Raw genomic sequence first — 72,089 nt, forward strand, 5'->3', positions numbered from 1 at the left:
CACACCGCCAAAGAGGATTACATCGGATAGATCTCCATGAGGATCATGGAGAACTTTGTATTGAAGATCCAAGAGAGAGAAGAAGCCATCTAGCTACTAACTACAGACCCGTAGGTCTGAAGTGAACTACTCACGAGTCATTGGAGGGGCGATGATGTTGATGAAGAAGCCCTCCAACTCCAAAGTCCCCTCCGGCAGGGCACCGGGAAGGGTCTCCAGATGAGATCTCACGGAAACGGAAGCTTGCGGCGGCGGAAAAGTGTTTTCGTGGATGCCCTTATTTTTTCTGGATTTTTAGGGAATTTATAGGCAAATACCTAGGGCAAGGGAGCGCCAGGGGGGCACAAGCTTGGTTGTCGCGGCCTCCCCCCTGGCCGCGGCAACAGGGCTTGTGGGACCCCTATGGGCCCACTTCCTTGGCCCTCAAGCCTCCCGATCTTCTTCCGTTCTGGAAAAATTTATTTCGGGGATTTTATTCCGTTTGGACTCCGTTCCAAAATCAGATCTGAAAAGAGTCAAAAACACAGAAAAACAGGAACTGGCGCTTGGCACTGTGTTAATAAGTTAGTCCCAAAAAAGATATAAAAGGTAAACAAAACATCCAAAGTTGACAAGATAACAACGTGAAACCATCAAAAATTATAGATACGTTTGAGACGTATCAAGCATCCCCAAGCTTAACTCCTCCTCGTCCTCGAGTAGGGAAGTGATAAAGAATGAATTTTTGATGCTTTCATGCTACCTAGCATAGATGTCCTTTGTAACTCCCCTTATGTGACGTGAGTGTTCAGATCCATTAGATTCAAGACAATAGTTTTCTATTGACGTGGAAACAATAATACTTCAAGCAAACTAGCAAGGTAATCATGAACTTTCAAAATAACAAGGCCAAAAGAAAGTTATCCCTACAAAATCATATAGTCTGGCTATGCTCTATCATCATTGCACAACGAATTTAAATCATGCACAACCCCGGTATTGGCCAAGTAATTGTTTTCACACCTTTACTTTCTCAAACATTTTCAACTCTCACTCAATACATGGGCGTGAGCCATGGTTTTAGCACTATAAGTGGTGTGGAGTGTGGTGGAGGTTGCAAGACAAACAAGGAGAAGATGGTCACATTGACTAGGCATATCAATGAGCTATGGAGATGCTCATCAATAGATATCAACGTGAATGAGTAGGATTGCCATACAAATGATGCACTAGAGCTAAGAGTATGTGAAAGCTCTTAAAGAAAACTAGTGGGTGTGCATCCAACTTGCTTGCTCACGAAGACCTAAGGCAAATTTGAGGAAGCCTATCATTGGAATATACAAGCCAAGTTACATAATGAAAACTTCCCACTAGCTATATGGTGGTGAAAAAACGAGAGACTCTCAATCATGAAGATCATGAAGATCATGGTGCTTAATAAGCACAAGTGTGGAAAGGTGGTAGCATTGTCCCTTCTCTCTTTTTCTCTCATTTTTTTTGAATGTGATCTTTGGCCTTTTTTTATTTTTTTATTTTGGTGGGCATCTTTGGCCTCTTTTATTTCCTCACATGGGACAATGCTCCATCAATGATGATCATCACACTTACAACTCAAACCTTAGAGCAATGATGACTCTATATGGAATGCCTTCGGTAGTGTACCGTGACAATGATCTAGCATGGCATAGACATTAATGGAAACATCATGCTAGCTATCTTACGATCATGCAATGGCAATGTAGATGTGGTGGCACATGTCATGGTGGTAGTTGCATGGCAATATATCTCGGAATGACTTTCAAAAAAGCCATAGTAGGTAGGTATGGTGGCTGTTTCGAGGGAGGCTAATGGTGGGTTTTGTGCACCGGCGAAAGTTGCACGGCACTAAAGAAGATGGTGATGGTGGAAGGTGAAAGTGCATCTAAACCATGGACTCAACATTAGTCATGAAGAACTCATATACTTGTTGCAAAAGTTTTATTAGTAATCGAAACAAAGCATTCAACGCATACTCCTAGGGGAAGGGTTGGTAGGTATAAACCATCGCGCGATCCCGACCGCCACACAAAGGATGACAATCAATAGACTAATCATGCTCAGACTTCATCACATAGCGGTTCACCATACGTGCATGCTACGGGAATCACTAACTTCAACACAAGTATTTCTAGATCCACAACACCTTACTAATATAACTTCAATAATACCATAACCACAACTCAAAACTAGTTGAGATGAATCGAAATTCTCTAACTATTCAATGCACATGAAGCTGGAAGTTTTTGTATCCCTTTGGATAACTACCCCTTTTGAGACTACTTTCATAGCATAGATCAACTACCAAGCCACGCATCGCCGTGCTCTAATAGATATAAGTGAAGCACATAGAGCAAAATCAACTAGCTCAAAAGATATAAGTGAAGCACATGTGAGCTGAATTGTCTAACCAAAGGATATATGTGAAGCTCGACGAAATCACGGTGCGTGCATGTCTCTCTCTCTAGGTGTGCAGCAAGGATGATTGTGGAACAACAAAAATAAAAGACTCCTACGATACAAGACGCTCCAAGCAGAACACATAACATGTGGTGAATAAAAATATAGCCCCAAGTAACGTTACCGATGGATTGAAGACGAAAGAGGGAATGCCTTCCCGGGGCATCCCCAAGCTTAGGCTTTTACGGCATCCTAGAATCATCTTGGGGTGCCTTGGGCATCCCCAAGCTTGAGCTCTTGCCACTCTTTATCTTTTTGTCCATAAGAACTTCACCCAAAACTTGAAAACTTCACAACACAAAACTTAAACAAAAACTCGTGATAACATTAGTATAAGAAAGCAAACCACCACTTCCCTAGGTACTGTAGCAAACTTAAATTCTACTTATGTTGATGTTGGGTTACTGTATTTTCAATCTTCCATGGCTAATACCCCCCGATACTATCCATAGTTTCATCAAAATAAGCAACCAACACAACAAAAACAGAATATGTTAACAGCAGACCGGTCTGTAGCAATCTGTATACTTCGTCTACTTCTGATACTTCAAAAATTCTGAAAAATTACGAGAGTCTCAAGAATTTGCGTAGCAATCAACAGCAAAAATAATCAACCCAAAAGCTCTTACATAAAAAAATGAAAATTATTTTCATGAGCAGAAAGTTTATGTCTTTTCCAGCATGACCAAACGATCATCCCCAAGACTAATCATAACGATTTTGCTTGGCACAAACGCAAAAAGAAACACAAAAAAACACGATCATACCAGAATTATGAAAGTGTGGAAAACACAAAACAGAAAGAAAAAGGATAGATTCGTTGGGTTGCCTCCCAACAAGCGCTATTGTTTAACGCCCTTAGCTAGGCAAAAGGTGATGAAATCACGTATAGTCATCTTTGGTGCTCAAACCATAAGTATTGTGATCATTTATCATCTTAAGATCTTCATGTTTACTGGATGACTCACCACTAGCTTTAGGAACAAAAACAGACTTGACGGTCTTTTTGAGAGTGAGATTTGGAGTATTTTGCACAGCGGGAAAAGCGGAACCCAAGTTGGTTATGACATCCTCTAGTTTGCCAATTCTAGAGGAATCATTAACTATAGGTTCCTTCTCCCTTAAATTTTTCAAAACATTTCCCACTTTGGATCCGTACTGAGTAATTTGATTGTGGATCTTTCTATCCAAACCCTCAATAAGTTCAACTGTGGCAATTTGTTTTCAATAACGTCAAGCCTTTGCATCACGTGTTCCTAGGTTAAGGTAGTTCCATTAACCATGAGCGGGGGTGAGCCTACCAAATTCATGATAGCTTCATAGGAGTCAACAGTATGGCTCCCCAAAAAATTCCCGCCTATGATGGTATCAAGAATATACCTATTCCAAGGAGAGATTCCAACATAAAAACTGCGAAGAAGGACGGTAGTGGATTGCTTACGAGTGGATCTACTTTGAGCATTGCAAATCCTGTACCAAGCGTCCTTTAAATTTTCTTCCTCATTCTGCGTGAAATTGAGAACTTCGTTCTTAGGGGTATCGTTTGGAGTATCCATTGATGGACTATCCCACACAAGAACGAGTAGGAAGAAGGCGAGTGAAGCGGGCAAAAGAGAACGGCAAAGGAAGACAACAAAAAGGCAAAAGGAAACGGCAAAGGACAAAGGCAAATGAAAACGGCAAATGTGAAGTGGGGGAGAGGAAAACGAGAGGCAACTGGCAAAAAAGTAAATGCAAGAGATGAGTTTGTGAGACCTACTTGGATAGATCTCTCCTTCCCCGGCAACTGCGCCAGAAATACTTATGCTACTCCAACAAAAGACCTTCCAACGGCGCCAGAAACAAGCGTGCTGACGGGAGACTATTCTTGTCTTGATACTCCTCAGCAACGGCACCAAGAATCCTTCTGCTACAGCTACGCCTTTAGGGACTTCCTTGGCAAATATGCAAAGGATTCCCGCGTGGCCTTGGAGCCTTGCGTTGGTGTTCCCTCGAAGCGGAAAGGGTGATGTAGCACAGCAGCGGTAAGTATTTCCCTCAGTTTTGAGAACCAAGGTATCGATCCAGTGAACGATTATCACAAGTACCTGCACAAACACAAAGAGCATGCACCCAACGCTATGAAGGGGTTGTCAATCCCTTATAGATTGTTTGCCAAGTGAGCACTGAAAGCAAAAAAGAAACAAAGCAAAGTAAAAGCGAAAGTGGAAACGATGGGTGTGAATAGACCCGGGGGCCGTAGTGTTCACTAGTGGCTTCTCTCATGAAAGCAAGTAGACGGTGGGTGAACGAATTACTGTCGAGCAATTGATAGAACCGCGCAAAGTCGTGACGTTATCTATGGCAATGATTATACCTATAGGCATCACGTCCAAAACAAGTAGACCGATACTTTCTGCATCTACTACTATTACTCCACACGTCGACCACTATCCAGCATGCATCTAGTGTATTAAGTCCAAAACAACATAGTAACGCCTTAAGCAAGATGACATGACGTAGATGGACAATCTCATATCTACGATAAAACCCCATCTTGTTACCCTTGATGGCAACAACACGATGCGTGCCTTGCTGCCCTTTCTGTCACTGGGAAAAGTCACCACACGGTATGAACCCAAAACCAAGCACTTCTCCCATTGCAAGAATCATAGATCTAGTTGGCCAAACAAAACCGAAGACTCGAAGAGTCTTACAAGGATACCAAATCTTGCATATAAGAAATCAGCAAAGACTCAAATATATATCATAGATAATCTGATCACAAATCCACAATTCATCGGATCTCGACAAACACACCGTCAAAGAGGATTACATCCGATAGATCTCCATGAGGATCATGGAGAACTTTGTATTGAAGATCCAAGAGAGAGAAGAAGCCATCTAGCCACTAACTACGGACCCGTAGGTCTGAAGTGAACTACTCACGAGTCATTGGAGGGGCGATGATTTTGATGAAGAAGCCCTCCAACTCCAAAGTCCCCTCCGGCAGGGCACCGGGAAGGGTCTCCAGACGAGATCTCGCGGAAATGGAAGCTTGCGGCGGCGGAAAAGTGTTTTCGTGGATGCCCTTATTTTTTCTGTATTTTTAGGGAATTTATAGGCCAAAGACCTAGGGCAGGGGAGCGCCAGGGGGGCCACAAGCTTGGTTTCCGTGGCCTCCCCCTGGCCGCGGCAACATGGCTTGTGGGCCCCCTATGGGCCCACTTGCTTGGCCCTCAAGCCTCCCGATCTTCTTCCGTTCTGGAAAAAATTATTTCGGGGATTTTATTCCGTTTGGACTCCGTTCCAAAATCAGATCTGAAAAGAGTCAAAAACACAAACAATACAGGAACTGGCGCTTGGCACTGAATTAATAAGTTAGTCCAAAAAAGATATAAAAGGTAAACAAAACATCCAAAGTTGACAAGATAACAGCGTGAAACCATCAAAAATTATAGATACGTTTGAGACGTATCAATCCTCACCACCACCGGAACGCCATCACGCTGCCATAGAACTCATCTACTTCTCCGTCTTGCTTGCTGGATCAAGAAGGCCGAGATCATCGTCGAGTTGTACGTGTGCTGAACGCGGAGGTGTTATCCGTTCGGCACTAGATCGGAATGGATCGTGAGACGGATCGCAAGACGGTTCGTGCAACGGATCGTGAGACCGTTCGTGGGACGGATCGCGGGACGGTTCGTGGGACGGATCGCGTGACGGTTCGCGGGGCGGATCGAGGGACGTGAAGATGTTCCACTACATCAACCGCGTTTCTTAACGCTTCCCGCTGTGCGATCTACAAGGGTACGTAGATCCAAATCTCCTCCCGTAGATGGACATCACCATGATAGGTCTTCGTGTGCGTAGGAATTTTTTTGTTTCCCATGCAACGTTCCCCAACAGTGGCGTCATGAGCTAGGTTCATGCATAGATGTTATCTCGAGTAGAACACAAAGGGTTTTGTGGACGGTGATGTTCGATTTGCTGCCCTCCTTAGCCTTTTCTCGATTCAGCGATATAGTTGGATTGAAGCGGCTTGGACCGACATTATTCATACGCTTACGAAAGAGTGGTTTCATCGATTGACATGCAACCTCGTTGCATAAAGATGACTGGCGGGTGTCGGTTTCTTCAACTTTAGTTGAACTGGTTTTGACCGAGACGGTCCTTGGAGAGGTTAAATAGCAATTTGCACATCTTCGTTGTGGTTTTTGCGTAAGTAAGATGCGATCTACTAGATACCCATAGCAGCCACGTAAAACATGCAACAACAAATTAGAGGACGTCTAACTTGTTTTTGCAGGATATGCTTGTGATATGATATGGCCAATGACGTGATGTGATATATTGGATGTATGAGATGATCATGTTGTAATAGTTAATATCGACTTGCACGTCGATGGTACGGCAACCGGCAGGAGCCATAGGGTTGTCTTTAAACTAATGTTTGTGTTTCCAGATGCGTTTACTATATTTCTAGGACGTAGCTTTAGTAGTAATAGCATAAGTAGCACGACAACCTCAATAGCGACACGTTGATGGAGATCATGGTGTGGCGCCGGTGACAAGAAGATCATGTCGGTGCTTTGGTGATGGAGATCAAGAAGCACAAGATGATGGACATATCATGTCACTTATGAATTGTATGTGATGTTAATCCTTTTATGCACCATATTTTGCTTAGAATGGCGGTAGCATTATGAGGTGATCTCTCACTAAAATTTCAAGACAAAATTGTGTTCTCCCCGACTGTGCACCGTTGCTACAGTTCGCCGTTTCGAGACACCACGTGATGATCAGGTGTGATAGACTCAACGTTCACATACAACGGGTGCAAAACAGTTGCACACGCGGAACACTCAGGTTAAACTTGACGAGCCTAGCATGTGCAGACATGGCCTCGGAACACATGAGACCGAAAGGTCGAGCATGAATCGTATAGTTGATATGCTAAGCATAGAGATACTTACCACTGAAACTATTCTCAACTCACGTGATGATCGGACTTGAGATACTGGATTTGGATCATGTACCACTCAAATGACTAGAGAGATGTACTTTTTGAGTGGGAGTTCTTAAGTAATATGATTAATTGAACTAATTATCATGAACATAGTCTAATGATATTTGCGAATTATGATGTAGCTTGCGCTATAGCTCTACTGTTTTTATATGTTCCTAGAGAAAAGGTAGTTGAAAGTTGATAGTAGCAACTTTGCGGACCGAGTCCGTAAAACTGAGGATTGTCCTCATTGTTGCACAGAAGGCTTATGTCCTTAATGCACTACTCGGTGTGTTGCACCTCGAGCGTCGTCTGTGGATGTTGTGCACATCTGACATACACGTTTTTGATGACTACGTGATAGTTTAGTGCATAATACTTAATAGCTAAGAAGCAAGGCACCGAAGATGTTTTGAAACGTCGCGGAACATATGATATTTTCTAAGAAATGAAATTGGGATTTCATGCCCATGCCCTTGTTGAGAGGTATGAGACCTCCGACCAGATTCTTTGTCTACAAAGTAAAGGAGAAAAGCTCAAATCGTTGAGCATGTTCTGAGATTGTCTGAGTACAACAATCTCTTGAATCAAGTGGGAGTTAATCTTCCAGATGAGATAGTGATGGTTCTCCAAAGTCACTGCCACTAAAGCTGCTAGAGCTTCGTGATGAACTATAACATATCAAGGATAGATATGATGATCCTTGAGCGGTTCGCAATGTTTGACACTACGAAAGTAGAAATCAAGAAGGAGCATCAATTGTTGATGGTTAGTAAAACTACTAGTTTCAAGTAGGGCAAGGGCTAGAAAGGATACTTCATGAAACGACAAATCAGTTGCTGCTCTAATGAAGAAACCTAAGATTGAACCCAAACCCGAGACTAAGTGCTTCTGTTATGAGGGGAACGGTCACTGAGGCGGAGCTACCCTAGATACTTGGTAGATAAGAAGGCTGGCAAAGTCGACAGATGTATATTTGATATACATGATATTGATGTGTACTTTACTAGTACTCCTAGTAGCACGAGGGTATTAGATACCTGTTCGATTGCTAAGTGATTAGTAACTCGAAATGAAGGCTACGGTATAAACGGAGACTAGCTAAAGGTGAGGTGATGATACGTGTTGGAAATGTTTCCAAGGTTGATGTGATCAAAACATCGCACGCTCCCTCTATCATCGGGATTGGTGGTAAAACCTAAATAATTGTTATTTAGTGTTTGCTTTGAGCATGAACATGATTGGATCGTGTTCATTGCAATACGATTATTCATTCAAAGAGAATAATGGTTATTCTATTTGCTTGAATAATTACCTTCAATGGTTTATTGAATCTCGATCGTAGTGTTACACATGTTCATAATATTGGTGCCAAAAGATACAAAGTAATAATGATAGTACCACTTAGTTGTGGCACTGCCACTTGAGTCATGTTGGTATAAAATGCATGAAGAAGCTCCATGCTGATGGATCTTCGTACTCACTCATTTTTGAAACGTTTGAGACATGCAAACCATACCTGTTGGTATAAGTGTATGAAGAAGCTCCATAGAGATGGATCGTTTGGACTCACTTGATTTTGAATCACTTGAGATGTGAAAATCATGCCACGTGAAACAAGAGAGTAACTTGTTGGGAGTAATACGTTTCTGATGTGTGCAGTCCAATAAGTGTTGAGGCACGCAGTGGATATCGTTATGTTCTTACTTCACTGATGATTTGAGTAGATACCAGAGTATTTACTTGATGAATCACAAGTACGGAATATTGAAAAAGTTCAAAGCTATTTCAGAGTGAAGATTGTCGTGACAAGAGGATAAACAGTCTATGATATGATCGTAGAGATGAATATCTGAGTTACGAATTTTTGGTACGCAGTTAAGACAATGTGGAAATTGTTTCACAGTTCATGCCACCTGGAACACCATAGTGTGATGGTGTGTCTGAACGTCATAGCTACGCCCTATTTGATATGGTGCATACTATGATGTCTCTTATCGAATCGCCACTATCGTTTATGGGTTATGCATTAGAGACAACCGCATTCACTTTAAATAGGGCACCGTGTATTTCCGTTGAGATGACACAATATAGACTATGGTTAGGAGAAACCTAAGCTGTCATTTCTTGAAACTTTGGGGTTGCGACGCTTATGTGAAAAAGTCTCAGTCTGATAAGCTCGAACCCAAAACGGATAAATGCATCTTCATAGGATATCCAAAATAGTTGGATACATCTCCTGTCTCAGATCCGGAAGCAAAGTGTTTGTTTCTAGAAACGGGTCCTTTCTCGAGGAAAGGTTTCTCTCGAAAGAATTGAGTGGGAGGGTGGTGCAACTTGATGAGGTTAGTGAACCGTCACTTCAACCAGTGTGTAGCAGGACGCAGGTAGATGTTCCTGTGGTGCCTACACTAATTGAAGTGGAAGTTGATGATGATGATCATTAGGGCTTCAGATCAAGTTGCTACAAACCTCGTAGGTCGACAAGATCGCGTACTACTACAGAATGGTACGGTAACCCTGTCTTGGAGGTCACGTTATTGAACAACAATGAACCTACGAGCTATGGAAAAGCGATGGTGGGCCCGGATTCCGACAAATGGCTAGAGGCCCTGAAATTCGAGAGAGGATCCATGTATGAAAACAAAGTGTAGACTTTGGGAGAACTGCTTGATGGTCGTAAGACTATTAAGTAAAGGTGGATCTTTAAAAGGAAGACATACGATGATGGTGACTATTCACCATTAAGAAAAGCTTGACTTATCGCAAAGATGTTTCCGACAAGTTCAAAGAGTTGACTATGATGAGACTTTCTCACTCGTAGTGATGCTAAAAGTCTATTGGAATTATGTTAGTACTTGCTGAATTATTTATAAAAAATTGCACATAGGATGTCAAAACATTGTTTCCTCGACGGTTTTCTTGAGGAAAGGTTGTATGTGATACAACCAGAAAGTTTTGTCGATCCTAAGGATACTAACAAGTATGCAAGCTCCAGCGATCCTTTTATGGACTGGTGCAAGCATCTCAGAGTTGGAATATACGCTTTGATGTGATGATCAAAGCTTTTGGGTTTGTAGAAGGTTTATGAGAAACTTGTATTTCCAAAGAAGTGAGTGGGAGCACTATAGTATTTCTAATAAAGTATATGTGGTTGACATATTGTTGATCAGAAGTAATGTAGAATTTCTGTAAACCATAAAGGTTGTTTGAAAGGGGTTTTTCAAAGGAAGACCTGGATAGAGCTACTTGAACATTGAGCATCAAGATCTATGGAGATAGATCAAAATGCTAAACAAAGCTTTCAAATGAAATGCATGCCTTGACAAGTTTTTGAAGGAGTTCAAAATAGATCAGCAAAGAAAGAGTTCTTGGTTGTGTTGTAAGGTGTGAATTTGAGTAAGACTCAAAAGCCCGACCACGGCAGAAGAAAGAGAAAGGACAAAGGTCGTCCCCTATGCCTTAGCCGTAGACTCTACAGTATGCCATGCTGTGTACCGCACCTGATGTGTGCCTTGCTACAAGTCTGTTAAGATGTACAGAGAGTGATCCAAGATTGAATCACTGAACAGCAGTCAAAGTTATCCTTAGTAACTAATGGACTAAGGAATTTTTCCAGATTATGGAGGTGGTTAAAGAGTTCGTCGTAAAGGGTTACGTTGATGCAAGTTTTGACACTAATCCGAATAACTATGAGTAGTGAAACGGATTCGTATAGTAGAGTAGATATTTGGAGTATTTCCGAATAGCACGTAGTAGCAGCATCTATAAGATGACATAAAGATTTGTAAAGCACGCACGGATCTCAAGGATTCAGAACCATTGACTAAAACCTCTCTCCCGAGCAAGACGTGATCAGACCCCATAACTATATGGGTGTTGGATTCGTTAAAATCACATGGTGATGTGAACTAGATTATTGACTCTAGTGCAAGTGGGAGACTGTTGGAAATTTGCCCTAGAGACAATAATAAATTAGTTATTATTATATTTCCTTGTTCATCAAAATCATTTATTATCCATGCTAGAATTGTATTGATTAGAAACTCAAATACATGTGTGGATACATAGACAACACACTGTCCCTAGTGAGCCTCTAGTTGACTAGTTCGTTGATCAAAGATGGTCAAGGTTTCCTGGCCATAGGCAAGTGTTGTCACTTGATAACGGGATCACATCATTAGGAGAATCATGTGATGGACAAGACCCAAACTATGAACGTAGCATATTGATCGTGTCGTTTTATTGCTATTGTTTTCTGCGTGTCAAGTATTTGTTCCTATGACCATGAGATCATATAACTCATTGGCACCGGAGGAATACCTTGTGTGCATCAAACGTCGCAACGTAACTGGGTGACTATAAAGGTTCTCTACAGGTATCTCTGAAGGTGTCCTTTGAGTTAGTATGGATCAAGACTGGGATTTGTCACTCCGTGTGACGGAGAGGTATCTCAGGGCCCACTCGATAATACAACATCACACACAAGCCTTGAAAGCAATGTGACTTAGTGTAAGTCACGGGATCTTGTATTACAGAACGACTAAAGAGACTTACCGGTAACGAGATTGAAATAGGTATGCGGATACCGACGATCAAATCTCGGTCAAGTAACATACCGAAGGACAAAGGGAATGACATGCGAGATTATATGAATCCTTGACACTAAGGTTCAACCGATAAGATCTTCAGAGAATATGTAGGATCCAATATGGGCATCCAGGTCCCGCTATTGGATATTGACCGAGGAGTACCTCGGGGCATGTCTACATAGTTCTCGAACCCGCGGGGTTTGCACACTTAAGGTTCGGCGATGTTTTAGTATAGTTGGGTTATATATGTGTGGTTACCGAATTGAAAGGATCGATATGGTTGACTAGAGGGGGGTGAATAGGCAACGACCACTTTTTAATTTATCTTAGCAAGTTAGGGTTAGCAACATAAAGGTTCTCTAAAATGACAACAAGGAGGTGAACCTATATGATGCTACCAACTATAAGCACTAAGGCAAGTAAGAGATAGTCAACAACAAAAGCATACACAATGTAAAGGTTAGAGATAACCGCAAGTGGAACCAATTAAGATGAGGATGTATTATCGAAGTTCCTTCCGTTTGACAGGAAGTACGTCTCCGTTGGAGCGGTGTGGAGGCACAATGCTCCCCAATAAACCACTAGGGCCACCGTATTCTCCTCACGCCCTCACACAATGCAAGGTACCGTGATTCCACTATAGGTGCCCTTGAAGGCGGCGACCGAACCTTTACAAACAAGGTTGGGGCAAACTTCACACAAAGCTTGGAGGGTCCCAACAAGACCACAGAGCTTCAACACAATGGAATGTGGCTCCGAGGTGACCTCAACCGTCTAGGGTGCTCAAACACCCAAGAGTAACAAGATCCGCAATGGATTAGTGGGGGAATCAATTTTCTCTTGGTGGAAGTGTAAATCTAGGCCTTCTCAACCAATCCCTAGGAAAACAAGAAGTTTGATTGGCTAGGGAGAGAGATCGGACACTTTTGAGCTTAGGGAGCAACAATGGAGCTTGGGAGAGTCAAAGGTAGGGTTCTTGAGCAAGGCGAACCCTTTATATAGTGGGGGGGAATCCAACCGTTTTGCCACTCACAGCTCGAACCCAGCGGTACTACCGCTAGCACTCCAGCGGTAGTACCGCTGGCTGCAACGGTACTACCGCTAAGCCCGTGGTAGTGCAAAGATACTACCAAGCCAACCACCGCCAAGAAAGTCTTCGTAAAAAGTCCGACGAAGCACAACCGCAAGGAAGGCGGTACTAAAGTCCTGGAGCGGTACTACCGCTGACCAGGGGCGGTAATACCGCCAGCTCTAGCGGTACTACCGCTAGCCCTAGCGGTACTACCGCTGACCAGGGGCGGTACTACCGCTAGCCCAGCGGTACTACCGCCAGCCCTAGCGGTACTACCGCCAGCCCTAGCGGTACTGCCGCTAGGGACAACGATACTGTTGGGGAACGTCGCATGGGAAACAAAAATTTTCCTACGCGCACGAAGTCCTATCATGGTGATGTCCATCTACGAGAGGGGATTTCCGATCTACGTACCCTTGTAGATCGCACAGCAGAAGTGGTAAGAAACGCGGTTGATGTAGTGGAACGCCCTCACGTCCCTCGATCTGACTCGCGAACCGTCCCGCGATCCGTCTCACGATCCGCTTCGATCTAGTGCCGAACGGACGGCACCTCCGCGTTCAGCACACGTACAGCTCGACGATAATCTCGGCCTTCTTGATCCAGCAAGAGAGACGGAGAGGTAGATGAGTTCTCCGGCAGCGTGACGGTGCTCCGTAAGTTGGTGGTGATCTAATCTCAGCAGGGCTCCGCCCGAGCTCCGCAGAAACGCGATCTGGAGGAAAAACCGTGGAGGTATGTGGTCGGGCTGTCGTGGCAAAGTTGTCTCAAATCAGCCCTAATACCTTAGTATATATAGGAGGGAGGGAGGGGAGGAGGCAGCCTCAAACCCTCAAGGTTTGGCCGAAATTTGAGGTGGAGGAGTCCTACTCCAATCATACTTGGAGTAGGATTCCACCTTCCCACTTGGAAACTCTTTCCACCTTGTGTTTTTCCCTTCTCAAACCTTATGGGCCTTAGTGGGAACTTATTCCAGCCCACTAGGGGCTGGTTTCTCTCTTCCCATAGCCCATGAGACCCCTTGGGGCATGACACCCCTCTCGATGGTCCCCGTCACCCCTCCCGGCACTCCCGGTACACTACCGATGAGCCCGAAACTTTTTCGGTAATGCCCGAAAACTTTCCGGTAACCAAATGAGGTCATCTTATATATCAATGTTCGTCTACGGACCATTCCGGAAACCCTCATGACGTCCGCGATCCCATCCGGGACTCCGAACAACATTCGGTAACCAACCATATAACTCAAATACGCATAAAACATCGTCGAACCTTAAGTGTGCAGACCCTGCGGGTTCGAGAACTATGTAGACATGACCCGAGGGACTCCTCGGTCAATATCCAATAGCGGGACCTGGATGCCCATATTGGATCCTACATATTCCGAAGATCTTTATCGGTTGAACCTCAGTGTCAAGGATTCATATAATCCCGTATGTCATTCCCTTTGTCCTTTGGTATGTTACTTGCCCGAGATTCGATCGTCGGTATCCGCATACCTATTTCAATCTCGTTTACCGGCAAGTCTCTTTACTCGTTCCGTAATACAAGATCACGTGACTTACACTAAGTCACATTCCTTGCAAGGCTTGTGTGTGATGTTGTATTACCGAGTGGGCCCCGAGATATGTAGCGACCCGACTCAAGACGAGTCAAGCCTCTGGTGTTTCCGTACCATCCCAAGATCATGCTGGTACACACTCAGTACATAATGTATATATTCAAGAGTTCAATCACACAGCTTTATTAATCGAAATCTCATAAAGAGTACTTTATTACAATAAAGGATTACAATAAAGTGGTTGAAGGCCATCTCATGAGATATCTAACAAAGACTAGCGGAAGCATCAGGTAGACGAGTCCATCCGACTCCATGGCATGTCGCTGAGCGTAGATCGTAGCCTCACTCCTGGTCCGAAAAGTACTCTGCAACATGATACGTTGCAGCCGTGTAGGTCGGCATATGGAATATGCTGGCAAGTCATCAAAGAGAGGAGTAAAATAATAATCAACTATCTCTACATGCATATTTGGCCGGTGGGGCTAAGTTTTGCATAAAGCCAGTTTTATCCTACAACAAGAGGGCTGGAAGCAAAATATTACTAGATTGTTTGTTGTTAACGAGATGGTTCCGCCAACCAATTCTCGTACCCGAATAGTTGTTAACATCCACATCATTATTAAGTTGTGTCGAGAGTTCAGGGGAATTTCAATGCCTTCGGCTCAAGTTGTCCATGACCGTGGACACGGCTAATCGATTAGGTTGGGCACTCTGCAGAGTTTTGCACACGTTCTCCACAAGATTTGATCGCCTCCGTGTTTGTCCTCGCACTTCAGGGTGTTTGAAGACCGGATGATCAAAACATGGTCTTTCAAGGGGTCCCTCTGAATCCCTGTCGGTGCCCATCCATTCCTACCGTTCTTCTACATCTGCTAGCACCGCATGTCCAGAGTCGCCGCGTTGTCCAACCAAGCCAGAGCCCATAATGACTTGTGGCTGTGCAGGTAAGCCTTGAGTCTTGAAGTCTCCGTCCGTCTCTTCGAGCCTGGGTGAAGCTTTCCGCAGGATGTCATGGCCTCTCCAGCATCCCGGGTCATCCACTGGGTTCTCCAGGGAGCCGATCAACCGTCCTTCACCCAGAGTTGCATTGCGTCCGAGATCTTCAAAATCTTGTCTTAACCGGTCTTGATTATTTAATCAACCTCGCATCACTCGTGTTATGCACTCAACCGAAAACCCGTCTACTCAAGCATAGCAAATATAAAATTGTCGTCCCGGGGCCAAGTATCGGGGTTGTTGTGTGCCTACCACATGATACTACAACTTATACTAAAATTTCCAAGTACCTAGGCAGCATGCAATTGGGCAAAGAAAGATGAACTACCATGCATCGAAAACATAGGAAAATAACATGATCAAAATGACTTGCCTTGATGATAGTTGTCTTGATCGAGCGCTTCTAAGTAACACGCTTCGCACTCCGGGTGATCTACCGATACAAACACAATACACACCATAAGCACTACAATCAAGCAACAAGTAAAAAATAACATCACAAGTAAAATTTGCTAAGGCCTAAGTGAAAGAATTCAACACGCGTCACTAAGGCAGAAACTTGTTTCTGTTAAAAACACCAGTAAAATACTTTAAAAAATTTGAAACTTCTACAACAGTAAGATATAATCACTAGGAAACAGTAGCAAAAAGAATCAACTCAAAATCATTTTTTAAACTCCTGGAATAGGCAAAACAAGGTTTAAACTAAATCTAATCTAACTTATATTTAAAAATTTCAAACATAGACAATTCATATGTTTTTAAAAACTACAGAAAAATTCAAATCTACTGGAACAAGAATCAACATCATTGGTCTTCGGGATCAAAAGTTATGGCCAAAACAAAACAGAAACTTTGCTGTTTTTGGAACTAAACAGAGAAAGAAAATAATTGCTACAGACACGTGGCGCTCACTGATTTGCTAAGGGGTGAGTGCTGCGTAGCTAATCCAACGAACGCTCGCAAAGTAAGGAAAAACTGCTCGGCTAACTAATACTAATAGAAAACCGAACGGTTTTCTTAACAGAACTGAAGAGTTATCTAGGACTTAATCTGGTGCGTCGGTGAAAGATCCAACGGTGCATGGAGGGAGAGGGAGTGCTCACCGGCGGGATGACTCCGGCGAGGTCTTGGCAGTGGCCGAAGGTGGTGGAGGCGGCTGCGGGGGTTCTCCGGTGACGGTGGGAGCTCCAGAGGGTGCGGGCGAGGTCGGGGAGCGTGATGGTGGCGTCGGGCGGAGTCGGGGATGGCTGGAGGCGGTGCCTTGGGTGCGGCCGAAGTTGGTGGCTCAGTGCTCGCCGGCGAGGCTGCGACAGGGGGCTTGGGGGCGGCGGCTCGACGTGGCAGTGGGGGGAACGGGGTGCGGGCGGGGCGGCGGTACTTATAGGCGGGGTGGGGGCTCGGGGGAGGAAGGGGGCAGGGGGATTGGAGGGGATCCCGGCGGTGGGATTCGGGTTGGGGTCGGGGTGGCTGTTTTGGAAAGGGGAGGAGGTGGGAGATGACCGAGGGAAAGAGGGGTCGGGCGGGGGGCGGGGGCACGTGGCAGGGAGAGGGAGGGGGCTGCGGAGGGGTCGGCCAGCCGATCCGTAGGGGATTCGGATCCCGGGTCTTGGGGGGATTCGGCCCACTGCTATCCACCGCCGGCTGCAGTTGCCTTCTAAAAAAATCTTTCCTAATTTAAATCTTTTTTCGAAACAGAAAATAAAAAGGAATAAAAAAGGAAACAAATAAGATATTTAATATTGGGTATTATATACCAAAAAAATCAGAAAAATATCCTCTACCCGAATAACATTTTTCCAAAGCGAAAATAAAAACTAAAAAAATGTTTTTTTTAGAAATTCCCTAAATGCTTTATTTTCTTTTTGCAAATATTTTCGCAATTAAACTTTGGATTTCTTGGCTCCAATTATTTCAGAAATGTCCGCACTTTGGAGGGTCATTTTCCTCCGCTCTCTCTCTCTTGCGTGCAAGAGAGTATTTTCCCGGCATTTCTTGTGTGAGGAAAATGGAAATGCAAAATCAAAAGGCGAAAGAATTCAAATGCCAAATTTATTTCAATCAATATGCATAGATGCTTAGCTACAATGTAAAACATTCCCAATTAGGAAAATTGGGATGTTACAAGATACCTCTCCGTCACATAGAGTGACAAATCCCAGTCTCAATCCATACTAACTCAACGAATACCTTCGGAGATACCTGTAGAGCATCTTTATAGTCACCCAGTTACGTTGCGATGTTTGATACACACAAAGCATTCCTCCGGTGTCAGTTAGTTATATGATCTCATGGTCATAGGAACAAATACTTGACACGTAGAAAACAGTAGCAACAAAATGACACGATCAACATGCTACGTCTATTAGTTTGGGTCTAGTCCATCACATGATTCTCCTAATGATGTGATCCCATTATCAAGTGACAACACTTGCCTATGGTCAGGAAACCTTGACCATCTTTGATCAACGAGCTAGTCAACTAGAGGCTTACTAGGGACAGTGTTTTGTCTATGTATCCACACATGCACTGTGTTTCTAATCAATACAATTATAGCATGGATAATAAACGATTATCATGAACAAAGAAATATAATAATAACTAACTTATTATTGCCTCTAGGGCATATTTCCAACAGGTACTACCGCTAGGAGACCTTTTTGCAAGATGAGATAAACCAGAGATGGGAACAGCTCCAAAGTTGCAGGGAAAGAGGATTAAGATAAAGCGTGTGCGTGCAAAATTGATTCCACCCAAACCTTTCCACTACGGATCCCCTCTTAATAGTACGGCGTTCCTACGACTCAAAAACCACCAAAGAGAATCATAGAGGACACCGTGCTTCTGTTCCACGGAGGGTGCCGAATTGTCTTGTGCCGTTGTTATGTATTATCTGAAAGCTTAATGCACACGATTAGTCCTTTAAGGTACTGTCATCAATCACCAAAATTACTTAGGCATAAATATGCCCTAACAATCTCCCCCTTTTTGGTGGATTGATGACAATACCGGATTTGCACAGTAGAAAGCATGTGAACATAAAGATAAATAATAGAGATAATTTAAGAGCATATGACTCACAGCATATGATAAAGAAATAAGTCTCACAATAAAACCAAGTCTCACATCACACGTAGCAAAGATAGCAAATACGGTCAAACCAAGTTCAAAGCAAACAAGATAAAGATAAGCAAAGCTAAAGCAAAGCGCAAATCCAGCTCCTAAACTCTCTCCCCCTTTTGCACAAGACACCAAAAAGGGGGCACACCTAAGACACAGGTCGTCATTCCGCATCCTCCTCATCCCCAGACGCATCTGTGGCATCCGGATCCTGCTCGTCCTGCTCCTCCTCAATGTCCTCCTCAGAAGCCTCCTCCTCAGCATCAGACCCGGTCCACTGGTAACCTTGAGCCCTCATCCAGTCAGTCTCTGGAGTGATGTCGTCCTCTGAGCCGCTTGAGATAGCCACATCAAGGGTCCTTAAGACACGCTTGTGCCTCTGACGGTTCTCCTTCTGGGCCACATGAGACTGATATTGTCCCTTGGCCTGCATACAGAAGAGAGTCTTCATTTGATCCTTCAGTTTCAGGCCCAAGAATGGCATAGCAGAAGAGCGGGTATGTGAAGCAGGTCCTCCTCCAGCAGCAGTGTCTGTGTCCGTATCCATGGGTTGAGAAGAAGTTGATGGGTTGGCCCATTTGTCCTTGATACGGAGCTTGATAGGATCATGCACAAAATAGTCAGCTTGAATAGGGAAGGGATCTATCATATAGATATCGTGCCACCTCTTCTGAATATAGGCAAACACGTAAGGCCCGTAGATGGTAACCTTACGGTTCATGATGCAGTTCCATAGCTCATTGAACATCACATGGGCAATGTCGAGAGGCGCAATATCCTTAGTCCTTGCCTCCTCACACGGCAGAAGCATCTCAGCTAGATGACCATGCACCTCGTCCTTGTTGCCAATGCGAGGGAATAGAGAGTTGCGGAAGATCCGATGCATGATACCCAGATGCGAGGCGAGCACACCTTTCTTGATGAAATGTTTTTGTAGCCTGCCCTTTGGGGTGGCAGTAGACGAAGAAGGAGCATGAGGACGCATGCCAAGAACATTTTCTTCCCCCTGAAAATCGACTTTGAGGAACTGCATGAACTCCGTCCAAGAACCAGTCAGCTTCTGATTACCGGTCATCTAGGTCATGGTGCGCACGTCATCAGGTTGAAAGTGAACAGTGACATAGAACTGGGCCACAATATCTGGATGAAGTCCTGTCTGAAGGTGATGATATCTGTAAGGCCAAGCTTTTCAATCAAGGAGAGAGCCTCGCCAAAGTAGTCCGGATTCCGCCGAAGGTGAGCAAGGTCGATCCACTGCACTGGGACAAAGATCTTCTTGAAGGGCTTGATGATGTCACGATAGATCATGCACTTCTCCCGTGACCAAACATGATCGATGTTCTTAAGCTGATCCTTGTCATCAACATAGGGATTGCGGGTGCGAAGAGCCATAAAATCCTTAGGGGCCATAGTGCGAACGTTGATCCCTTTGTTCTTGGTAGCAATCTTCTTGAAGGACCTCTTCTTAGGATTCAGACTGGAAGTAGCGGAACCTTCTGGAGCCTCTAGAGTGCGATAGTGCTTAGGTTGGGTGTTATGTGCGGGATTCGAGCGACGAGCACCACCTGTCACACACAAGACACACACACCAAAAAGAACGACAAAAGGAGTCATGGCAATGGTTAAAAGAATCATAAGAAGAAACACATATTGCCAAGAGAAATCACAGAAAAAATATCCTCCTGGCAGTAGTACCGCTACCCCTGGCGGTAGTACCACTGGGGTCCTCGTGGTAGTACCGCTACCCTGGCGGTAGTACCGCTCGGGGTCCTGGCGGTAGTACCGCCAGTCTGGCGGTAGTACCTCTAGGGGGTTGACTTTCAGATCTCAATATATATGAACCCACAAAAACTATTAGATTTGTTTCAAGAGATCCACGGCTAATAAATATACTCATTACAAGAATCACCATAGCCCTAACATATGTGGAACTCGAGATCATCTAGATGAAGACAAGCCTAGTCAAAGGGATCCAAGTTTTAGATCAAATCCATGAGAAGTATGATAAGAGCTACTAGATCTAAAACAAGGAGAACTAGGGCATGTCAAAATAATTGCAATGAAGAACATAAGACCTAAACTCCCCTAAGATATCTCCTTCGTTCCATCCAAAAACTAAGCACAAATCATATCCATGGATCCAAATCACCAAGCTCCTAACCCTAGAACCAAACACACCAACCAAGAGAAGAAGGGGAGGAGCCTTATCGGCGTCCATGGCACTTGACGGAGGAAGGAGGGTAGCAAACCCTCCAACTCAAAGGAGAGGAGGGGCTCCGCAGAGAGAGATCTAAACGGGGGGAGTTCGGAGTAGAGGAAGAGAGAGCCACGAGGAAGAAGAAGTAGGGCAAGAAAAACGAGCTCCCCCTCCTTTATATAGTCGAAGGGGTACGGGGCCAGCGGTAGTACCGCTGGGTTCTAGCGGTAGTACCGCCATCCTGGCGGTAGTACCTCTCCCCCTGGCGGTAGTACCGCTAGGGTCCTAGCGGTAGTACCGCTACCCCTGGCGATAGTACCGCTGGGGTCCTAGCGGTAGTACCGCTCCCCCTTGAGACAGCCCTAAAAAGCCCTAGTCAAGCCGTGATAGGCTGGGGTCCTGGCGGTAGTACCGCTACCCCTGGCGGTAGTACCGTGGGGTCCTGGCGGTAGTACCGCTAACCCTGGCGGTAGTACCACTACCCCTGGCGGTAGTACCGCTCAAAAAGACACAACGAGACATAGGATTTTGTGGAAATGATGTGGGCAACGACTAGTCAGTGTAACAAAAAGATAACACCAGCAAGATATATTGACTAGTCATTTTGTATCCTTTCTTCAATACGAGAGAAAGGTGGGGGCGGTGGCCGAGGCCACCTATGTTTGAGACAAAGGTATGACACCGCAAAGAATTATCCTTGGGTTCATGACCAACGCTCGTCTTTGAAGCACAAGTGCCATTTAATAATGGTCAAAGTGAAAGACTTGATCGATTTATGCATAATGGGGGGAGGGAAAGTTCATTGAGAGAACAACACTCCCCCTATGTCCATGCCTACACTTAGAACAAGATGTAATGCAGAGTGAGGTACAAAGTGCCTAGTTTCGATCCACATTACTTAAATCAATGATATTTAGCTCATGCCTTAACTCCCGGAACCTTGCTTCATCTAGGGGCTTAGTAAAAATATCTGCAAGTTGCTCTTCAGTGTTGATGAAGTGAACCTCAATATCACCTTGCTTGATATGTTCACGAATGAAGTGATGGCGAATATCAATATGCTTGGTCTTGCTATGTTGCACCGGATTGAGGGAAATCTTGATAGCACTTTGATTGTCACATAGAAGAGGCACTTTGTCACAAGTGACACCGTAATCCTCTAAAGTTTGCCTCATCCATAGCAACTGTGCACAACAACTTGCAGCTGCCACATACTCAGCTTCGGTGGAAGATAGTGAGACACAGTTCTGCTTCTTTGAAGACCAACTTACCAGTGAATGACCAAGGAATTGGCATCCTCCATAAGTTGACTTCCTCTCCACACAGTCTCCTGCCCAATCTCAGTCAGAATAGCCCACTAGGTTGAAGTTTGCTCCTTTGGGATACCATAGACCAAAGTTTGGGGTATGAGCCAAATATCGAAAGATTCGCTTAACAGCCATAAAATGGCTTTCTTTTGGTGCAAATTGAAACCGTGCACAAATCCATACACTCAACATAATATCCGGTCTAGATGCACAAAGTTAAAGAAGGGATCCAATCATGGAGCGATATACCTTTTGATCCACTGCTTTACCATTGGGATCACTGTCAAGCTTGCATCTTGTTAGCATGGGAAACTTGACCGGCTTGACATCCTCTAACTCAAACCTCTTGAGCATGTCTTGAGTGTACTTGGCTTGTTTGATGAAGGTCCCTTCTAAGCCTTGTTTAATCTCGAATTCGAGGAAGAACTTCAACTCACCCATCATAGACATCTCAAATTTCTCGGTCATTAGTGCAGCAAATTCTTCATTGAAAGATCCGTTAGGGGAACCAAAAATGATATCATCAACATATAGTTGGCATATGAACAAATCCCCTTTGACCCTCTTAGTAAAAAGAGTGGGATCTATCTTCCCAATTTCAAACCCACGATCTTGTAATAACTCAGTAAGGTACTCATACCACCCACGTGGGGCTTGTTTAAGACCATATAGTGCCTTATTAAGTTTGTACACATGATTGGGGAGCTTGGGATGTTCGAACCCTGGGGTTATTTGACATAGACCAACTCATTTAGAGGACCATTAAGAAAAGCACTTTTCACATCCATTTATTGTAATCTGAAATTATGATGAGAAGAAAATGCAAGCGGCATGCGAATAGATTCTAGACGAGCAACAGGGGAAAAGGTTTCACTGTAGTTGATACCCTCAACTTGGAAGTATCATTGAGCCACCAATCTTGCCTTGTTTCGAATCACAATCCCATTGGCATCTTGCTTGTTTTTGAAGATACATTTGGTCCCAATGACATTACGTTCCTCCTTTGGTATTGGCACTAAATTCTAGACTTGATTACGCTCGAAGTTGTTGAGTTCTTCATGCATGGCCATAAGCCAATCCTCATCATCGAGCGCTTCATGTACCTGTTGAGGTTCACAATACGAAACAAACGCATGATGCTCACAATAATTCCAAATTTGTTGACGAGTGGATACTCCCCTTTTCAAACTGCCAAGCACATTCTTCATAAGATGTGACTTGACTCTCAGCTTGTTCGCAATCTTGGCTGCGCGACGCTCCAAGAGTTCTGCATTGGATAACTAGGGAGCATCGAGTTGATTGCTTTGCTTGCCCTTGCATTTTGATCCTCCCTTGGCACCAGTAGCCCTCTTAGGCGCTGCAGAAGGGAATTGAGAGACAGCATCCTGATCAACTTGATTTTCGACTTGAGCAGGTTCACTGGTTTGTCCTTGTTCTTGTGGTTGCTCTTGATCTTGATCTTGTGCTTCTATTTGGTCTGGATCTTGTAGTTGCACTTGATCTTGATCTTGAGCAGATTCGGAACCTTGTGTAAGCGCTTGTACATCATGGGAGACATCACCATCTTTGAGCAATTGATCTTGTCCTTGAGCTTGTTCAACTGGTTGAGGGTCTTCTCTTTGTTCATCGGAAGCGTGTGGGGCTTGTGAGGATGGTGGCTCCACTTGAGTAGAGCATTGTCCTTCTCCTTCAGCCACAAGGGGTTTCTCAATGGGAAGTATTTCATCAATTCCCATTCTTCTTATGGCTTGGGGAGGAATTTCATCACCTACATCACATAGACCACTTTGCTCCACTTGGGAGCCATTATTTTCATCAAACTCCACGTTACACGTCTCCTCAAGGAGCCCGATGGACTTGTTGAGGACACGGTAAGCATGAGAGTTTGTAGCATAACCAACAAAGATGCCCTCTTGTGCTCTAGAATCAAATTTAGCTAAACGTGCACCTTTCTTGAGAATGAAACACTTACACCCGAATACCCGGAAGTACTTGAGATTGGGTTTGTTTCCGGTGAGAATCTCATATGGGGTCTTGTTCAAGCCTTTGCAGATATAGAGCCGATTGGACGCATGACATGCTGTGTTAATGGCTTCGGCCCAAAAGTTATATGGAGATTTGAATTCTGCCATCATTGTTCTTGCAGCGTCCATCAACGTCCGGTTCTTCCTTTCCGCCACACCATTTTGTTGAGGGGTATATGATGCTGAATATTGATGTTTTATTCCCTCATCACCTAGAAACTCATCCAAGGTGTAGTTCTTGAACTCGGTGCCATTGTCACTTTTAATCATCAAAATCTTTGCTTCATGTTGACGTTGAGCTTCATTAGCAAAGTTGATGACAGTTTGTTGAGTCTCACTCTTTTGAAGAAATATACCCAGGTGTATCTTGAGTAGTCATCAACAATCACCAAGCAGTACTTTCTGTCCCCAAGACTATCAAATGATGGAGGACCGAAGAGATCCATATGAAGGAGCTCCAACGACCTCTTAGTGTAAATGAGAGTCGTTGGACGATGAGCAGTTTCTTTCCTTCAATGCAGGCATTGCAAGCACGATCTCTGGCAAAACTCATATTCGTTAGTCCACGAATATGGTCCCCTTTGAGGAGACTTTGCAAAGATCTCATATTGACATGAGCTAGTCGGCGATGCCAAAGCCAGTCCACATCAACTTTAGCCATTAGACAAGTCGCAGTCTTAGTGGGTCGCTTTGAAAAGTTCACAACATAGAGACCATTTTCGACATATCCAACATAGGCTACTTTAAGAGTCTTGCTCCACAAGAGGACCACAGTATCAAGATTAAAGAATGTGGAAAAGCCCATAATTGCAAGTTGATGAACCAAAAGTAAATTGTAAGCAAGGGACTCAACAAGCATGACCTTCTCAATAGATAACTTTTGAGAGATGACCACCTTACCGAATCCCAATACCTTTGACGATGATGCATCAACGAATTGGACATGGGTGGGCATATATGGGGAAGGATGCACATCCACCACTAAGTCCTTGCTTCCGGTCATATGATTTCTTGCTCCACTATCAAGCAACCATGACACCCCACCGGAAGCAAACTCCTGCAATAGATCAAGGCTTGGTTTTAGGTACCCATTTTTGAATGGGTCCTTTAATGTTAGAGATAATGGTCTTAGGAACCCAAATAGCCCATTCAATGGACTCATAGTAAGAACCAACAAATCTGGCATAAACATGCCCATCACCAGCACGACATAAAACATAGGAAGGATTGAGTTTGCCGGCTGTGTTGGTAGGAATAGTTTTGCCCTTCCTGATGCTACCATTCTCCACCTTGTTCATGTTCACCTCCTGAGTCCCTTCGCCCTCTTTGAAAAAGATGTCCATGAGGGTAGGGGATCGTTTGTTCCTGTTCTTCCTTTTTCTTTTTGACTTGGATGTAAGTCCAAGTCCCTCCTTTCCTACCACACCCTTTTGATTGCTCAAGAGGTCGTTCATGTTCTTCTCGCCTTGGATGCATGACACAAGGCCCTTCTCAAGTTTATCCTTCAACTTGGCATTCTCCTCCACAAGATGTACATGCTCACAACAAGGGCTAGGTGTACAAGCATTATCAATTAAAACTAAAGGAGGACAAGTAGAGATTTCCTTGGTAAGCTTTGCTTGGAGTTGATCATGAGACTCTTTCAGGGAGAAATGAGCACCTTTCAAGACCTTGTGAGCCTTGTCAAGTGTGTCAAACTCCACTTTGAGTCTGTCATGGCCAATCCCAAGAGCATCCTTTTCAGACTTAAGCATACGAGTAAGAACAGTAGCATGATCTAGTTCCTTTTGCAATTTAGCGCAGTCATCGTTGTATGACTCCTCAAGAGCCAAACGAAGAGTGCGCTCCTTTTCTAGTGCAATAGATAGTTCAGCAATCTCATCGGCATAGTCACGACTATGTCCTTGCAGCTCAGAGATGGTCTCCTCATGAGACTCGATGAGGTCATTAGCCTCACCCAGCTGTTCCAAGAGAGCAACAAAGTTCTTCTTGGGTTCTCCTTTCATCGTGCACAGAAATTTGTCAAGATCATGCTCATTAAGTTCCACAACATCACTATCATTAACACAATTCAACAATGAAGGAGCAGTAGTGATGTTGGTCTTAATGCTGGGTGTTACCTGATCGATACCTTTGGCCATGAGGCACTTGGCGATGTGGTTATCGTTGGGGGCGTTGAAGAGAGACACATTCTTGGGAGAAGGGGTGGCAATGGCGACAGTCGCAGTTGCCACCATATCGTCGTCATCATCATCGGAGGGGTACTCTTCAAGTGCCACCATACCCTTTGGATGGGATTTCTTGACAAAGTTGTTCTTGTTTGGAAATGACTTGGTTTTGTCTTTGCGAATGAGCTTGCCCCCGTTGTCTTCCCTCTTCTCATAGGGACATTCTGCCACGAAGTGACTCACATTACCGCAGTTATAGCATGTCCTCACTCGTTGCTTGGATTTGAACCAACTTGAGTTGTTCTTGGTGAAGTTGGGTCTTGAGTTCCTCTTGTTGCCCCAGAATTGCCTTGACGCAAGACCATGTGCTCGTGATAAGCATACTTAGTGTCTTCAGGGCAGCTCTCCTCTTCCTCATCCTCTTCTTCTTCTTCAGAAGCAGCCTTTGCCTTTAAAGCAAGGTTGGGTGCAGCTGTCTTTGACCGAACTCGAGCAAGTGCATTGTCAGCGGTCTCGTTCATGATTGACATTGCAATGAATTAAACCAACACCTCACTGGAAGACGAGGAGTGGAAATCTGGTCGTTGGCGAATGACTGATGACATGGCTTTGTTGAAAGGCATGATGGCCTTGAGAAACTTGCTCTTGATCCATGTGTCATCCACATCCTTGCTCACATGATCCTTGAGAGAAACGTCAATAGCAGTCACCCTTCGATAGAGATCACGAGGATCCTCATCTTCCTTCATCACAAACTCATCGGCCTTATCAAGTACCACTTCATAGTTGGACCGTTGAATGCTTGAGCTTCCCTTGTACAACACCATAATGTGCTCCCAACAATCCTTAGCCAGAGTGAAGGGGCGCAAGTGCGGAAGATCTTCAGGAGGTACTGCGGACTGTAGAATAAACAATGCGGAGTGATTATATTGATTGTCCGCTTCTTCTCTTGGAGTGAGGTTGCTTGGGTCATGAGGATAGTAGCCTTGCTCGATGATTCTTCATAAATTTGTTGAGTTGTGATTCAAATGAGACTTAATAGAAAACACCCAGTTAGCAAAATCACCCTTTACAAGCTTAGGAGGAGGACCAACAGGGTTAAGACGCGGTGTGGGAACAGGTCCTCCATAGACCATGGGAGATGGAACTGAGGCATAGGTTCCAGTCCCATCATTTTCTGAAGGGGAAGAAGGTCGCATACCTTTAGCCGCTTCCTTCGAGGAATTGGCCTCTGAATCTGTGTTGGCGGGTTTGACCACCAACGCCGGTTCGGGTGCACCTTTAATTCCCTCAGTTAACTCTTTAAGCATGGTCTTGACTTCGCTCGTCAAGGACGTCTTTAGGGCGGCCATAGCCGTATTCAAGTCGTCCCTTGTGACCGAAGTCAAGGCCATGGCCTCGGGTTGCCCATGGGGAACTCCCTCATCATCTTCCATACTCTTCGGGTGGTGAAACTCTTAATAAAGATACGTGGCTCTGATACCAATTGAAAGGATCGATATGATTGACTAGAGGGGGGGTGAATAGGCAACGATCACTTTTTAATTTATCTTAACAAGTTAGGGTTAGCAACATAAAGGTTCTCTAAAATGACAACAAGGAAATGAACCTATATGATGCTACCAACTATAAGCACTAAGGCAAGTAAGAGATAGTCAACAACAAAAGCATACACAATGTAAAGGTTAGAGATACCGCAAGTGGAACCAATGAAGACGAGGATGTGTTACCGAAGTTCCTTCCCTTTGACAGGAAGTACGTCTCCGTTGGAGCGGTGTGGAGGCACAATGCTCCCCAATAAACCACTAGGGCCACCGTATTCTCCTCACGCCCTCACACAATGCAAGGTACCGTGATTCCACTATAGGTGCCCTTGAAGGCGGCGACCGAACCTTTACAAACAAGGTTGGGGCAAACTTCACACAAAGCTTGGAGGGTCCCAACAAGACCACAGAGCTTCAACACAATGGAATGTGGCTCCGAGGTGACCTCAACCGTCTAGGGTGCTCAAACACCCAAGAGTAACAAGATCCGCAATGGATTAGTGGGGGAATCAATTTTCTCTTGGTGGAAGTGTAGATCTAGGCCTTCTCAACCAATCCCCAGGAAATCAACAAGTTTGATTGGCTAGGGAGAGAGATCGGACACTTTTGAGCTTAGGGAGCAACAATGGAGCTTGGGAGAGTCAAAGGTAGGGTTCTTGAGCAAGGAGAACCCTTTATATGGTGGGGGGAATCCAACCGTTTTCCCACTCACAGCACGAGCCTAGCGGTACTACCGCTGGCTGCAGTGGTACTACCGCTGCCACTCCAGCAGTACTACCGCTGAGCCCATGATAGTGCAAAGACACTACCGGGCCAACCACTGCCAAGAAAGTCTTCGCAAAAAGTCTGACGAAGTACAGCCGCAAGGAAGGCGGTACTAAAGTCCTGGAGCGGTACTACCGCTGACCAGGGGCGGTACTACCGCTAGCCCAGCGGTACTACCGCCCGCTCTAGCGGTACTACCGCTAGGGACAATGGTACTACCGGTAGGAGACCTTTTTGCAAGATGAGATAAACCAGAGATGGGAACAGCTCCAAAGTTGCAGGGAAAGAGGATGGAGATAAAGCGTGTGCCTGCAAAATTGATTCCACCCAAACCTTTCCAGTACGGATCCCCTCTTAATAGTACGGCGTTCCTATGACTCAAAAACCACCAAAGAGAATCGCAGAGGACACCGTGCTTCTGTTCCACGGAGGGTGCCGAATCGTCTTGTGCCGTTGTTATGTATTATCTGAAAGCTTAATGCACACGATTAGTCCTTTAAGGTACTGTCATCAATCACCAAAATTACTTAGGCATAAATATGCCCTAACACGAATGTTGTTCGGAGTCCCGGATGAGATCACGGACATCATGAGTGTTTCCGGAATGCTCCGGAAATGAAGATTGATATATAGGATGGCTTCATTTGGTTACTAGAAGGTTTTCGGACATTACCGAAATGTACCGGGAGTGATGAATGGGTTCCGGAAGTTCACCGAGAGGGGGGCAACCCACCCGGGGGAAGCCCAATGGCCGTAGGGGTGGCGCACCAGCCCTTAGTGGGCTGGTGGGACAACCCAAGAGGGCCTAGGCGCCATAAAGAGAAAATCAAAGAAAGGAAAAAAAAGGGGAGGTGGAAAGGAAGAGAAAGATTCCACTTTCCAATCCTATTTTGACTAGGATTGGAGTAGAAATCCTACTCTCCTCTTGGCTGGCGCCCCCTTGGGGACTTGGTCCTCAAGGCAGCCTCCTTCCCCTCCCTCATATATATAGTGGTGATTTAGGGTTGATTTGTGACAACTTTTGTCACGTGCAACTCAGATCTAGACACCATAGTTCTTCCTCTAGATCGTATTTCTGCGGAGCTCGAGCGGAGCCTTGCAGGAGTAGATCCTTACCACTACCGGAGCGTCGTCATGCTGCCGGAGAACTCATCTACTTCTCCGTCTTGCTTGCTGGATCAAGAAGGCCGAGATCATCGTCGAGCTATACGTGTGCTGAACGCGGAGGTGTCGTCCGTTCGGCACTAGATCAGAACGGATCGTGAGACGGATCGCAAGACGGTTCGTGCAACGGATCGCGAGACGGTTCGTGGGACGGATCGCGGGACGGTTCGTGGGACGGATCGCGGGGCGGATCGAGGGACATGAGGACGTTCCACTACATAAACCGTGTTTCTTAATGCTTCCTGCTGTGCGATCTACAAGGGTACGTAGATCCAAATCTCCTCTCGTAGATGGACATCACCATGATAGGTCTACGTGTGCGTAGGAAAATTTTTGTTTCCTATGCAACGTTCCCCAACACGGCCCTCCCCGGGCCTGAGTCGCGCCGCCGCCGCCTGGAGGCCGAGCATCTGTCCCGCAGCTCGTGTTGCGGCTCCCTGCGCCGCCGCCTCCTGTCGGCACCGGTGCCCCTTGCCGCTGCCTCACGCCATGAGCCGTCGGCTGCTGCGCATCCCGTCGCCCGGATCTGGATCAAGCGGGGATCCAGATCGCAGCCGCCTCCCCGTCACGCCCGTTGTGGATGCCCCGCCTTGCTGCTCTTGGGCTGCGACGCCGGCCCATCTCCTCGAGCCGGCCCAGTTCCTGCACCTGGGCCAGATCCAGCGCCGCGCTCCAGGTCGCCCCGAGGCCCAGCTGGTCCCTCAGACAGCCTGCCTCCTCTCCTCGCCTGGGCTGAAGCCCGCAAGGTGAGCAACCCCTGCGTGCTATTTCCCGCCCCAGTGATGCATAGCTATCTTGCGTCCGTGTGTAGCCCAGTAGTATTAGCAGTTTAGGCCCGTTAGTGTTTTTTTTCGTTCGGCGGTATATTTAATTTCAGGAAATTATAGATATTTCAAGCGCTTGTAAATATTTGTCCGTTCCCTCTTGGTACAAACATCTATGCATCCAGTTCAGTACATGTACCATGTCGTGTGCCACGACGGGTCAAAAACGTCATGAACAACATGACCGCACACCTGCCCGCAAACATCCCTGTAACCGCGAGGGTCGGCTCTGATACCAAACTTGTAACGTCCCGGACACACCCGCCGACGGTCGTTACTCCTGGCGGGATCTAGACAGGCCCCATATATCAATACTAGTCTTTTCTGCGCACTTTGTCCTCACTCATGCGCACCCGGAATCAACTTTCCGGTCAGTCACCCATCCTAGAACTACTCCAAGCTGAGCACGCTTAACCTGAGAGTTCTGTCTGAATGAGCTCCCGGAAAAGAAGGAATTCCTTATTGATATGAGTAGTCTACAATCCCTAATAAGCTAGGCTATCACAGTTGCGTAGATATTTTTGTGCCCGTCCGGTTTGTTTAAATCTCGTAGATAAAATGTTCACGATGTTCGTGACCCTTTGCAATGTATTTTAGAGTACTCTCTTGTATTTTTGCATGTAGGAGCTGTCAATAGTTTGCTATGTCGTGTTTAGGACATATTCTCACATATATGTGTGGCGCTAGTTTATTTTTAGAACCCCACATATTTATATGTTTTCGGGGTAGAAAAATCCATAGAATTTAACCGTGCATTTAGTTTTATCTTTTGAGTAAGTTAGTGTGCATGATATTTCTACCATGTTACTCTCTTGTCTATTTTGTGTGATTTATTCCGTGCGTGATATGAATTAGTTGTGAACTAGAGATATGCCCTTGGATATGTATGCTAGCCCCTGGTAATTTTGGTTGCAATAGAAATCCATGTTTAGGTGTTGTTTGCTTATTGTCAACATGCTAGAAAATAATGCTGATTTGGAGATGCTGAAATATTTTGAAGTCTGAGATCTGTTATATTTTGTTGATGTCTTGTCATGAGTTTTGCTAGTTATCTACAGATCCTTTGGGGTTGGTGCAATGGAGTTATTTGTAGTCCTTAAGATTCTCTAGCATGCTATAAATTTTCATGTCATTCGATGCACTGTAGCATATAGTTTTGTTGCTGTCAATATGCCTTCAGATCGAAAACTGCACTATCAACAGTGTTATTTTCACTAAGTCTGAAACTATGTGAGATGCCATTTTATGAGTTCTTTTCCTAGTGATCCATGCTTCCATGCTAGTTGTATTTAGTAGGGTGTTGTTGTGCATCTTGACCACTACTGCCTCATGTCTTGTTTGAGCATTTTAGATTTATGTAGCTTGTTGTTCTCGGTTGTAGAAAATGCCATGTTGTTGTTTTTGGCAGATTATGACTATTTCTTGTGTAGCTTGTATTTGTTGAACCGTTGCTCCGTTTTGATCGTGTCCTATATGAAACTTGTTTAGAATCTTGTGTTGGTTCATAATATCTTGTTGTTTGTATGTTTTGGGATGCTTGTGACTGTCTTTGCATACATGTTGCATTCATGCCATCATATCTTGCGGTGATCATATTTTTTGAACCGTAGCTCCGATTGCAATGATCTCTATGTGTAAATTGATTGGAACGACGCGTAGAATCACGTGAACCACTTTATTTTGTTGTTTAACAAATATTAAAACGTGTTAGTTCAGATCTGGACAGAATTATAAATTAATATATGGGGTCAGTTCAGAGATGCTATAAGTCGTTTCCGACCTTATTTAAAATGCCTAGATAGGTAACTTAATTACGCTTCACCTCTTGCCATGTTTAACCAACATTTAATATTGCCGTGTACCTAATCGGGATAGAACTAAATAATTGGTATGTGGAGTTTCGTCAGTATGCAACTTGTTGCATATTGAACTTCACTTAATGTGTAGTGTTTGATTGTGTGAATTGCCATGTCATACGTGCATAATTGATATTGTTCATGCATCATATGTGTTGTGCATTGTGTGGTGAATATCGTGTGTTGATTCTTGTTTCTGGTTTGCTTCGTCCCAATAGAGTTCCGCAAGCGTGCCGACAAGTGAGGATCCGTACGACTACATCGGTTTGTCTGCTTCACGGAATCGTTCTTCTTCCAAGCGGGGTCTTAAGCAAGATGATCATTTCCCCAGATATCATTACTATCATTGCCATGCTAGTTGTATCGATTCTTTCGCTATGTCTCGTTGCCTGCCACCTGTTAAATATCAACCTCTCAACATTGCCATGAAACCTTCAACCCGTTCACAACCTAGCAAACCACTGATTGTCTATGTTACCGCTTGCTTAAACATGTGTTAGCGTTGCTAGTTGCAGGTGCAGTTGCTTCCATGTGATAACATGGGTTCCTTGTTATATCATCATATTAATTGCTAAACAATTTAATACACATATATACTTGGTAAAAGGTGGAAGGCTCGGCCTTTCTAGTCTGGTGTTTTGTTCCACCTTTGCCGCCTTAGTTTCGGCTACCGGTGTTATCTTCCATAAATGAGTGCTCCTAACATGCTTGGGGTTGTTATGGGGACCCCCTAGATTCTCGTTTTGGGATAAAGCTCGTTTTACAAGGCCCAACATTGGTACTATATTTTCCCAACATAATAATTTTGTTAATACTGAAAAACATAGGGCGTCATGAACCCTAGGAGTAATTCAACATAATACAGGAAGGGCCAGTGCTGATGTTGGTGGTCCAAAACAGAGCATCGTACGGGGCCAACCCGGGGCAACTCGGGTGATGTCTATCAGGCCACCGTACGCTTCGCTTATCCGTCATGTCCTGAGAACGAGATACGCGGCTCCTATCGGGATCGTCGACACGCCGGACGGTCTTGCTGGACTTGTTTTACCTTTCTCGAGCGTCTTGTCCGAGGGATTCCGAGGATGCTTTGGGTAATCTCGAGGTTGAGATTTTCCAATAGGAACCCGAGGAGATCACGGGTTATCCCTGATCGAGGTCATTCCGTCGCAGCGTGTGGTAGTTTGTGATGGACTTGGTGGAGCACCCCTGCACGGTTAAATCTTTCGGAATGCCGTGTCCGCGGTTATGTGGCAACGTGGAAACTTTGTTTAATATCCGGTTCTAGATAACTTAAAGTTAACTTAATTAAAACTTGGCAACGGAGTGCGTAACCGTGACTGTCTCTTTCGCGAGCTCCTTCTTCGATCAAGGACACGGTGGGGTTATGTTTGACGTAAGTAGGTGTTCAAAATCATTCATTTGATCATCAGTAGTTCACGTCCTTTATGCGTAGATCATCCCCTCTTATTCTTGTACTCGTAAGTTAGCCACCTCATATATTGCTTAGTCGCTTGCTGCAGCCTCACCACTTAACCTTACCTGACCCATTAAGCTTTGCTAGTCTTGATACCTTTGGAAATGAGATTGCTGAGTCCTCCGTGGCTCACAGATTACTACAACACCAGTTGCAGGTACATGTAAAGGCTTATTAGATGTGAGCGCGATGCTTGTTCATTTGGAGTTACTTTCTCCTTCTTCGACGATCTAGGATGGGTTCCAGGTCGGCAGCCTCGGATAATAAGGATGGACGTCGTTCTTTTATCGTTTGTTATTGTCCGTAGTCGGACCCTGCTCTTCTACATGATGTTTATGTATTGTACTGATGTGACTCTGATGTAGCTTGTGGCGAGTGTAAGCCAATTCCATATACTCATCTTTTCAGTACTTGTACTTGTAACGATGTCCATTCTTGTGAAACGACGAGATGCGTTTCTATCCCTGTCGAGGCCCTCGCGCCTAAATAAGGATAGGACCACATCTTGGATGTTACATATTGTTCCCTGCATAATTAGCTCAATAAAAATGTTTTAACACGGGAGACAGAGTCACCACCTTTCATACCCCAACATGCCTAGCTGACCATCCTCGTCCAACGAGATGTCAGTCCCAAAGTTGTATCTCCCCGAGACATCGACTTTGCTCGGATCTCATCCGGTAAGCATATATGGCAGAAGGTATGACTACTGTCTCATGCGTCTCAACATGCAACATATGAGTTTCCTCACCATGCACTCACAAGCATGATTTTATCTTCACATAAAATATCATCAGCTTGTAACATAACAATCAAGTATTCCAAAGCAAGCAAACCACACAAAAACCAATGTATATCCAAGTTCAGAATGCTTGCCTCCAAAACTTTTGAAAGTTTTTGCTCCTCTCTCCAAATCCTATTTTGAAATTATTCTAATAGCACACAATTTAAAAATAGTACAAAAAGTTGTCTTAGAAATTTTTCAAATAAATACTAAACTAAACTAGATACAATTTGAAAGAGGTGAGAAAAATAATCAGTTCTTTTGGAATTTTATTTTAGAAACTAGGGTTAGTCAAAATCTGGTCAAAGCTCTGTTTTAAAACAAATCAAAAAATAAAAAAACGGTTCAGCACAAATACGCTTATGCGAGAAGGTAAACGTATCTGCCCGAATGCGCTTCCACTTAAGTGGGCGGTGGCGCTGTTCTTTCGCTGACGAGGGACGCCCGCTGACACGTTTGATTAGAGTCAAACCTGTCGTCTCCCTCCTCGTGCGCCCGTACGGAGGCTGGCTCCGGCGATGCGTGCCGGCGAATGGGGCCACCATTCGGGCATCCTAGGGCATCAACGCGTTCAGGGTCTCATGGTGGCTCGGGGGAGGGGCGGCATGGCCTCCAGGAGGCTCGGGAGCTCCGGCGACTACGAGACCAGGGGACGGCGATGCGGGCCAGCAAGGGGCCTCGCCCATAGTCCTTCTTTTGCTACGAAGAGAGGGGGAAAAGATCGCCAGGTCTGCGCAGTTCCAATCCAGAAGAAAGCGGCACCAGAGAGGCTCGACTGGCCGCGAATTTTGGTCGGAGGGGCGGCGGCCGAAACTTGCCGGAGACGGGGAAGACGGTGACTACCGGCTAAATTGGAGCTAGGGGAGAGTGGCTATGGCTTCATGGGAGCTTGAGAGCTACGCTTCGGTTTCGGGGCTCTATACATAGTCGTGGAGTGTCGGTGCCCGCGGCGGCCACGGATAACTCCGGCGACAGTGGCGAGGGGCGAGGTGGCGATGGCAGTAGGGGTCCGTGGACAAAATGTACGAACACAACATTCGTACCGGGGGATAGCTAGCGGGCTGGGGATGCTCGGGCGGCGCTGCCATGGGAGGGGCCAACTGTGGCCGACGGCAAGCCACCAAAGGCGCACGGACGGCTGCACTGTAGGGTTCCAGGCTGTCGCGTGACTCTGGCGAGCTGGAGGGGTCGTGGTGCGGCTTCTCAAGCGAGCAAAGGCCATGGGGCGGGGTTAGGTGGGATGCGGCAGCTCGGTTGCGCTGGCTGCAGAAGCCGCGCTTTGGAGCACCCTCTTGGCATGCCCCTGAGGTGCTCAACACAATGCCAGAGCATGCCAGGGCCTTTGGGTGCAGCTACAAACCTCCAGATCCACTGTTAGGGGTGGTATGGGGATAATGGACATGCTGGTTTTGTCCTAGGGGCAACTTCCGAGAACAATCTAAAATGGATGCCAAAACTGGGCATGGACACCAGGTGTTTGACAAAATGACCATGGTCTCTAGCAAGTCTTGCTAGCCACCAGTGTTTCCAGGTTGAGGTGTCTTTGGATGCTAACAAAGATGGCATAGTTAGATTGGGCAAAACAAAAACTTCCTATTGCAAAATTTGCAAAAGTGCAATCCTGGGCAGAAACAAAGTGATGCTATAACATGAACTCAAACAATTTAGATGGGGCTGAAATCCAGGACTTAAGGGTTTTGGAGGGTCCTCTGCAAACAGTAAAATTTTCAAAAGCTTTGGGCAAGAAAATAATAGTGTTACAGTGCCAACTGCAAAACTGATCCAGAATAGAAAATAGTATGTGGTGCTCAAAATTTTCAAAAGACAAAACTGGGTTTTTGAATAAAAGTGATTTATATTAACTCCTTGAGAACTCCAAATTTTTGTAGAATTTTTGAGAGAGTAAATCTAAGGGTTGTAGTTCAAAACACCAAACTGGACGAGAACACAAAATAAGATAATGTGCTCAAATAATTCAAAACACTTGTCAAAGTTTTTCCATAAAATTGATCCACGAACATAATAGGTCATCTCCAAGTTTTTGTGGAATTTTTAAAAGAAGTTATCAAATGGTTGCAGTTCAAATCAGGCTCTTAAAAGAATTAAGAAGTCATTTTTTAATAATGAAACTTGAGAGATTATTTATAAGAAGGCCTTTATTGAATTTACCAATTGAAGGGAAGAATGTTGACGCAAGGACTCAAAGCAAACCAGGCTTTTCAAAAAGTACAATTTAGGGGAGAAATTTTGATAATCCAGAGAAAAGAAGTGGACCTGAAATCAACAGAAAACCCAAAAATAAAATTTTAATTGATCATAGCCAAATTTTAATAAATAAAATCCTGATTAAATTTTTGGGGTGTTACATGGGATTTTGTAAAACAACAGCTTTGCTCACATGTAATGGTGTATTTATTCTGCGCTTCTTGTGTTTACAAACAGCATATCAAAATATTGCTGGCAGCTTAATGTTCAAAGCAGTGATTCTACTCATCAGGAAACCACTTTAATGATCTATTCCACTTCGTTATTTTGTACTCACTCTGTTCCTAAATATAAGTCTTTTTAGAGATTTCACTAGGGGACTACATACGGAGCAAAATGAGTGAATCTACAATCTAAAGTATGTCTGTATACATCCGTATGTAGTCTTTTAGTGAAACCTCTAAAAAGACTTATATTTAGGAATGGAGGGAGTATGATACAAAACCTTACTGCAAAGGCTTATGACGCTTCTAGCTTCTGTTTCGGCAAATGAAATCAGTGTTTTTATTGCCGCCTCAAAGTGTTTCAGCTTTTATATTTGCATATCGGGAGCTGAACTGGAAGATATGGCAGTTTCCTAGCCTAACAAGTCCTGCTTGTCATCTAATATCCTACTTGCTTCCCCAATTGCAAGGATTAGCTTAAGTTGCTTTTCTTGTTGTTCCTGCAAGATATATTACCGGGAGACTTCAGCAAAAGGTGCAAAACATATCTAATTCCATACAGGGGAATGCATTCACTGGAAAATGAACCAAAACACGGGAGAAAACATTACAGTTCTACAGAGTTAGTGCCACATGGGATGACTGGTACCGGTCCTAAGACCCAATGAACTTCATTGGCACCAGTCTTAAGATCGATAAGCATGACAAAGTTCGGGGTACATCTCCGAGGAGCGAGGATTGGCTGGCCATGGTGCCGGCGATGAGAGAAGGTTGGGGATGAGGATTGGATTTTTACTATTTTATTTTGTTCAACAGATAATCTGTATGACGACGATAGCTATGGTTATCCCTCAGATAGTTGTATGGGCAGGGATATGGACGCCACTTGTTGTTTTAGCCTTCTTAAGGCATTTATTAAACCTTACCTGTCTAAGATCTCTTGGAATTGTAGCTCCTAGGTACTCCCCATTCTGACTCAATACACGGATCATTCTTGCAAGCTTCTTTCTCCTGACTTGCCAGCAAACTATGTGTAATTCAGATCCTACGCTTTGCTGCCTGATGAACCTTCCTCGTCCATTGATCTGCCCTGATCTCGAAACATCCCGATGGTTGGCGCCAGCTATCGAGGTATTTTACGTCAATACTAACAGTAGTACTACAGAGAGTACGTGGAATTTGTAGTTGAGGGGACATCACGTCAGGAAACCAAGGGGTCTTGGACAAAGAACACAGAGACACAATATATACCCAGGTTCAGGCCTCCAAGATGGATAAAATCCGTATTTGCTGCTTGCTTCTCCTTTATATATGAAAATCGTGGTGTGGGCTAAACTAGGCGAAAGGAGCGGATCACCTAATACAGTACCCCTTGTATAGCTCTAGTTATGGAAGACTCCATGTCAGTGCGTGACGGCGTACAGGGATAGGAGTCAGACGTGGTGTTTATTTACAACACGTATCACTCTATCATACAGTGTTTTCCTTATCCTTAGTGTAGTCTGACCGAAAATCTCCGTTTCTACTTGGGTCGATGTGCTGTCCTTGCGCCTTGGGGGACATTGGAGTGTGATGAGGGTTAGGCCGTGGATAATTTGACTTATCATCGACCAAGAGTGATAGTAATAATAAACCATGTTGAAATGAGTATGGAATTGTCTAAAAAGCAAGTGTGCATACTTCTCTGTAAAAGGTTGGTAAGAGATGTCACCTGCATCGCATATAGAACCTTTTGTATCGAACTAATTTCTTTCTCAAGAAGATCTTCTTGCGCTGCTAGTATTCGAGTGGCTTCTGAATTCTTTTCGGCTAATGCTGCTGTCTGCAAGAACATAAAAAATTAAGTAATTTGCTGTCTGCAGGAACATAGAACACTAAGTAATGAAGCCAAATATATGCAGAAAAAAATCAAGCACGTGCCAGGAAAAATCAAGATAAATTGAAAATTATCCACCCTCCAAATCTTACCAGGACTGGAGGGAGGTAGGATTCCTTGAACTGATCTCTGGTCACATGTAGTGGACTAGGTATTTTTACTAATGTGTTAAAGGTAGCCATGCTTATGTTTAGCACCTTTCTGAACATGTTGATACATATATGTGACTGTAGGCAGTACATCACTATCTCAGTAAGAGCAGTATTATGTCGTAACAACATTCTTAACACCACATTATGACAATCGACAAGCTAAAGAAGTAAGAATGTTGCCAATGGTATGCTCAGCTGTTGCTAGATGCAGTTATTGAAAGAACCGGACTTAGTGTCCAATGATGATAATTGCTCAAATTTCTTTTTTATGCGAATACGCAAAGGTTCCTTATCTTTTGATTGATAGAAAAAAGAGTTTTACAGCATGGGATTACATACACTCGCTAAGTCATGTACACAAGAAGGCATGGTAGGAAGTGCAGAGCAAACAGATGGGGTTGCTCGTCCCCTAGGTCACTAGAGCTAACTCCCTGGGATAATTGCTCAAATTTCCAGGATGCAGTGTACGAGTGTACAATCTTGATAACAAGAAAGCACCAGGCACATTAACTAACTTACTAATTATGAATAGTCATACAAAGATTTTAATGCACAATTTGTATATATAGACTGAACAATTCATAGAGAAATGCTATTACGACAGAGCTTGGTAATGTTCACTAACTAATCTGTAATCATCATCTTTGGCAGCAGTATATTTACACTCGTACTAAAATTGAAGCAAAAAAATTCATGGATAATTTATGTACCTCACTGATAGGATCCCTCAGCGTCCTCCGCAGCACCCTAAACCTGACGCCGAGCTTCTCCACTGTTCTTGACAGCACTACAACGGCCGCCAACACACCCCGCACGCTCTCCTCCACCTTCTCGACCCTCCCCACCAAATCCACACCACCTGTGTCCGATGCGCCGGCGCCCGCGCCCACCCGGCAAAGTCGCTCCCATTGCTTCCGCCGGACCAGGACCCCGATCGCTACCGCCCCCACCAAGAGAACGTAATGCATGATGAACGTCCTCCCGCTCGCTAGAGCAGCGAACGGCTTGACTGGGCCGCCCCGCGCGACGACAAGGCGGACGGCGCAAACCGCGGAGCAGATGGCGGGCGGCGCGAGGCAGAGCAGCTCCGCGCCCGAGAGGAGCACGTCGAGGGTGGAGCCAGAGGGCTCGGCGCCTCCGCGGATGGATTCGCCTGCGAGAATGAGGAAAACTTTTAGCTCGAACTGAGGCGAGGAATGTGACCCACCGGGTGAGCTGTGGTGTGGTGTGCGGGTTACTGGACGAGCGGGCGCGAAGCGGCGTCGGCCATCGGGGTACGGGAGCTGGCGAGAGGCGAGGTGGTGGCGCGGAAGGAGAGCAAGTGAGACGGAGGTGGGTGCCGAGCGGGAACGGGAACGCGCGGACCGGCGGGAGGTGAGTGCGGTGCGGCATCAGCAGGGCGACTCTGTCGGGGAGGTCGTGCCTGTGTGGCCGTCGCGAACGGTGGCTGGCAACGATCAGGGACAATGAAACCGATCTGAGTTAAACGAAGCTCTCTCATATTCATCCGAGCACATCCGCCGTTGGATCCATTTACCTGGTGATATGGACCGCCGGATCTCGGCCAGGGTGGACATGAGCCGTTGGATGTTCTGTAAATGAACCTATATTTTCCTATATTTTTACAGATGTAGTGGTGGGCAATTTGATGATTTGCCTGGGGTAGAATGGGAATTTTATGTAACATAAAAGAGGCAACGCCCGTCATAGGAAACCTAGTCATCGCATGGTCCTGTCTCATTTCTCTCTCACTCTCTTGATCTCTTCTCCAAACCTTAACACCCGCTCCTCCACTCACACCCTTTCGTTCTCAGTGCTCAACACGAGATGCACAACCATTGTTGTCATCGGAGAGAAGCACGTTTTAATGACGGAGGATTCAACCATAGCCCGAGATTGAGGATGTTGTCCTTGACGTCACGCATGCGGTGGCGTGACTACCATGCCTTGCGAAGAGAGAGGCAAGCATGCCCCTTCTTCATAGGTACCAACTCATACATGCCCCTATCTCTTGAATTTGTTGATGATACCTTTATCTTTTGCTCAATGATGTCCACCGGTCGAGGGACAAGATAGAGTTGCCACTACCGCTGCTGCTGAAAGTGGTGGTCCTCCGATGTTATTCAAATATATGTTGATTGTTGTTGCACAAAGTTGTTCAAATGTCATGGCGTTCTATTCATAATACAATGATCTCACCCTTATATTCCTAATCATGTCAATCGATGCACTACATCCATCGTAAATTTGTATCAACCACATAATTTTTACATCTCTTGACATTAGTCTTTCTTCACGTTTAAATGGCTCGGGTGTAAAAAATCTTTCATCAACATATTCTGCAGGTTAATTATTTTGCTCATCCAGAACACTACATCAATGTTTTTTGTGAAAGAATTGCCACATACGCATTTGCCATTGGTATGGTCCGAAATGCATTGCTTGCATGCTATATTGTTTTGTTTTGGTATGTTTCTGTATATTGACATGATCTCTAATGGGAGATGATCCCTTCTAGCAGGTCGGCTGAAGTTTTAGCCGGACTCGTGCTACGCGTATGATCGGTATGGATTGAACACGTATGATCCACCTTTTTCTCGAGGTTGCGCACCACTCTTCCCCCAAACTTATACGTTCGATGTATTTTTCTTCTCCTACTCGTCTTCTATACTCGTACCTTGCCTTATCCCCTCACCCACCATCCCGCAGCGCGCGCAAGGTTGTGTCACTGTTGCTGCACGTGCCCGGCCACAGCTACCTGCCGCCGCAAGCCAGTACGGAGACACGATGAGGTGATGTTGCTTTTTTTAATTAATCTCGCAATGCCTCCTCCTGTTCTGACCAAGGGGTTGCCGGCCCGAGATGCTACGACCCGTCGGCGTTGATGCTCGAAGCATTGTCCCCAGATGCAACGACCCCGCAGGCGTGGATACTAGAACGGCCGTTGGGATGCTGGGTCTCCCCGGCGGTGATGCTATAGCCTACACGGGCGGTTGCTACAACCTCATGCCGACGAGCCGCAACCCGCATGGGCGGGGCTGGCAAGCTACAACCCAACAATGGTGCAGGTGCTACAACCTCACGGTGACAAGTTGCAACCAACACGGACGGGTGCTACATCCGATGGCCCAGCGATGTGCAATCGTCACACCGACAAGGTACAACCACTAGTGGGCAAGCTGCAATAGACACGGGGTGGTGCTATGACCTGACTCAAATCATCGGTGAGAGTGAGAACATAACGATAGCCACCGCGAGCTTCAACGTTCATTGGACCACACACATCAGTATGTATTATTTCCAATAAGTCGGTTGCTCTCTCCATTATTCCTGAGAATGGAGTCTTAGTCATCTTGCCCATGAGGCACGGTTCGCATGTGTCAAATGATTCAAAGTCAAGAGACTCTAATACACCATCAATATGGAGCTTCTTCATGCGCTTAACACCGATATGATCAAGGCGGCGGTGCCACAAGTATGTGGGACTATCATTATCAACTTTACATCTTTTGGTACTCACACTATGAATATGCGTAACATCACGGTCGAGATTCATCAAGAATAAACCATTCACCAGCGGAGCATGACCATAAAACATATCACTCATATAAATAGAACAACCATTATTCTCTGACTTAAATGAGTAGCCGTCTCGCATTAAGCAAGACCCTGATACAATGTTCATGCTTAAAGCTGGTACTAAATAACAATTATTAAGGTTTAAAACTAATCCCGACGGTAGATGTAGAGGTAGCATGTCGACAGCGATCACATCGACCTTGGAATCATTCCCGACGCGCATCGTCACCTCGTCCTTGGCCAGTCTCCGCTTACTCCGCAGTTCCTGCTTTGAGTTGCAAATGTGAGCAACAGCACCGGTATCAAATACCCAGGAGCTACTACGAGTGCTGGTAAGGTACACATCAATAACATATATATCACATATACCTTTAACGTTGCCGGCCTTCTTGTCCGCTAAGTATTTGGGGCAGTTCCGCTTCCAGTGACCCTTTCCCTTGCAATAGAAGCACTCAGTCTCAGGCTTGGGTCCATTCTTTTTCTTCTTCCCGGCATCTGGCTTACCGGGCGTGGCAACAGCTTTGCCGTCTTTCTTGAAGTTCTTCTTACCCTTGCCCTTCTTGAAACTAGTGGTCTTGTTGACCATCAACACTTGATGCTCTTTCTTGATTTCTACTTCTGCAGACTTGAGCATCGAGTACAACTCGGGAATGGTCTTCTCCATCCCTTGCATGTTGTAGTTAAGCACAAAGCCTTTGTAGCTTGGTGGGAGAGACTGGAGGATTCTGTCAATTATAGCATCATCCGGAAGTTCGACTCCAAGTGAAGTCAGACGACCGTGTAACCCAGACATTTTGAGTATGTGCTCACTGACAAAACTGTTATCCTCCATCTTACAGCTAAAGAACTTGTCGGAGACTTCATATCTCTCGACACGGGCATGAGCTTGAAAAACTAGCTTCAGCTCTTGGAACATCTCATATGCTCCGTGTTGCTCAAAACGCCTTTGGAGCCCCGTTTCTAAACTGTATAACATGCCACACCTAACCAGAGTGTAGTCATCACTCCGCGTTTGCCAGACGTTCAGAATGTCCTGGGCTGCTGCGGGAGCGGGAGGGTCACCTAGCGGCGCATCAAGGACATAAGCCTTTTTAGCTGCTTCAAGGATGAGCTTCAAGTTATGAACCCAGTCCGCATAGTTGCTACCATCATCTTTCAGCTTGTTTTTCTCTAGGAATGCGTTGAAATTGAGGTTGACGTTGGCCATCTACAATATTTAAAAGACAACTTTTAGACTAAGTTCATGACAATTAAGTTCATTTAATCAAATTAAGTATGAACTCCCCACTTAAATCAACATCCCTCTAGTCATCTAAGTGATACATGATCCATGTTGACTAACCCGTGTCCAATCATCACGTGAGACGGACTAGTCACCATGGTGAGCAACTTCATGTTGATCGTATTCAACCATACGACTCATGTTTGACCTTTCGGTCTCTTGTATTCGAGGTCATGTCTGTACATGCTAAGCGCGTCGAGTCAACCTAGGTGTTTCGCGTGTGTAAATCTGGCTTACACCCGTTGTATGCGAACGTTAGAATCTATCACACCCGATCATCACGTGGTGCTTCGAGACAACGATCCTTCGCAACGGTGCACACTTAGGGGAATACATTCTCGAAATTTTAAGAGGGATCATCTTATTATGCTACCGTCGTTCTAAGCAATAAGATGAAAAACATGATAAACATCACAATGCAATCATATAGTGACATGATATGGCCATTATCATCTTTGCCCTTTCGATCTCCATCTTCAGGCATCGCATGATCATCATCGTCACCGGCGTGACACCATGATCTCCATCATCGTGTCTCCGTGAAGTCGTCACGCCAACTACTACTATCACTACTACTACAACTAACCGTTAGCAATGAAGTAAAAGTAGTAAGCACATGGCGTTGCATCTCATACAATAAATTAAGACAACTCCTATGGCTCCTGCCGGTTGTCATACTCATCGACATGCAATTCGTGAAACCTATTACAATAACATGATCATCTCATACATCATACATGCAACATCACAACTTTGGCTATATCACATCACATGTCAAACCCTGTAAAAACAAGTTAGACGTCCTCTAATTGTTGTTGCAAGTTTTACGTGGCTGATTTGGGTTTCTAGCAAGAACGCCTTCTTACCTACGTGACAGCCACAACGATGATATGCCAAAGCTATTTACCCTTCATAAGGACCCTTTTCATCAAATCCAATCCGACTAGAGTAGGAGAGACAAACACCCGCTAGCCACCTTTATGCACGGTGTGCATGTCTGTCGGTGGAACCAGTCTCACGTAAGCGTACGTGTAAAGTCGGTCCGGGCCGCTTCATCCCACAATACCGCTGGAAAAGAATAATACTAGTAGCAGCAAGCAAATTGACAAATCATCGCCCACAACTTTTGTGTTCTACTCATGCATAGAATCTACGCATAGAAAACCTGGCTCGGATGCCACTGTTGGGTAACGTAGCATAAATTCAAAACATTTCTACGCATATTCAGATCTTCCTATGGAGAGACCAGCAACGAGAGAGGGGTGAGTGCATCTTCATACCTTTGAAGATCGCTAAGCGTAAGCGTTGCTAGAACGCGGTTGATGGAGTCGTACTCGCAGCGATTCCGATAGCGGTGTGATTCCGATCTAGTGCCGAACTACGGCACCTCCGCGTTCAACACACGTGCAGCCCGGTGACGTCTCCCGCACCTTGATCCAGCAAGGAGGAGGGAGAGGTTGGGGAAGAACTCCAGTAGCACGACGATGTGGTGTCGATGGAGAGACGAGGTCTCCCGGCAGGGCTTCGCCAAGCACCGGCAGAGAGGAGGAGGAAGAAGGGCAGGGCTGCGCCGAGAGAGAGAGAGAGAAAACCGTGTCCAAAACAGCCCCGAAACCTCAACTATATATAGGGGGAGGGGAAGGGGGCACAGCCCTTAGGGTTCCCACCCCCAAGGGGTGCGGCAGCCCCAGATGGGAGAGGGGGCGGCGGCCAGGGCAGGGAGGAGGGGTGGTGCGCACCCCTGGTGGGCCTTAGGCCCACCTGGCTTAGGGTTTGCCCCCCCCTTCCCTCTCCCCTGCGCATTGGGCTGAGTGGGGAGGCGCACCAACCCACCTAGGGGCTGGTTCCCTTCCCCACTTGGCCCATCTAACCTCCCGGGGTCGTTGCCCCCTTTCGGTGGACCCACGGGGCCACCTCCGGTGGTCTCGGTGATCTCGGTACGTTACCGGTGATGCCCGAAACACTTCCGGTGTCCGAAACCATCCGTCCTATATATCAATCTTTACCTCTGGACCATTCCGGAGCTCCTCGTGACGTCTGGGATCTCATCCGGGACTCCGAACAATGATGTCAAGGATTCAATCAATCCCGTATACAATTCCCGTTGTCTGTCGGTATAGTACTTGCCCGAGATTCGATCGTCGGTATACCTATACCTTGTTCAATCTCGTTACCGGTAAGTCTCTTTACTCGTTCTGTAGTACGTCATCGTGTGACTAACTGCTTACTCACATTGAGCTCACGATGATGTTCTACCGAGTGGGCCCAGAGATACCTCTCCGTCACACAGAGTGACAAATCCCGATCTCGATTCGTACCAACCCAACAGACACTTTCAGAGGTACCCGTAGTGCACCTTTATAGTCACCCAGTTACGTTGTGACGTTTGATACACCCAAAGCACTCCTACAGTATCCGGGAGTTGCACAATCTCACGGTCGAAGGAAAAGACACTTGACATTAGAAAAGCTTTAGCATACGAACAATACGATCTAGTGCTATGCTTAGGATTGGGTCTTGTCCATCACATCATTCTCCCAATGATGTGATCCCGTTATCAATGACATCTAATGCCCATGATCAGGAAACCATGATCATCTATTGACTAACGAGCTAGCTAACTAGAGGCTTGCTAGGGACACATTGTGATATATTTATTCACACATGTATTACTGTTTCCTGTTAATATAATTATAGCATGAATAATAGACGATTATCATGAACAAGGAAATATGATAATAACCATTTTATTATTGCCTCTAGGGCATATTTCCAACAAAATCAACACGCCACAGTTGCACGTTTAAGTGACACCACGGAAAAGGCATAAGTAATAAATCAAGAGGCCACAGTCGGGCGTTTAAGCGACAACACAGACATGGCATAAATAATAAATCAATACGCCACAGTCGGGCGTCTAAGCGACACCACGGAAAAGGAAGAAGTATTTCAATAACAACAAGTGAATATCCGGGTGGTACAACCAACCTACACGACACTCAAAACAACCAAGGTTTCAACAGGTTAGTTGTAAACGTCACAGTCGTATAATCAAAAGTAAGAGTTCTCATAAATAATATTTTCTTCTCTAGAGACCAACACGATGACCGACACTTGACCTGTCAACCAGTCATCCTTGACCGTGGATGCGGCTACTCGAATAGTTTTGACTCTATAGAGGGTGTACTCTTTACCCACAGCCAACAGGTTTCAATAGTCACAAGGACTAATCCCATGTACAGTATTTTAGAAGTAAACACACATAACCAGACACACCCATTTTTACCCAGCGAGGCCCGTAATCACCCGGACTACGCTTCAAGGAAAAACTATAAGACAAGAAGGCCAACATCCTCAAATAGCATGGGATCAAACTTATACTGCGCGCTACTAAGGGGTGCCCCCCTCTCGGCCCCAGGTTGGAAACACAAATGCCCCCTGACCGGATGACTAGCATTATTCCAGGGCCATGGAACCTTCACCCGACCCCTCTACTTCGTGTGCACATGGCAATAGGATCACAACTTACTAAACCTTATTCCCTTTCGTGAAGAACTGTGGCAACACAAAAATTAAGGTGACATACTGGCAAGACTCGATCTATGCCGATACTGGAGGTATTAATTTTTTCATATACTCGCATGCATCCGGCATGACCAGGCATCACCTATTACACGGTGTTAACTTAACCATGCATGAAACCATACCACATGTCATGCTATAAATTTAATATGCATCAAGTTTATCAAGCAATCATGTGAGAAAACATCACATCAAATGTTAAAACATGCTTGCCTGGGTCGACGAAGTCGGAGGTAGACTCGGTGAGGTGGACAACAACGTTTGCTCCTTTAGTATCTATGCCACACGGATATGACATATACATAAATACCGTGCACATAGAAAAGTTTTCCCAAAATATTTTTAATTCAATATCATAAAAAACTAGACAAAAATGAATTTGTTAGAAAAATAATCAACTCAAAATCAATTTTTGTTTAACAGTTATAAGCAAAATACTCCCAAGGACCTATCTATGATAAATAGAAAAGTCTCCAGGGTTTAGACTGGGAAAATAAAAAAAAATTGGGGGAAATACGCCGGCAAGAGGAGAAGGCGTATATAGGCGAAAGTGTTTAAAAAACAGTTTAAAAGTGAAGAACCTGACTTGCGGGCCCTTCATGTCAGGTTTGGAAACGGCACCAACGACACACGACCCGTGACGATCCACGACAGATCAAGAGGGAGGGATAGCACAAGCACACTCACGGGGTTCTTCCGCGACGATAGGTGGTGGAATGGGTCGTCAACGAGCACCACATCTACGTTAACCTCCACTTTGGCCGATGGCGGTGTCGGGTGCAGGTGGATCTCGTTGGAGAGACCTGCATCCGCCAAATTGGAGGATGGTTCAGAACGACTACTTCACTAGGAGGCTATGCCCGGGGTTAGGGCTGCGGGCATCCACTCACGAGGGTGAATTTTGCCAGATGCCAAGGCGGATCGGCGGCTGGAGACGGGGAAGAAGACCTTCTCGAGGTCCTTCACGAGGCTGGGCGTGGTTCTGGGTGCTGGTGGACAGAGGTGCTGGTTGAGGGAGGCTCGGGGTCTCCTATTTATAGGTAGCCGATGGGAGTGTCATAATGGAGCCATCTGTGGCACGGATCACTGCGAGCCAGAGGGTTAGCAAGAGGTTACGATGGCTGGGACAACTACAACAAGGTCTGGGGGTCTCATTTCTCACCTAAATGAGCTCAATGCTCTGCTAAGGCTGTGACTCATCGGGACGGCGCTCACGGGTGTGATGGCCGCAATCGGTGCGCTCTAGCGCGTCCAGGCCACGGCGACGGTTTTGCGGAGCGGGGCAACAGGATGTAGGCTGCGCAAGGCCATGCAGAGCTAGTAAGGTGATGGATAGCATCGGCCAGCTGGTCCCGCTCACCGTCATCAGGCTCGGGTGGAACAATGTCGCTGGGAACGCTAGCACTGGCAAGCCAGCTCACCACCGATGCCGAGGTGCGTCCAAACGAGTGTGCATCGCAAGGGATAATGTGACATCCTCAGCTTTTGCTACAATAATGCATGTAATTAAGCTACATTAAACCTATGCAATGAATGCCACGTCATCTGTTCCTATCGTTGATCTCGCATTAGTTCAAAACAATCCGGATTTAAATTTTAAAATAAAGTCGAACGAGAAAAGTTTTTGAATGTTAAAATAAAAATGTCAGAGGAGTTATAAAAGTCCCCTAATAAATTATAAAAGTGAATCGGGCATTTTTGAAATTATTTATAATTTCTATATATTTAAAACAGAAGCTATATATAAAAAAATAAATGAAAGAAAGTAATTTAAAAAAAAAGAAAAAGAAAAAAACCAAAAGCCCCTTGCCCAACTGGGCCAAAGTGGCCCAGCCGGCCACCCCCCATTCGGCCCACCCACCTGGGGGTATAAGACCCCCAGGGGGAAACCCTAGCGCCCAGCGCTCCCTCCTGCTGTCGCGAGAAAGGGACGAGGGCAACCCCCTCGTCAGCCCACACCCCTCGTCACCTACCACCCCACGACCCCCACCAACCCACCTCGTCACCCGCTCCCCCTGGCGACCGACTCCCTCCCGTCGCCCGTTCCTCCCCTCCCGTCGCTCCCATCTCTTCCCTACATTCCTCAGGGTATCATGGACCGAAAGAAGCGTGAGTTCCGCAACCTTGTCCAGGGCAACAAGACTGTGGATGCTTATCAGCGGGAATTTCTGGACTTATCTCGCTATGCTGAAGAAGACATTGCAACGGATGCACGCAGACATGAGAAGTTCCGTGAGGGCCTTCACCCTGATATCAAGCTGCCACTCCTTGTTCAGGACTATGCTGATTTCGCCACCATGGTGAACAAGGCTATTCGGGTTGAGACTGGTCTGCAGGAATACAAGGATAGCAGCAAGCGCAACCGTGACATGGGCTCATCTTCGGGATCATTTGCACAGAAGCGGAAGATCTGGATTCCCAACAACATGTACCATGCACCTGCTCCTGCTGTCAGGCCGCCCTATGCTACACCTCGCCTGCCTCCTCCACCACCTAGGCAACCGAGGCTTCCAGCTCCACCGCCTCGAGTTCCTCCTTCCCGTCCTAAGGACGAGCTGTGCTTCAAGTGTGGCCGTGCAGGTCACCGTGCTAGAGACTACATGCAGAATCTGAATCAGCTGGCACTTCCCTCAATTGGCAGTGGCAACAACCAGAACCACAACTACAATGCCAAGCCTGCTTATGTTCGTGGTCAGGCCAACAACATTGATATGGGTCAAGCTCAAGACCAGCCTGCTACCGTGATGGGTACACTTCTCGTTAACTCGGTACCTGCTTCTGTATTGTTTGATACCGGAGCATCACATTCCTTTATGTCGGAAAAATTTGCACACATGCATGACATTAGGAGCGAAGAGATGAATATCCCGATATTGGTAAACACCCCCGGGGGCGAGTGCCGAAACTCTGTGGTTTGCCCCCACGTTTCGGTTGAAATTGAAGGATTATAATTCCTTGCCAACCCCATCCTACTAAAGTCATCCAACATTGATCTCATACTGGGGATGGACTGGTTAAAAGCTCATACGACATCGATCGTTTGTGCCACCAAGACCGTCCACCTCCTACACCATTCAGATGAATTAATAAGCTACCATGCTCATCTCGTCCGAAATGCCGAGGCACGGCTATATGCCTTGAATGCATTAAATGCGTCGCCTCTTGAAGGGATTGAAAACATTCCAGTGGTCTGAGAATTCCAAGATGTCTTTCTAGAATAACTTCCGGAGATTCCCCCTGCTTGAGCTGTCGAGTTTGTCATTGACTTGGTACCCGGTACCACTCCTATCGCCAAGCGTCCTTATAAAATGCCACCACATGAACTTCTTGAACTTAAGCAGGAAATTGACAACTCGCTTCGTGTGGGTTTCATTCGTCCGAGTTCCTCTGCTTGGGGAGCACCTTCTCTCTTTGTTAAGAATAAGGATGTGACTAGTCGGTTGGTTCAAGACTGTCGTCCTATCAACCAGGCCACTATTCAAAACAAATATCCTCTCCCTCGGATAAATGATCTGTATGATCAACTTGCTGGTTCCACCGTCTTCTCTAAGCTCGACTTGAGGTTGGGATACCACCAGATCTGTGTTCGCAAGGAGGATATTCCAAAGACCGCCTTTGTTACTCGTTATGGATCATATGAGTACACCGTCATGTCCTTCGGCTTAACCAATGCACCGGCAACCTTCTCTCGATTGATGAATTATATATTCATGGACTACGTCGACAAATTTGTCGTGGTATATCTGGATGATATTCTGGTATTTTCGAAGAATAAAGAAGAACATGCCGAACATCTTCGTCTTGTACTGGATAAGCTTCGGGAGCATAAACTCTATGCGAAGTATTCCAAATGTGAATTCTAGCTGGACGAAGTGACATACCTTGGTCATGTGATTTCCAAGGATTTCCCGAACGAATCCAAGCTATTCTTGACTGGACTCCCTCGAAGAATGTCAAGCAACCCAGAAGTTTTCTCAGACTCGCCAACTATTGCCGTTGATTCTTCGAGAACTTCTCCAAGATTGCGAAGCCCTTAACCAATCTGCTTCACAAAGGTGTTAAGTATGAGTGGACTGATAAATGTCAGGAAAGTTTCTAGGCACTCAAGGACAAACTGACATCCGCTCCGGCACTTTCTCCTCCAAATACAAAAAGGGATTTCGTCATATATTGTGATGCTTCTCGTCAAGGAATAGGTTGTATCCTTACGCAGGATCGCAAGGTGATTGCTTATGCCTCACGTCAGCTGCGTGCTCCTGAAGAGAACTACCTAGTTCATGATCTCGAACTTGCCGCAGTTATTCATGCACTGAAAGAATGTCGACAATACCTTGTCTTTAATCATTGTGAAATCTACACCGACCATCAATGTCTGAAGTACTTGTTCACTCAACCGGAGCTAAATCTACGTCAACAAAGATGGATGGAGCGTATAACAGATTTTGAGTGTAGTATATCATATACCCTCGGGAAGGCTAACGTAATGGCTGATGCCTTGAGTCGCAAGTCATACTGCAACCACCTCCAGGTTCATAAGGTTCACGATCGCTTGCAAGAGGAATTCCGTAAGCTGAACCTCCATATTGTTCCTAAGGGTTACCTTGTTCCCCTTCCTGAAGAGCATCGAAAGATGAACCTTCATGTTGTTAACCAGGGTTCCCCCAGTAACCTGGTTGTTGAACTAGATCTTGTGGGCACCATCAAGACTCTGCAATGCTTTGACGATGATGTCAACATGATTAAAAGCTATATTACGAAGGGTAAACCCTCCCTTTTCACTGTTGCTGAAGATGACGCCTTGTACTTCAAGGGTCGCCTATTCGTCCCAAATAAGAAGAAAAATCTCAGAATGACCGGAGAGGTGATGAAAGAAGCTCATGACACACCATTGTCTATTCACCCGGGTAGTACCAAGATGTACCAAGACATCCGACAAAGATTCTGGTGTCCCAATATGAAACAAGACATTGCATGCTATGTGGTAGAATGTGATATTTGCTGGCGTATCAAAGCAGAACATCAAAAGCCTGCTGGAACTCTGCAACGTATCTCTATTCCTGAGTGGAAATGGGACCATGTTGAAATGGACTTTGTCACTGGTTTTCCCAAATCTCAGAAAGGTAATGATGCTATTCTCGTCGTCATTGACCGACTGTCCAAAGTTGCCCATTTCCTGGCCATCAAAGAAACAATTAATGCGAGTCAACTGGTAGATCTTTATATGTCAAGGGTTGTTTCACTTCACGGTATTCCATTGGTGATCAGCTCGGACCGTGGCAGCTTGTTCACTTCAAAATTCTCGGAAATTTTTCAGAAAGCTATGGGGACTCATCTGTCCTTCAGCACTGCATTTCATCCTCAATCCCAGGGACAAGTTGAACGAGTCAACCAAATTCTCGAGGACATGCTTCGAGCTTGTGCCATTTCTTTCGATAAGAAATGGGGGGAATCTCTCCCGTATGCCGAATTCTCTTACAACAATAGCTATCAAGCTAGTGTGGAGATGGCCCCTTTCGAAGTATTGTATGGACGAAGGTGTCGAACTCCTCTGAATTGGTCAGAAACTGGGGAACGATCACTTTTCGGTCCGGATATTATTCAACATGCCGAAGATCAAGTCCGCATTATTCATGAGAATCTGAAGGGTGCTCAGTCTCGTCAGAAGAGTCAGTATGACCGTCATGATCAAGATATGGTCTATCAACCTGGCGAAAAGGCTTATCTTCGTGTCACACCAACGAGAGGTGCACATCATTTTGGGATCAAGGGCAAGTTAGCTCCTTGCTATATTGGTCCTTTCACTGTTCTCGAAAGGCGTGGAAAAGTGTCTTATCAATTGGAACTGTCGGCGAACCTTTCTCAGGTTCATGATGTCTTCCATGTGTCTCAGCTTCGCCGCTGCTTCAAGGAACCTATTCGAGCAGTGGATCGTGATATGCTTGAGCTGCAACAAGACCTTTCTTATAAAGAGCATCCGGTTCGCATTCTCGACCAGGCTGAACGTCAGACTCGTCGCGAATTCACCAAGTTCCTTAAAGTGCAATGGTCAAATCATTCTGAAGATGAAGCCACTTAGGAACGCGAGGATCATCTTCGTGATGAATACCCCGAGCTCTTTCCTTCTACCTCTTAATTCTCGGGGTGAGAATTCTTGTTAGTAGGGGAGAGTTATGACATCCTCAGCTTTTGCTACAGTAATGCATGTAATTAAGCTACAGTAAACCTATGCAATGAATTCCACATCACCGTGTTCCTATCGTTGATCTCGCGGTAGTTAAAAACAATTAGGATTTAAATTTAAAAATAATGTCAAACTAGAAAAGTTTTTGAATGTTAAAATAAAAATGTCGGAGGAGTTATAAAAATCCTCTAATAAATTATAAAAGTGAATCGGGCATTTTTGAAATTATTTATGATCCCTATATATTAAAACAGAAGCTATATATAAAAAAGTAATTTAAAAAAGGAAAAAGAAAAAACAAAAGCCCCTGGCCCAACTAGGCCAAAGTGGCCCAGCCGGCGACCCCCATTCGGCCCACCCACCTCGGGGTATAAGACCCCCACGGGGGGAAACCCTAGCGCCCAGCGCTCCCTCCTGCCGTCGCTAGAAAGGGACGAGGGCAACCCCCTAGTCAGCCCACACCCCTCGCCACCTACCGCCCCACGACCCCCACCAACCCACCTCGTCACCCGCTCCCCCCTGGCGATCGACTCCCTCCCGTCGCTAGTTCCTCCCCTCCCGTCGCTCCCATCTCTTCCCTCGTCTCACATCCCCATCCAGCGCCACCACCCCGCGAGCCCCTGCTCCCTGCTGCCCCTCGGCGCCTCCTCCTCCTTGCCTCACACCGTCGCCGTCCGCGCTGCCGTCACCCCGCGCCGTCCCCGCGCCGGAGCCACGCCGGGGGGCTGCACCGGCGCCCTCGGCCAAGCGCCTCCTGCAGCAACCGGCCGACTGCGTCACCGGTCGCACCTCCGCTGACGCCATCTCCACCATCCCATCAATGCCGGATCCACCAGATCCTCCTCCTCAACCTCCTCCCCGCCGGTCTACCTTTACATCGAGCCTCTGCTTCCCCGTCAACGGTGGTGAGGCTCCGGGCCCCGGCCACCCCCTTCTCTTTTCCCCCGTTCCGTTTCCGTTCCGGCAAACACCGCCTCGTTCCGGCGCCGTTGAGCTCCTGTAGGTGGAGGTGGAGGTTGCCTCCTCTCTCTCTCTGTTGAGAGAGAGATGAACAGAGAATTAGCACAGAGGGAAAAGAGATGATTGATAGAGAAAAGAAAAGAAAAGTGGATGTATTAGATGCACGTATGTATTATGTATGTATGTGTGTATGTATTGTGTATGCATGCATGTACATGGAAGAAAGTAAATACATTATGTTTATGTATGAATGTAAAGATGCGTGTGTGTGTGTAAGTTGTGGTGTGGCCAATGCCACTTACCGATGGGGCCAACCTCCCACTCCCACTGACAGGGAGGCCCCACACAACCCGTGTTAAAATAATAATAATAAAATAATATAAAGTAATATAAATATATATATTGTTTTATTAATAAAATAAATAAATAGATAATTAGATATATTATTTAATTAATTAGTTAATTAAGTAAATAGATTAATTAGATAATCTGTTCATTAGGATAATTAGTTTATCCTATTAGAGTATGACACGTGGGCCCCCACTAAATTAATATGATTAATTAATATTTAACCTTAATTAATAAATTGTGTCTATGACACATGGGACCCACTCGTTAGTTGATCAGTCAACTGCTGATGTCAGCATGACATCATGCTGATGTCATAAAAGCAACTAGTTGAATTAATTAAATCTAATTTTAAATCCTAAACATTAATAAAACTTTAAAAATTAATATAATATAATTCGTAAGTCTGATCAAAATATTTACAACATGAAAGTTGATCAGCAGAACGAGACGAACATACGCGGTCAATTCGTTTGTCACGCGTCCCTAGCATAGCAAACATGGAACTTTTCCATCGTTTTCAGTCTGACACGTAGTAGCCAGAGACCCGAGAAATATCATCTGATATTTTCCCGACCTATCTAGTCTATGACGGATGTTACTCTGTTAGCACATGCCTAGCCTGCATATTGCCATGTCATGGTTAGTGTTGCGCCCGTTGCTGTTATTTATTGTTTCTCCCCCCTATTCTTACCGGTAGACCCCGAGACTAACGCTGCTGCCGGGTACATCTACGACCCTGTCGATCAGCCCTTTGCCGCAGAGCAATAAGGCAAGCAAACCCCCCTTGATCATTCCTATATCACCTATGTCTTTCTTCCTACTGCTTGCATTAGAATTTTGCTACTCTTGTAGTTAGCTCCTATATGTGATGCATAGCCTAATTTTTTATGAACTGCGACTTTCAGTACCGCACTTTAAACTGTTTAGTATAGGTGGAGTATGCTACTGCAACAAAAGACCTTCCAATGGCGCCAGAAACACGTGCTGACGGGAGACTGTTCTTGTATTGATTCTCCTTAGCAACGGCACCAGGAATCCTTGTGCTACGGCTACACCTTTAGGGACTTCCTAGGCAAATATGCAAAGGATTTCCCCGTGGCCTTGGAGCCTTGCGTTGGTGTTCTCTCGAAGCAGAAAGGGTGATGTAGCGCAGCGGTGGTAAGTATTTCCCTCAGTTTTGAGAACCAAGGTATCGATCCAGTGAAGGAGTATCACAAGTGCCTGCACAAACACAAAGAACCTGCTCCCAACGCTATGAAGGGGTTGTCAATCCCTTACAAATTGTTCACAAAGTGAGAACTGAAAGCAACAAACTCACAAAGCAAAGTAAAAGCGGAGGTGTAAACGATAGATGTGAATAGACCCAGGGGTCGTAGTATTTACTAGTGGCTTCTCTCATGAAAGCAAGTAGACGGTGGGTGAACAAATTACTGTCGAGCAATTGATAGAACCGCACAAAGTTGTGACGTCATCTATGGCAATGATTATATCTATAGGCATCACATCCAAAACAAGTTGACCGATACTTTCTGCATCTACTACTATTACTCCACACGTCGACCGCTATCCAGCATGCATCTAGTGTATTAAGTCCGAAAGAATAGAGTAACGCTTTAAGCAAGATGACATGATGTAGATGGACAATCTCATATCAACGACAGAGCCCACCTTGTTACCCTTGATGGCAACTACTCAATGTGTGCCTTGCTGCCCCTACTGTCACTGGGAAAGGTCACCACATGGTAAGAACCCAAAACCAAGCACTTCTCCCATTGCAAGAATCATAGATCTAGTTGGCCAAACAAAACCCAAGACTCGGAGAGACTTACAAGGATATCAAATCATGCATATAAGAAATCAACAAAGACTCAAATATATATCATAGATAATATGATTAGAAATCCACAATTCATCGGATCTCGACAAACACACCGCCAAAGAAGATTACATCGGATAGATCTCCACGAAGATCATGGAGAACTTTGTATGGAAGATCCAAGAGAGAGAAGAAGCCATCTAGCTACTAACTACAGAACCGTAGGTCTAAAGTGAACTACTCACAAGTCATTGGAGGGGCGATGATGATGATGAAGAAGCCTCCCAACTCCAAAGTCCCCTCTGGCAAGGCGCCGGGAAGGGTCTCCAGATGAGATCTCGCGGAAACGGAAGCTTGCGGCGGCGGAAAAGTATTTTCGTGGCTCCCCTGGATTTTTTCTGATTTTTAGGGAATATATAGGCGCAAGATCTAGGTCAGGGGGGCGCCAGGGAGGCCACAAGCCTGCCCACCGCCGCCTCCCCCTGGTGGCGGAGTGGGGGCTTGTGGCTGCCTGCAGCCCTCCTGGCTTGTCCCACAGGCCCCCTGATCTTCTTCCATTCGGGAAAAAAATCATTTCAGGGATTTTATTCCGTTTGGACTCCGTTCCAAAATCAGATATGAAAAGAGCCAAAAACACAGAAAACAGGAACTGGCACTTGGCACTGAATTAATAAGTTAGTCCCAAAAAAGATATAAAAGGTACATAAAACATCCAAAGATGACAAGATAACAACATGAAACCATCAAAAATTATAGATACGTTTGAGACGTATCAAGCATCCCCAAGCTTAACTCCTGCTCGTCCTCGAGTAGGGAAGTGATAAAGAATGAATTTTTGATGCTTTCATGCTACCTAGCATAGATGTCCTTTGTAACTCCTCTTATGTGACGTGAATGTTCAGATCCATTAGATTCAAAACAATAGTTTGCTATTGACGTGGAAACAATAATAATTCAAGCAAACTAGCAAGGTAATCATGAACTTTCAAAATAACAAGGCCAAAAGAAAGTTATCCCTACAAAAGCATATAGTCTGGCTATGCTCTATCATCATTGCACAACGAATTTAAATCATGCACAACCCCGGTATTGGCCAAGTAATTGTTTCACACCTTTACTTTCTCAAACCTTTTCAACTCTCACGCAATACATGAGCGTGAGCCATGGTTATAGCACTATAGATGGTGTGGAGTGTGGTGGAGGTTTCAAGACAAAAAAGGAGAAGATAGTCACATTAACTAGGCATATCAATGAGCTGTGGATATGCTCATCAATAGATATCAATGTGAATGAGTAGGGATTGCCATACAAATGATGCACTAGAGCTAAGAGTATGTGAAAGCTCTTAAAGAAAACTAGTGGGTGTGCATCCAACTTGCTTGCTCACGAAGACCTAAGGCAATTTTGAGGAAGCCTATCATTGGAATATACAAGCCAAGTTATATAATGAAAATTTCCCACTAGCTATATGGTGGTGACAAAACGAGAGACTCTCAATCATGAAGATCATGATGCTTAATATGTACAAGTGTGGAAAAGTGGTAGCATTGTCCCTTCTCTCTTTTTCTCTCATTTTTTTTTAATTTTTTTTGGTGGGCTCTTTGGCCTCTTTTTTTTGGTGGGCTTCTTTGGCCTCTTTTATTTCCTCACATGGGACAATGCTCCATTAATGATGATCATCACACTTTCAACTGAAAACTTAGAGCAACGATGACTCTATATGGAATGCCTTCGGTAGTGTACCGTGACAATGATCTAGCATGGCATAGACATTAATGGAAACATCATGCTAGCTATCTTACGATCATGCAATAGCAATGTAGACATGATGACACATGTCATGGTGGTAGTTGCATGGCAATATATCTCGGAATGACTTTGAAAAAGCCATAGTAGGTAGGTATGGTGGCTGTTTTGAGGGAGGCTAATGGTGGGTTTTGTGCACCGGCGAAAGTTGCACGGCACTAAGAAGATAGTGATGGTGGAAGGTGAAAGTGCATCTAAACCATGGAGTCAACATTAGTCATGAAGAACTCATATACTTGTTGCAAAAGTTTTATTAGTAATCGAAACAAAGCATTCAACGCATACTCCTAGGGGAAGGGTTGGTAGGTATAAACCATCGCGCGATCCCAACCGCCACGCAAAGGATGACAATCAACAGACTAATCATGCTCAGATTTCATCACATAGCGGTTCACCATACGTGCATGCTACGGGAATCACTAACTTCAACACAAGTATTTCTAGATCCACAACACCTTACTAGCATGACTTCAATATTACCATAACCACAACTCAAAACTAATTGAGATGAATCAAACTTCTCTAACTATTCAATGCACATGAAGGTGGAAGTTTTCGTATCCCTTTGGATAACTACACCTTTTGAGACTACTTTCAAAACATAGATCAACTACCAAGACACGCACCGCTATGCTCTAAAAGATATAAGTGAAGCACATAGAGCAAAAGTATCTAGCTCAAAAGATATAAGTGAAGCACATGTGAGTTGAATTGTCTACCAAAAGATATAAGTGAAGCTCGACAAAATCATGGTGAGTGCATGTCTATCTCTATAGGTGTGCAGAAAGGATGATTGTGACACAACAAAAATAAAAAACTTCTACGATACAAGACGCTCCAAGCAAAAACACATAACATGTGGTGAATAAAAATATAGCCCCAAGTAACGTTACCGATGGATTGACGACGAGCTTGGGTATGCCTTCCCGGGGCATCCCCAAGCTTAGGCTTTTACGACATCCTTGAATCTCTCGGGGTGACTTGGGAATCCCCAAGCTTGAGCTCTTGCCAGTCTTTATCTCTTTGTCCATAAGAACTTCAGCCAAAACTTGAAAACTTCACAACACGAAACTTAAACAGAAACTCGTGATAACATTAGGATGAGAAAGCAAACCACCACTTCCTTAGGTACTATAGCAAACTTAAATTCTACTTGTGCTGATGTTGGGTTACTGTATTTTCAATCTTCCATGGCTAATACCCCCCGATACTATCCATAGTTTCATCAAAATAAGCAACCAACACAACAAAAACAGAATCTGTTAACAACAGACCAGTCTGTAAAAATCTGTATATTTCGTATACCTCTGCTACTTCAAAAATTCTGAAGAATTTCGACAGTCTTATTAATTTTCATATCAATCAGCAGCAAAAAGAATCAACTCAAAAGCTTTTACAGAAAAAAAATGAAAATGCTTTTCGTGAGCAGAAAGTTTCTGTCTTTTCCAGCATGACCAAACGATCATCCCCAAGACTAATCATAACGGTTTTGCTTGGCACAAACGCAGAAAGAAACACAAAAAACACAATCATAACAGAATTATGAAAGTGTGGGAAACACAAAACAGAAATAAAAAGGATAGATTCTGTGACATCCCTGACCCCTTAAGCAAGTTAGTCTTGTGCTCATGTCTTCTTTGCATTTGCATCTAAGAAGTTTCAACAAGAACAAGAAAGTGGCAAAAGAAAAACTCAAAACCCTAGCCACTACTTTAAATAAAGAAAATCTCAAACTAGCTAAGATCAATGAACCCAAAATGGCCTCAAGAAATGTTCAAACTTTCTGATAAATCATGAAAGTAAATGAGCATTGGAGAAAACTATTTTCTTGACACTTTAAGCATTTTAAATTAATGCAAAAGCCACTGGTTTCAAACTTTAAATTTGAAATCAGAAACTATAAATTCTCAAAAATGTTGAAAACTTTGGAAATGGTTGGGAATATTATAACAAATATTCAGGTGTGTTTAAAATAATTTTTACCACCATTTTGGAGCTGAAATAAATAGCAAAACATTATTTAGCAAAACAGAACAAAACAGAAAAGAATTAAGAAGAAGAAAAACATTACCTGTCGCCTGAGGAGGCCCAGCATACCAGGGGCAGGGTCGTCTTCTTCCTCTGCCTTCTGGCAGAGGGGAGATCGACCACGGCGACCCTCCACCTCCTGCTTCGCCGTGGCGAGATCCAGAGCCCCCCGGGACAGCGCGACAACGGGGATAAGCTCCCCGGGGTCTCCTCTATCCATTCCTAGCGATAGCTCTCTCCCTCCTCCCGGATCTCTTCCTCCTTCCTGCTGCCGCCATTGGAGCCGAGCAAAGCTCGAGCTGCCCGTGCCCCTAGCCTTAGCCTCCTCTTGCTGAGCACGCCGTTAGCTCCGCCTCATCGCGCCGGTCCTCTCTGCAGAAGCCGAAGCTTCCCCGAGCTCTGCATCGCCCCCAACGCCATCGTCTTCCACCTCCGGCCGCCGGACCTCTCCCGTCGATTCGCTCCCTCCGGCGCACCCCCGAGCCCCTCAACAACACCATCGGAACCGCCGTGAGCTCGCCATCGTTTCCCCTCTCACCCCACGCTCTTCCGTGCATCGTAGCCCCGTTCCCCACCAAGGCCGAGAGCTCCTCGCCGCCGGTCATGCTGTCGCCGTCTCTATGGTGTCTGATCCACGCGCTCGAGCTAGGGATCGAGCTCCTGGAGCCTCCAGGAGCGTGATGAGCCCTCCAGCTGCCCTCCCCGTGCCCTAGAGCCATCTCTCATAGAAGGCCGAGCTTCGGCCGCCGCTTCGGCTCGTCGCCGGCGCCCCTCCCGGCGACCCTAGCTTCCCCCTGATGCCCCCGCTAGATGCGGCGTTGCACCAGCTACCCGTAGCTGCTTTCTGCACCCAAAACCGACGGCCGATGCGCTGTCTAGCTCTCTCCGGCGAGCCCTCCGCCGCGCCCGTGGTCGCCGCCGGCCATGCTCCGGTGGGGGTCGACGTGGCAAAGCTAACCCAGTAGATTAGGAGCTTAATCTCTCGCTGACAGTGGGCCCAAGGCCAAGTCAACTCAGTTTAGGGGTTGGTCAGCGCGGGATTAGTCCCACAGAGGCTGAGCAGTGGGGCCCCCCTGTCAGTTTTGACCTGAACAGGTCGGCTGACCTGCTGACGTCAGTCTGATGCAATAAAGAGAATTACCAGTATAGAAATAATTCCAGGAAATTGCTAAAACTTGTAAAAATCATAGAAATTAATCTGTAACTCCAATGAAAATAATTTATATATGAAAAAGTATAGAAAAATTCAAGGATTCTGATTATGCTATTTTCAACCATGTTTGAAAAAGTTACAGAACCCTAACATGTATAATAAGGAATAATTCAATTCTTATAATCACTTTATAAATGGAATTTGGAAAATATTCCAATTTCAATATGGTTGCCATGATCACACACTGTCCTAGTTACAAATCAGTACATTAACATGACATTTCATGCATGCTAACATCAAGTTGATCTGAGCATCAGGTCGAATCAATTAAACCGGTATCCGAGAATACCCCATTTGAATTGCTATTCGAATGTGATTCAAATCAACTCTAAACCTAATACATGTTGAAAATAATAACTTATCACTTTGCATTCTCATGCCATGCTCATGCATCATTTTGATTGCATATGATTGTTATTGAATGTTACCATTCTTTTCGGTAGGCTCCGCACCCCCGGATTCCACCGAATATCCGTCTGACGGATATCGTTCCTCCTCTGAGCAACAAGGCAAGCAACCCTTTTGATCATCCCGATAAATCCCATGTTCTTGCTCCTGCACCTATTTATTGCATTAAGATCAAATGCTTCAACTGCTTTTGCCACGATAGTTGAACCCACTTCCTTTGCATGACCTAACCTTGTCACAGTAAATAGCCGAACCTTGCAACCTAGCATACCTGATAGTTGCTTGAGCTATGATGTGCCTTATCCTGCTATGCATGCTATGCTTAGAGTTGTGTATGGTCTGTCATCTGGGAGATGAACAGAATTGTGAGAACGTGTTCGGTGAGCAAAGGTTGTGTGTTGGAATTGATTTGGTAAAGGTACCGGTGAAAGGCTGTGTAGGAGTACATGGCGGGTTGTTTCATTGGAACCGTCCTTAGGAACTGAGTTCCGTGTATGTAATCCAAGACTAGATACTACCACATGCTGGGCCCTGAAATATGACCCGGCTCGGCCTATTAATCGCTCAGTACTCGGTCCAAGAGTTGCAAGTAGTTTCTGGTGTTTATAGTAATGCTGGAGGCCGTGCATGGTGCTGATCTGAGAGGTGGACCGTGATGCGGTAGGCAGTGGCACGGTGTACCAAGTGGCACCCGGATGGTGGGCTTGGGAACCCTGCGCACATCGTTTGAGGCCGTGGCGGAAACCTCGGCCGGACTTTCGTACGGGTTACTCTCAGATAGGCGATAAACCTGGACTAGGTACTAGTGTGGTTAACGGTCGTGGACGACTCCCTCGCTGGGCTTCCGCTTGAAGGTTGCCGAGGTGCATGACGTGCACATGGCGATAAGTGGCGAGAGCGTGTGTGACGAAGTACACCCCTGCAGGGTTATGATCTATTCGAATAGCCGCGTCCGCAGATATGGACTACTTGGAGACATATGTTGTTCATAGATAACTTCAATGGCTACTCATAAAATTGCCAAGATAAGCGTGAGTGTCGTGGACGGCATTTTCGTACGGAGACGGAATGATTCCACGATAGTGTATTGTTGTGGTGTTAGTGGACTCGCGTGCAAGAAATCAAGTTGTCAAAATTATTTTAAAAATGCAAATTGTTTAGCCACGAGTCAAATGCTGGCTTTCCGCATGAAACCCCACAATACCTTTTGATACCTTGCATGAGTAGTTAGTTGTCCTAAAGTCTTGCTGAGTACCTTCGTACTCATGTTTGCTTAATACATGTTGCAGAGGTTGCTAATGACCCTAATGGAGGGTTCTTCGTAGACATCGACGACGACGAGTAGCTGGTGTCCCAGCTACGATCTGGCCCTACGTTGGATCTGTAGTATAGTCAGGCCATGTGCCTTCTAGTTGTCCTGTCTGTACTCAGACAGTTTATAACTCTTCCGCTGGCTTGTAACTGAATGACTGCTATTATGGGTCGTGAGACCCTTAATGTGTAATATTATGTGTGTGGCTCTTCCGAGCCTCTTAAATAAAGCTTGTATGTTTATGGTTATGTTGTGATGCCATCGATGTATCTATACATATCGGTATGCCATGCGTACGTGTGTCGTACTTGATATGTATGGGGTTCGATTACCTAGTCGTGAACTTTAGTAGCACTCCTTACAAGGAAATGCCCCTTTGTGATCCAACGAGCCTTGGTAGTTCGCTACTGCTCCGGACACATTGGTTGACCGGCATGTGTCCTTCTTAGCTGCTGTGTCTGTCCCCTTTGGGGAAATGTCACGCGATGTAATGGAGTCCTTGTAGCTTGCTACAACTCGTCTACATTCGCTGATGACCGACACCTGCTTTGTTGGGTCATGTATGCCTGTCCTTGTGCGGTACTGCCACTTTGGTTTATGACTAGACATGTCGATCCGGGTTCTTTGACATTGGATTGCTAGCGACACTATCGCATACGTGAGTCAAAAGACACAAACGGTCCCGGCTAAGGTAAGGCTGCAGCCGTGGAGTTAACCGTGCGTGAGACCACAAAGGGATGCGATGTGTTACAGGCTGGATTCCTATGGCTTAGGATCGGGGTCCCGACAGATTCGTTGGGTTGCCTCCCAACAAGCGCTTTTGTTTAACGCCCTTAGCTAGGTGAAAGGTGATGGACTCACGTATAGTCATCTTTGGTGCTCAAACCATAGGTAGCCCTCATCATAGATTCATAAGGCAATCTTATTTTCTTTCTAGGAAAGTGATCCATGCCCTTCTTTAGAGGAAATTGAAATCTAATATTCCCTTCCTTCATATCGATGATAGCACCAATAGTCCTTAGGAAAGGTCTACCAAGAATAATGGGACATGAAGGATTGCAATCTATGTCAAGTACAATGAAACCCACGGGTACATAGTTCTTATTTGCAACAATAAGAACATCATCGATCCTTCCCATGGGTTTCTTGATAGTAGAATCCGCAAGATGCAAATTAAGAGAACACTCTTCAATCTCATGAAAACCAAGAATATCACATAAAGACTTTGGAATCGCGGAAACACTAGCACCCAAATCACACAAAGCATTGCACTCATAGTTTTTGATCTTGATTTTGATAGTAGGTTCCCACTCATCATGAAGTTTTCTAGGTATAGAGACTTCTAGTTCGAGCTTCTCTTCAAGATATTTCATCATAGCATCTACGATATGCGCGGTAAAGGCTTTGCTTTGGCTATAAGCGTGTGGAGAGTTTGCAATGGATTGCATCAAAGAAATGCATTCAAACAAGGAGAAATTATCATAATTGAATTCCTTGAAATCCAAAGTGGGAGTTTCATTACTACCAATTTTTTTGATTTCTTCTACTCCACTCTCCACACCTTTATCATCAAGATGGGTGGACTCCGAATCATTGGGGCGTTTTTCAACCAAAGTGGATTCATATCCAGCCCCTCCATCAATAGGTTTGACACACGAAAAGAAAGATTCAAGATGAGACACACCAAGCACTTTAAGATCCTCGTGATTTACATCACAAATTTTAGGTTTAGCTGCCATCTTATTGACTAAGGTAGCGTGCTAGTCAGAAATTTGGCCCACCAATTTTTCAAGATGAGCAAGCTGGGAATTAAGTGCAAGGAAATCATTGGCCATATCATCTTCCTCTTTATTCAAACAAACCAAAAACGAATTTTGCTCTTTTAATTCCCTAGGGAAGTAACTATTTTGGTCAAACTGTGAAGACATGAAACCTTTGACATTAGTTTCAATCTCCTCCAATTTTTTGAAATAGTTTGGTTTGGCCATGAGGAAAGGTCTCTCACGAACAAACCTAAGAGCAGGCGGGCGAAAGGGAAAGGCAAAAAGCAAAAGAAAACGGCAAAGGAGAGAGGCAAAGGCAAAAGTAAACGGCAAAGGAAAAAGGCAAATGTGAAGTGGGGGAGAGGAAAACGAGAGGCAACTGGCAAAAAAGTAAATGCAGGAGATGAGTTTGTGAGACCTACTTGGATAGATCACTCCTCCCCGGCAACGGCGCCAAAAATACTTCTGCTACTGCAACAAAAGACCTTCCAACGGCGCCACAAACACGTGCTGACGGGAGACTGTTCTTGTCTTGATTCTCCTCAGCAACGGCACCAGGAATCCTTCTGCTACGGCTACGCCTTTAGGGACTTCATAGGAAAATATGCAAAGGATTTCCCCGTGGCCTTGGAGCCTTGCGTTGGTGTTCCCTCGAAGCGGAAAGGATGATGTAGCGCAGCGGTGCTAAGTATTTCCCTCAGTTTTGAGAACCAAGGTATCGATCCAGTGAAGGAGCATCACAAGTGCCTGCACAAACACAAAGAACCTGCTCCCAACGCTATGAAGGGGTTGTCAATCCCTTATAGATTGTTCGCAAAGTGAGAACTGAAAGCAACAAAGTCACAAAGCAAAGTAAAATCGGAGGTGTAAACGATAGATGTGAATAGACCTGGGGGCCGTAGTGTTTACTAGTGGCTTCTCTCATGAAAGCAAGTAGACGGTGGGTGAACAAATTACTGTCGAGCAATTGATAGAACCGTGCAAAGTCGTGACGTCATCTATGGCAATGATTATATCTATAGGCATCACATCCAAAACAAGTAGACCGATACTTTCTGCATCTACTACTATTACTCCACACGCCGACCGCTATCCAGCATGCATCTAGTGTATTAAGGCCAAAAGAACAGAGTAACACTTTAAGCAAGATGACATGATGTAGATGGACAATCTCATATCAACGATAGAGCCCACCTTGTTACCCTTGATGGCAACTACTCAATGTGTGCCTTGCTGCCCCTACTGTCACTGGGAAAGGTCACCACATGGTAAGAACCCAAAACCAAGCACTTCTCCCATTGCAAGAATCATAGATCTAGTTGGCCAAACAAAACCCAAGACTCGGAGAGACTTACAAGGATATCAAATCATGCATGTAAGAAATCAGCAAAGACTCAAATATATATCATAAATAATGTGATCACAAATCCAAAATTCATCGGATCTTGACAAACACACCGCCAAAGAAGATTACATCGGATAGATCTCCATGAAGATCATGGAGAACTTTGTATTGAAGATCGAAGAGAGAGAAGAAGCCATCTAGCTACTAACTACGGACCCGTAGGTCTGAAGTGAACTACTCATGAGTCATTGGAGGGGCGATGATGATGATGAAGAAGCCCTCCAACTCCAAAGTCCCCTCCGGTAGGGCGCCGGGAAGGGTCTCCAGATGAGATCTCGCAGAAACAGAAGCTTGCGGCGGCGGAAAAGTATTTTCGTGGCTCCCCTATTTTTTCTTCTTCTGATTTTTAGGGAATATATAGGCGCAAGATCTAGGTCAGGGGGGCGCCAGGGAGGCCACAAGCCTGCCCACCGCCACCTCCCCATGGTGGCTGAGTGGGGGCTTGTGGGCTCCCTGCAACCCTCCTGGCTTGGCCCACAACCCCCCTGATCTTCTTCCGTTTGGGAAAAAATCATTTCGGAGATTTTATTCCGTTTGGATTCCGTTCCAAAATCAGATCTGAAAAGAGCCAAAAACACAGAAAAAAAGGAACTAGCACTTGGCACTGAATTAATAAGTTAGTCCCAAAAAAGATATAAAAGGTACATAAAACATCCAAAGATGACAAGATAACATCATGAAACCATAAAAAATTATAGATACGTTTGAGACGTATCAGAGTAGTGTTCCCCTCTGACCCCGTAGTCGAGTTGCCCCGCTTTGTTTTCAAGTTTCGATCCGTCATCGACGAGCCAGACCCGACACAACACTTACACCCCCCTTAGTTGTGCGACGCTACAGAGATACTATCGGGTACCGAGGGTCACACCTCGTGAAGTACTCTTGATGATATCTCTATAGTACAGCTAGTCGGTCGTGGTTATCGAGGGTGATTCCTCTTTCACCATTCCCGACGATGCCGTGTCGTGCAACCCCTCAAGCGTGGGATCCTCGAGGGTGATTCCTCTAGGTCCACCTTGACGGATACAACGTTCGGAATCCAACGAGGGTGATACCTCGGATTCCCCTGATATTTCTACCACATAGTTACTTGACCATGTTACTGGGATCGTTGATGAATAGATGTTAGGCGAGTGGATTCCCGCGTGTTTGTGTCGATGGAATAATTAAAATGATAATGGATTTGGGTATTTGATCTGGGTTGGTCGGAGACCTTTTCGCACTAACCGGCTATGCGGGAAGAATTATGGGTACTCGAAGTCGCGATATCAGCCGAAGGTCTTCAGACGTCAGCGATGGAGCGGCGATGCCCGAGTGGTCCCGAGATGCATCGCTCTTGTATTAAGGGGTGCTAGGAATGACCTCGGTCGCCCACGCATCATGCAGGAGCGCGGAGGGCAAGTGGGCCCATGAACCCTTTGTGCTTAGGAGTTAGACCGGCGGGTTGGCCTCTCTGCTGAGCTTAGGTGGGGCTGCAATGTGTCGATATTCTGAGGCCGGGCATGACCCAGAAAAGTGTGTCCGGCTAGAGTGTGATCGAGCGTGACAGGAAACTTGGTGCACCCTTGCAGGGATGAAAATTAACTATTCGGATAGCCGTGTGCACGGTTACAGGACGACTTGGAGTTGTGCCCTGATCTTATACAACTACATTTGTTACTTAACTGGAATTAGTTGCTCCGGGATTGCTTCCTCGCAGGGAGGCAAGGAAGGATCTCTGGGCCTGACCTCATATTAATATTGCTACAACAATATGACTATAATATTTGTGTTACCTGTTCCACTCTCGTCTATTGCTGCAAGACCCTGAACATGCTAGTCTTCGATAGGACTAGGCCTTCTCCCTCTTTTCTCGCATTGCTGCAGCCAGTCCACATATAAACCCCCCTTTCTTTGATACTAATGCATACTTAGCATAGTTCTGATATAAGTCTTGCGAGTACTTTGGATGAGTACTCACCGTTACTTTGCTCCCCCTTTGCCCCCTTGATCCGTTGCTGCGACCAGATGATGGAGCCGAGGAGATGGAGTATCCCGCCGACGACGATTGCTACCTCGACGGTGCCTACTACTACGTGGGGGCCGCTGAAGACCAGGAGTAGTTAGGAGGTTCCCAGGCAGGAGGCCTCACCTCGTTCGATCGTTGTTTCTTTTGTGCTAGCCTTCTCTAAGGCACCCCATGTTGTATGTCTGTACTCAAATATTGTTGCTTCCGCTGACTCGTGTGTTTATCGAGCTTTCGTATTCTAGCCCTCGAGGCCATGGCTTGTAATATGAAGCTTGTATTGTTTTATTTGTGTCTAGAGTTGTGTTGTGATATCTTCCCATGAGTCCTTGAGTTTGATCGTATGCATTTGCGTGTATGATTAGCGTATGATTAAATCGAGGGTGTCACAGATAATCTCGGGGAATAGGGAGCTAGCGCCAACACGCGGCACTGGCAATATTGTGGTTGATCTTGACCAGTCACTGCTTGAGTCCATGCTAGGTGCTCGACAAAATGCAATCTGCATGAGGAAAACGAGTTTGGGGATGAATTTTTTTGGTGAGGCTTCTCATTGCTTCTAGAGGTACCTGAATTAATTCAGAAATTTTGGGTCTAAAAAATATGGGTTTTATAAAAAAAGATCAAATCTGGTCCAAATTTTAGTCAAGCAGATTTTGAAAAATTTGGACTGCATAACAATTTATTTTGCTGAACTGTGTTGATGGTACGTAGGGCTATCATGGATAGCTTACTTGGGGCTAGAAGCTATGGAGAACTATAGGTTCTGAAAGGATCAATATGGTTGACTAGGGGAGGGGGGGTGAATAGGCAACTGAAAAATTCTAAACTTTTCTTTAAACAAATTAGATTTAGCAACAAATAGGTTGTCTAGATATGCAACTAAGTGAGCAACCTATATGATGCTAACAACAATGATAATAATCAAGTAGTAAATACAAGTAAAGGTAAGAAATAAGCACAAGTGGAACTAATGAAGACGAGGATGTGTTTCCGAAGTTCCTTCCCTTTGAATGGAAGTACGTCTCCGTTGGAGCGGTGTGGAGGCACAATGCTCCCCAAGATGCCACTAAGGCCACCGTATTTTCCTCATGCCCTCACACAATGCGAGGTGTCGTGATTCCACTAAGTGGCGCCCTTGAAGGCGGCGACCAAACCTTTACAAAAAAGATTGGGGAAATCTCCACAACTTAATTGGAGGCTCCCAACAAGACCATGAAGCTTCACCACATTGGAATATGCCTTCGAGGTGTCCTCTTTCGTCTAGGGTGCTCAAACACCGAGGAGTAACAAGGTCCACGAGGGATTAATGGGGGGAAGAGATTTTCTCTTGGTGAAAGTGTGGGGGAGGGTATTCTCCTCCAAACCCTGGAGAATCAACAAGAGTTGATGGCTAGGGAGGGAGATCGGGCAAGTTTGAGCTTTTGGAGCAACAATGGAATTGGAGAGGGATAAGGTGAGATCTCCTCGGGGAAGAAGACCCCTATTTATAGTGGGGGAATCTGGTCCTTACCAGCCCCTTTTTACTCGCCCAACTAAGCGGTAGTACCGTGCACCAGGGCGGTACTTCCGCTGTGGCGGTACTATCGTCCAGTAGGGGCGGTACTTCCGCTCAGCCAGTGCGGAGTTAGGATGCGAGAGAGAAAAAAATAGGCGGAAGTGGTCGCGACAGAAAGGGGCGGCAGTGCCGCTGGATCGGTACTACCGCTCCCCCTGGGCGGTACTTCCGTTCCCCCTGGGCGGTACTTCTGCTCAACCAAATAAAAAGGCCCCCTAACACCAGAGAGTAGAAACAAGCAGAAGAGGGCCCGACTCTGGTGGGCGGCAATACCACGGGAGCGGTACTACCGCTCACGAGGGCGGTTCCTCCGCTTGTGTAAATTCCTGGGCACTATATCTGGGCAGCTCCTTTGCTCTGGAAAAGGACGGGGAGCAAGAATAAGAGATAGTGTTCCACCCAACTTTTCCAAACGAGGATCCCCTCTTGATAGTACGAGATTATCTATGACTCGAGTCCACCAACCCTAAATCAATAGCTAAGCACCGTCTTTACTTTCACTTACTAAGGGGAATATAACCGTCTCGTGCCACCTGATAATTCTTTGAAAGCATATCGCACACGATTAGTCCGCAAAGGGTACCATCATCAACCACCAAAATTACTTAGGAGAAACTGTCCTCTTACAATCTCCCTGTTATTGATGGGTTGATGACATTAGGGGATTTGCCAAAACAGAACTAAGATGTGTGAGGCAATCCCAAACCTACAAAATATAGACGGGCTGCCCCTAGATGTGTGCTTGATACGTCTCCAACGTATCTATAATTTTTTATTGTTCCATGCTATTATATTATCTGTTTTGGATGTTTTATATGCATTAATATGTTGTTTTATATTATTTTTGGGACTAACTTATTAATCTAGAGCCTAGTGCTAGTTTATGTTCTTTCCATGTTTTTGAGTATTGCAGATAAGGAATATTAAACGGAGTCTAAATGGAATAAAATCTCCGGAATGATTTTTCTTGGACCAGAAGAAACCTGCTAGACTTGGAGAAGGGGATAGGAGAGATGCCGGGAGACGACAAGCCTGCAGGGCACGCCCTAGGGGGGGCATCCCCTAGCTTGTGCCCCCTGCAGGTCTCCTAACCCTAATCTTCATCCTATAAATTCCCAAATTCCCCTAATACCAGAATGAGACCAAAAAATACTTTTCCACATCCGGGAGCCTGTGTTCCCGTGAGATCCAATATGGGAGCCTTTTCCGCTAATCTGCGGGAGAGGGAATCGATCACGGAGGGCATCTACATTAACTCCATTGCCCCTTCGATGATACGTGAGTAGTTCACCACAAACCTACGGGTCCATAGCTAGTAGCTAGATGGCTTCTTCTCTCTCTTTGTTCTTCAATACCATGTTCTTCATGACCTTCATGGAGATCTATCCGATGTAATACTCTTTTGCGGTGTGTTTGTCGAGATCCGATGAATTTTGGGTTTATGTTCAGATTGTCTATGAATATTATTTGAAT

General features: G+C 45.3%; 1 protein-coding gene across 1 annotated transcript; it reads right to left on the minus strand.

Annotated features, from left to right (window-relative positions):
- Nucleotides 1-37,655: 37,655 nt before the first annotated feature.
- LOC123412898 lies at nucleotides 37,656-40,836 on the minus strand. Its single transcript, XM_045105858.1, has 4 exons — nucleotides 40,606-40,836; nucleotides 40,078-40,520; nucleotides 39,051-39,161; nucleotides 37,656-37,839 (listed from the first exon to the last, which is right to left on the minus strand). The coding sequence occupies exons 1-4, from the start codon at nucleotides 40,757-40,759 to the stop codon at nucleotides 37,753-37,755; spliced, it is 795 nt and encodes a 264-aa protein (XP_044961793.1). The 5' UTR covers nucleotides 40,760-40,836; the 3' UTR covers nucleotides 37,656-37,752.
- Nucleotides 40,837-72,089: the final 31,253 nt, after the last annotated feature.

This window comes from Hordeum vulgare, chromosome 7H, assembly GCF_904849725.1.
Source record: "Hordeum vulgare subsp. vulgare chromosome 7H, MorexV3_pseudomolecules_assembly, whole genome shotgun sequence".
Lineage (NCBI taxonomy): Eukaryota > Viridiplantae > Streptophyta > Magnoliopsida > Poales > Poaceae > Hordeum > Hordeum vulgare.

Coding starts and splice junctions, on each gene's coding strand:
- LOC123412898 (XM_045105858.1), bottom strand. CDS start 40,759: ATGCCGCACCGCACTCACCTCCCGCCGGTCCGCGCGTTCCCGTTCCCG. Junction 40,521..40,605: donor GCTTCGCGCCCGCTCGTCCA/GTAACCCGCACA, acceptor TCATTCTCGCAG/GCGAATCCATCCGCGGAGGC. Junction 39,162..40,077: donor TGAGGGATCCTATCAGTGAG/GTACATAAATTA, acceptor ATGTTCTTGCAG/ACAGCAGCATTAGCCGAAAA.